The 72,089-nt window shown below is 37.4% G+C and overlaps 1 protein-coding gene across 1 annotated transcript; it reads right to left on the bottom strand.

Annotated features, from left to right (window-relative positions):
* Positions 1–15,938: 15,938 nt before the first annotated feature.
* On the bottom strand, positions 15,939–56,412 carry CAND1 (cullin associated and neddylation dissociated 1). Its single transcript, XM_082740966.1, has 15 exons — positions 55,573–56,412; positions 45,182–45,325; positions 36,577–36,731; positions 34,757–34,880; positions 32,900–33,156; positions 32,711–32,816; positions 31,209–31,354; positions 27,648–27,940; positions 26,073–26,214; positions 24,262–25,755; positions 23,034–23,129; positions 20,431–20,600; positions 20,186–20,350; positions 18,744–18,851; positions 15,939–17,971 (listed from the first exon to the last, which is right to left on the bottom strand). Exons 1-15 carry the CDS (start codon positions 55,638–55,640, stop codon positions 17,747–17,749), a joined length of 3,693 nt encoding a protein of 1,230 aa, XP_082597092.1. The 5' UTR covers positions 55,641–56,412; the 3' UTR covers positions 15,939–17,746.
* Between the last annotated feature and the right edge of the window lie 15,677 nt (positions 56,413–72,089).

The following is a 72,089-nucleotide window of genomic DNA, read 5'->3' on the forward strand; positions in this document are numbered from 1 at the left end:
GTGGTCAAAACCAAAAAGGGAAGAAAAGAACAATTGGCTTACAAATTACTTAAAAATGTTTTTAATCACTTTATTTAAACTAAAAATAAAAAACAAGTCACCCATTTGCCTGCCTACCTATGGCAAGCACCAAGGTGTTCCCTGTATCCATCTGCTTGCCTTTTTTTCTTTTTCTTTCTTTTTAGATTCCACCTGTAATAGAGATCTCACAGTATATGTCTTTGTCTGGCTTATTTCACTGAGCATGTTGCTCTTGAGAGTCATACATGGTGTTGCAAATAGCAAGATTTTATTTCTTTTTTAAGCTGAATAATATTTCAGAGAGTGTGTGTGTGTGTGTGTGTGTGTGTGTGTGTGTCTCATGATTTCTTTATCCATTTATCCTTCCATCCAACCTAGGTTACCCTATTTTGACTATTGTAAATAATGTTGCGGTGAACATGGGGTTCATATTCCCTTTTCTCTAGATAAATGCCCAGAAGTAAGAATTAATGGATCATAAGGGAGTTCTAGTTTTAATTCTTTTAGAGACTTCCAAACTGTTTTCTGTAGTGACTGTACCAATTTACATTCCCAGCAACAGTGCACAGAAGTTCCCTTTTCTCCACAGCCTCACTGACACTTGTTACTTCTAGTCTTTTAATAATAGTCATTCTAATGGGTATGAGGCTGTATCTTACTATGGTTTGATCTGCATTTCCCTGATGATGAAAGATGTAGAGTCTTTTCATGTACCTGTTGGCCATCTGTATGTCTTCTTTGGAAAATGTCTATTCAGAGGTTCTGCCCATTTTTAAACTGGATTATTTTTCTTTTCTATTGAGTTGTACAAGTTCTTTATATAATTTGCATACTAACCCCTTATCAGATACATGATTCAAAAATATTTTCTCATTCAGCAAATGGCCTTTACATTTGTTGATGCATTTCTTTGCTGTGCAAAAGTCTTTAATTTGATGTTGTCCCACTTTTGCTTATTTGCTTTTGTTGTCAGATTAAAAAAAAAATCACTGTCAAGATGATGTCAAGGAGCTTTCTGCCTGTTTCCTTCTAGAATGTTCTTTTTTAATTGGAGTATAGTTGACATATAATGTTGCTGGGGTTAATGTAGAACATGAACTCAGCATAATATCTGGCTTGCTAAAATGTAACACAGGGGCATTTGAGGGTAGGGAAGGTTTCCAAGAAGGGTGCAGGCCTTTGGAATGCTGCAGAGAGTTCCCCCAAAGCTTTCTTAGCCCAAACAGCCACCCTGTGATCTAAGCCATGTATGCATTGTCCCGTAGGCTATGTTCAGCAGAACTCTTAGAACACAGATTAGCATATCGTATCTTTCCTGTAAACAGATCCCCCCCCCCCAGTTCCCGTAAGACCCTGTGTCACACATCACATGCTAGAGAAACAGTGATAAGGATTTGTGATTATCCTGAAGGACCCATAAAAGCAGGAGCAAAGGAGAGCAAAATGGCTTTGTCTCTGAGCATTGACCCCCTTGCCTTCTCTCTTTACAGCAAAGTTTGGAGTAATCTTTCATCCATCCGTGCAGGGGTTGCTGGCCATTCCCAGCATTATGTTAGTTTCAGATGTACAGCATAGGAAGTCAACAAATACGCACATTATGAAATGTTCACCACAATTACCCAGTGTCATTGTACAAATTGATGTCAGTATTATTGGCTATATTCCCTGTGCTGTACTATTATTTATTTATTTTATAACTGGAAGTTTATCCTTCTTAATACCCTTTGCTTATTTTACCTGCGCCACCACACCCCTCTACTGTGAGAACCACCGTTTGCCCACTGTATTTATAAGTCTGGTTCTTCTGTGGTTCACTTGTTTGGTTTCTATTATTAAAGATTTAGTTGGGAGAGAGTGTGACCATGGGGGAGGGGCAGGGGAAGGGAGAGAATCTCAAGTAGACTCCCCACTGAACACAGAGCCAAATGCTTTGCTCCCATGGCCTTGTTCCCATGACCCCAATGGCGATCATGACCTAAGCCCAAATCGAGAGTCGGACACTCAATGGACTGAGGCACCCATGAGCCCCAGCTTTGCTTTTTAGATTCAAGATATAATTGAAATCATATGGCATTTGTCTTTGTCTGCCCAACTGATTTCACTTAGCCTAATACCCTCTAGGTTCATCCATGTTGTCCCAAATGACAAGATGTCATACTTTTTTGAGGCTGAGTAATAGCCCATTTTATGTATAATGTACATGCGCATACTGTCTCTTCTTTACCCATTCATCCCTTGATAGATACTTCAGCAGCTACTTCAGTGTCTTGACTGTTGTAAATAATCCTGCAGTAAACAGGAGCGCATGTCTTTTTGAAATAGTGTTGTAATTGTCTTCTGAAAATACCCAGAGGAGGAATTACTGGGTCCTATAGTATTTCTATTTTTTTATTTTTTGAGGCACCTCCATAGCATTTTTCATAGCGGTTACACCAGCTTGCATTCCCATCAACAGTCCATAAGGGTTCCTTTTTCTCCACATCCTTGCCAACTCTTATTTCTGGAGTTTCTTATATTAGCTATTCTGATTGGTGAGGCGATATCTCATTGTGGTTTTTTATTTAGATTTGCATTTCGCTGATGATCAGTGACCTAGAACATCTTTCATGTGTGTGTTGACCATGTGGGTGTCATCTTTGGAAAAATTTCTATTCCGGTCCTCTGCTCATTTTTGTTTTCAGTTGAACTATTGACTATGGTGTTTATTGTGGGTTTATATGGCCTTACAGGAAAAACATTGCACTTTGCACTTTTGAGTGTGATGTAATCACTGGCATTGCCGTGGGTGGCCTTTAGTACACTGAAATACATTCCCTCTCTGCCCAATTTGTTGAGAGATTTGGTTATAACCAGATGTAGAGGTTTGCTTTCAGATGTTTTTTCTGAATCTGTTGAAAGGAACATATGATTTTTGTGCTTTGTTTTATTAATGTGGTGTATCACATATGCTGATTTATGGATGTTCAACAGTCTCTGCATCACAGGAAGAAATCCCCATGGATCATGATGTACGACTATTGTAATGTACTGTTGAATTTGCTTTGCCAGTATTTTGTTGTTTTGTTTGTTACAGCGCTGTTTGCTGGGCATATTGGTCTCTATTTTTCTCTCTAGGGGGTGCCTTGGTTTTGCTACCAGGGTGATGCTAGCCTTATAAGTTTGAAAGTTTCCTCACCTCTTCTCTGGGGACAAGTGTGAGAAGTTGTTTTCTTTGAGCACTAAGAAGAACTGCCCAGTGAAGCCACCTGTCCTGGATTTTTGTTGGGAGGCTTCTGATTACTGAGTCAGGCTGGTACTGGTACTCTGTCTATTCTAATTTTCTATTTCTAGAGGATTTGGTCTTGGGAGATTATAGGTTTCCAGGAATTCATCCATTTCCATGGTGTCCCATGTTTTCTGAAAACAATTGGTTGTAGAAGTCTCTTATGATTCCTTGCATTTCTGTGGTATCAGTTGGAATGTCTCCCCTTTCATTTCTGATGTTATTCGAGGCCCCTCTTTTTTTTTCTTGGTAAGTCTAGCTAAAGGTTGTGTCGATTTTATTTCTGTTTTCAAAGAACCAGCTTTTAGTTTCATTGATCTTTCCTCCTGCCTTGTTAAGACTCCGTTGCCTTTATTTCCATGGGGTTCTTCATTATTTCCTCCTTTGCCTGACTTTGGGGTTCATTTTTGTACTTCTCTAATTCTTTGAGGTGTTGTAAACTTTGGGTGTTTGGGATCTTCCTGGTTTCTTGTGGTAGGCACATACTGCTCAGAACTTCCTTCCTAGAACTGCCTCATCAGTACCCATCAGTTTTAGTATGATGCCAGTCCATTCTCACTTATGTCAGGGTTTGTATTGTTTTGTTTAGTTTTCCTCTTGATTTCTTCCTTGACCCATTGGTTGCTCAGGAGCACACAGTTTAATCACTATGTAGTTGTGAATTTCTCAGTTTCCTTCTTGTACTTCATTTTGAATGTCCCGGGTCCGTGGTTGGGAAACATGCTTGACATGATTTCAGTTTTCTTAAGTGTAGTGAGGATTGTGGTGTGAGCCAACATAGGGTCTGTCCTGGAGGATATACATTGTGCTTATGAGCAAGTGTGTACTCTGCTGCTTTGGGATGAGGTGATCTACACATGTCCACGAAATCCATCTGGCCTATATGTCATTTAAGGCTGATGTGTTTCCCTATTGATTGTCTGATGAATGACCTATCTCTTGATGTAAGTGGGGTATTAGTGTCCCCTGCTGCTGTTCTGTCATTCTGTTTCAACCTTTTGCCCTTTAAATTTGGCTTAAGATATGTAAGATATTGGGTACACAAATGTTTACAAATATCATCATATCTTCTTGTGGGATTGACCCCTTATTATTATATAATGCACTTTGTTGTCTCTACTTAGAGCCTTCCCATTCAGATCTATTTTGTCTGATAGAAGTATATATCTTTCAGGTTTCTTTTGGTTTCCATTTGCATGGAATATATTTTTGCATCCATGCACATTCAGTCTGTGTCCTCAGATCTGATGTGAGTCTCTCTTGGGCCACAGACAAATGAGTCTGGTTTTGCCAACCATTCAGCCACTCTGTCTTTTCATTGGAGCATTTAGTCCATTCACATTTCAAGGAATTATCAAGAGGTATGTGTGTATTGCCATTTTGTGATTAACGATTTTCTGGCTGTTTTTGTAATACTGTTCTTTTTCTTCTGCCTTGCTCTGTTCCTTCGTGATCTAATGAATTTCTTTAGTGTTGTGCTGATACAATGAATCCTTAACACCAGTTTGAACTGTGTGGGTTTATTAATACTTGGATTTTTGTTTTTGGTAAATATGGTGCTCTGAGTGTATTTTCTCCTCCTGATGGTTTTTTTAAATTGAAGTACAATTAATGTACAGTGTTCTAGTAGTTGCAGATGTGCAATGTGATAATCAAAAAGTCCTACACATTTTGCTGTGCTCCTCAAGATAAGTGTACTCTTAATGCTTTTCATCTCTTTCACCCATTCGCTCTCCACCACCCTCTCCCCCTGCCATCTCCATCTGGCAACTATCAGTCCATTCTCTGTATTTAAGAATTTGTGTTTTGTGTATTTGTCTCTTTTTTCTTTGTATGTTCCCATTTTGTCTTAAATGCCACATTTGAATGAAATATGGTATTTGTCTTTCTCTGGCTGACTTATTTCCCTTAGCCTTATGCCCTCTAGGTCCATCCACATCATGCAGATGGCAAGATTTCATTCCTTTTTGTGGCTGCACACGATTCTATTGTCCGTAGATACCACATCTTCCCGATCCATTCATCTCTGATTGGATACTTGGGTTGCTGTCATATCTGGGCTATTGTAAATAATGCTGCAAGAAACATATAGGTGCATGTATCTCTTAGTTTTAGTATTTTCATCTCCTTTGGGTCAATACCTAGTAGTCGAATTATTGCAGCCTACAGTAATTCCACTTTTAAGTTTCTGAGAGACCTTCTGCGGTGCTCCACAATTGACATTGCCACCAACAGCACATGAAGGTTACATTTTCTCCACATCCTTGCCCAACACTCATTTCCTGTGCTTTTTAAGTTTAGCCATTCTGACAGGTGTGAAGTTGACATGTCGTGGGTTTAATTGGCAGCTTCCTGATGATTAGTGATGTTCAGCATCTTCATATGTCTGTTGGCGGTCTGTATGTTGTCTTTGGAAAAATGCCTATTCAGGTCCCCTGCCCATTTTTGTTTTCACTTAAGCTATTAGGGTGTTGGTGTTGAGTTGTATGCTTTTTTAAATCTATTTTGAATTTTAACCTCCCTGGCCTTCAGAATCAGCTGACAAATAGCATATTCTGGTCCTAGCCATAAAAACCAAGGCATCAGTTTTGTGCAAATCTTTCCCTCAGGATATACCGACTCTGTTGATAGTGGCAGAACTGGACCATGAAGATGACACCACCTAAGATAAAAAAGAAACTGGCTCTTACTAGTTCCTTTGTTTTTCCTAGAGTATCTCAACAGGTCTCTGCTCCTACCAGTTATGCTTTAAGATTAGCCAATGAATCTCTTTCACATAATTAATGTCTGGGGACCCTTCAAATGGCTGCTTTTGTGCTGAGCTTTAGGATGAGTAATTCATGTGTTAGCCTTTTAAAAGGCATTTCTATACTTTCTCCTTTGGATCTCATCAACATAATGTGCTGTTGGTTTTTAAAGCCCGATATTGGTGGGGGGTTGGTCATCCCGCATGTGCAGGTGATAAAAGTTTGGGTGTCTGATGTTGGGTACAAATTCTTCACTCCTCAAGGAGATGCTCCTTATTTATGCTTTCCCTCCTAATTGTGGGTTGTTGCACCAGGGTTGGGGGTTATGGTGAGACCACGTGTCAGCCTCTAACACCCACCTGGATGTGGTCCCTTCTCCTTGTTGGCCACCGTGAATGAGCTGCTCAGCTAGCCTTAAGGCCTTATTCAGAGCAAATTTTTTCATATGTAGGTGTAAATCTGATGTGTGTATGGGAGGAGGTAGGTGTAGGACCTTCCTTCATTGCCATCTTGAACCACCCCCTTCTCTCTCTTTTCTAAATAGCAGCATTCGTTACCTTTTTTTGCTTTGTTTCATTTTTCTTAAACCTCTAAAACAATGATATATTATAATGCTGATGGTCTAGTACCTTGCTCTAGATCACATGTTTCATCATTTAGGATACTATTTATTATCATTTCTGATAACTACCCATAGCGCAATAGTTTTATTATTTTAGTTTTCTAGTATCATAATTTATGCTTTAATAGTTTAAATATTGAATCATCCTAGAAATCTGAAAATCAGCTGTAAAATGTTCTCCTCAAAGTGCATCCCTCCCATCCCCTTGGGAAAAAGCTCAACTAGTTAGCAATGGGAGTAATATAAGGAAAATCTGTAAGTGGACTATTAAGCCTCTGTAAGCCATTCATTTATGAATAAATGTAATTTTCAAAATATATTTGAGTTCTAAATAGGTACTCTATGGTGTGGGTGGGCATGTATGTGTGTGTGTTAAACCTTCTTAACAATCTTTTGAGGCTGGTCTACACAATTCTATTTTACTGATGAAGAAACAGACCTAAGGACATTAATAATTTGGCCAAAGTGTCACAACTAAGTAGTGGTAGAATCTGTAAACTCGGGTTTACAGGCTGAGCTTTCAACAACTGTTACAATGTTTCTCTTTAATGCATTAGAAAAGAACAAGAGAGAACAGTAGCTGCAAGATGGCAGACAAATGTTACATACTATTTAATCAGTTTCAAAATTCTACTGAGATGACAGCAAACATTTGTAAAATATAAATATATAAAGTATTTATTTTATAGATTTTATATATTTATTTATATTTATAATTATATTAATATATAAGTATAATATATAAAATAAAAATATAAAATATAAAAGGAAATGTCCAAGTATTTCAGCAATTCTGGCAAATTTCTAGAAGACAATAAGCACAGGGCATCAGAATAAAAGAAGTCACAAACTAGACAAAACAGGAATCCTTTCAAGCCAGCCAACTCCAGAGAGGACTCTAGGCAGTGAGGCATTAAGTATAGAGTGGGCCTGGGATGCTGACAGTATTTGGTTTTACATAAGGTCCTATCTGCCAACAGTTGTTTCAGTCGGCTCTTCCCTTACCCTCCCCTATTCAGCAATCATAGGCACTGGCATGAAGAATAGCAATATTTTCAGTGTTAATAGGTGCTTTTTAAAGAAATTGGACATTATTACAGGTATAATAATGGGAAGGCTCTAAACATGGGAGCTGGCCCCTAGATTATGCCCTCTTTGTCACTTGGCAGTAAGGAAAACATCCTAGAGGCCTTGACTCAGCCTACAAGACAGCATCCAGTCATATAGAGGGAAGGAAAAAAGCAAGATATTCCAGTCAAAGGCGTATTTTAAACTTGAGCAAAGCTGTGAAGGTCAGGAACAAAGTGGTTGCTCAGGAAGTATTTCTTGCCAGAGATAAAGGTGAGCCCTAGGTGTGACAGATGCTAAAGCTAGAAGGTCAGATGTAGCCAGATCTGGAGATTGGACTTGCCCTGTAGGCAAAAAGGGACAACTGAAGGATGTACCCCAAGGTTGCAAAAATGGTCAAGACCATTCTTTCGGCAATTGGGTAGAAAAAGGGAGTTGGGACTGAAGGCTCTCTGGGTATCTTAATATAGCTGTTTCCAAAGTATGGCCTGGGAACTTATCAGAAATGCAAATTACTGGGCCCCATACCTACCTGCTGGACCTGAACCTCTGGAGGTAAGGCCCAACAATCTGTTTTAAGAAGCCCTCCAAGTGATTGTGATGCATCCTTATTTGAAACCACTCTTCTAAGGAACACCTCTTATCTCAAGACATTCCATCTTGTACATGAACCTTTTCTGCCCCACCCACGTAGAATGGATTGTATCCTCCCTTGTCATCTCCTCTGTCTCCTACGGCTATTTATACACAGAATTTTATGGTGCTTATGTCAGTTTCGCCATGGCAACCAGCACACCCTCTACCAGCTTCTGTCTCTCACCTGCCCTTGCAGTTCAGCAGGACCTAACAAAGCACTTCGTAACTTAGCTTGCTGAGTGAATGAACACAAAAATACTTATTAGGAGGCCTTTGCAGTAATCTGGTCAGTAGATAAGGAGGAACCGGAGTCTTGAGTCAGGAGCAGTTGGGATGAAACTGAGAAATATTTAGGAAATAAAATGGGCAGGATGCTAATAAGCGCTAACAATTATCTAGCACTTACTGGGTACCTAGCAGTTTTAAGGGCTTCACGAGTATTTCTAGTTAATCCTCACAATAATCCCATGAGGTAGCTACTATTTTTATCAATGAGGAAATTGAGGCTAAGTAATTTGCCTGAATCAAACTAATAATCAGCTGACATTCAAACCCAGGTGACATTTGGCAGCAGAATCCTCATTCTTTGCATTATTCTGCCTCCCGACTTGTGCTGAGATGTCTCAGTGGTTGGGTAGAGGAAGTGCCTTCAGCGAAGACATAAAGACAGGAAAAGCCAGGGGAAGAAGCTGAGTCCAGCTTTAGATATGTGGTGTCTGAGATGCCTTTACAAGGTGTCTAGCAATGACTTGATGTAACAGTCTGAAATATAGGATCATGGACTGGGCTAGGTATACAGATTTTTTTTTTTAAGATTTTATTTATTTGAGAGAGAGCACAAGTGGGGGAAGGGGCAGAGGGAGAAGGAGAACCAGACTCCCTGCTGAGCAGGGGGCTCAAATGGACACACTTGAGTCTGTGTGTGTCCCAGGACCCTGGAATCATGACCTGACCCGAAGGCAGACACTTAACCGAGCCACCATGGGGCCCCTAGGTGTGCAGATTCTAAAATCAACATGCAAACAATGAAGAATGGATGAGTTGACCTAGGACTTATTTATTGTAGGTATTCCTACTTTTTCAAAAGTTCATGTTACACAACTGTGCTTATCTGAAAGACCTACATTAGTACCTGTTCTCACTAACCAGAGAAACCCAAAGAGGACTTTTGCATTTGTGGAAAAGCGAGTAATAGCCTTCAGTGGTAGTTTCACAGGAGCAGTTCTAGGGCAGTGCACACTGTCACCAACTCCCTCCCCGGTACCCATGCTCGGCACCTCTGGTCAGGCTGCCATAGCTTTGACCCGTGTCCTTGGGTAACTGTGCTTTCTCTCCACTTATTTTTTGTAACTGTTAGCAAGATGTGTCCTAAGCTATTAGAAAAGCCTAAGAGGGGGCGCCTGGGTGGCTCAGTGGGTTAAAGCCTCTGTCTTCGGCTCAAGTCATGATCCCAGGGTCCTGGAATCGAGCCCTGCATCAGGCTTTCTGCTCCGTGGAGAGCCTGCTTCCTCCTCTCTCCCTCTCTGCCTACTTGTGATCTCTGTCAAATAAATGAATAAAATCTTTAAAAAAAAAAAAAAAAGCCTAAGAGTTTATTTTTGGGTCTCGGGACACTCACAAATGTTTCCGTACAAGTTCACAAGAGTTGTGTCTTCATTTTACCCCATCGACTTACAAAAGATTTCACAGGAAGCTTGCTTTCAGATAGAATGGGAAACCGGTCTACATGAGCCTGAGGACTGAAAGGGCAGGGGAACGGTTATTTGAGGAAACGGAGGATGCAGTGGCCTCACAGGTATAAGGAAATTCTAGGAGACCATAGAGTCCTAGAAGCCAAGGGAACAGGTAATCTTGTGAAGGAAGTGATGAACAGTATTAGCATCAATGAATTCAAGTAAGGAAAAGACTGAAGGCCATTTTGGCATCTTAGACGTCACTAAAGTTGGTTGTTGTGATGATCACCAACAGATGGAAGAAAGCCAGATTAGAATGTTAAGTGAAAAGAAGGCAAGAAATTGGGAAAGCAAACCACTGGCCTCTACAGTTACAGGACATCTTGTGGACAATGCAATAAAAACTTTTTAGATGAGACCTCAGTGTACATTGGAGTTGAGCAGATGGAACCACTGGAAGTGGCATGGAGAATAAAGGGAAGAAATGAGGAACCAATTTAACAAACCAAAACCTGGGAGAGGTTGGTCTTGAGCTACAGGGCAGCAACACAGAGTGAAGACAAGGATGGATATGAGTATTTTAGGTGGAGGGACGACCTTAATTTTACCGATAAAATGAGATTAATGGTAGTCCGCTGGGTATGGAGAAGAAAGCGAAGTGTAAAACTTAAAGGAAGATTTAGGGAATGGAAGAGTAAGCATCCTTAAATGCCTTAAGAGGACAAGTAATTTTATAAACCAGGTCAATGCTAGGTAGAAAACAGAAGGCTAGGACGGACTCAGAAAAAGTAGTGGAAAATCCCGACTGCAGGACTCCATGAAGTCAAAGATCAGTTTAGGGCCAGTGAGCACAGAATTTGAACAGGAAGTTGTAGTTAAGAGTAGGTTACCAGAGGTTAAGTTTGAGTAGCTCTGAATCCAATTATCTTAGCCGTAGCCATCAGAGTGGTTGGTTGAAATAAAGAAGTTGATAAAAGTAAGAATCATGGGGTTGGAATATGGAATAAAAGCATCTATGTACATATGTTAGAAGACACCAACATAGCTGCCACTTTTAGAGTAGTTGTCTGGAAAAATACACTTGAAATGGCAGAGGTGGGGATAGGCACTTGAGGTAGGTGATCTATTTCTCATTGGCCTGAGTGCCAGTGTTAGAAGTGGCCAACAAAATTTGTTATTCTGGAAAGGTTGAGGGTAGCTATGGATGATAAAGAGAGGAGTCAGTCACTGACACCAAGTGAAGGAAAAGCTTGAGAAAAACTTGGTGGCAGGGTGTTTGAAAACAACTTGTAATAGAGGTAGGAACATCTAATTTTGAGTTGTGGTGGACATGCAAAGTGACATACCTCCTCTACCTCCCTTGCCTCTTAAAAAAAAAAAGAAAATCAGAACTCAGCTGAGCTTACTGTTTTCACAAATGTCTTGTGAGTGTTCAGTCGTTATATATGGCCATGACTTCATATCCACCAAAATGTGATCAGAAGTGATGTCATTGTCAGGCACAGGCAATAGGAGGGAGAGATTCATTCACTTTCCCTCTGCCACAGCAAGGGACAGCATTCCAAGTGGTATCCTGGTCCTACTGGGTCCCATTGAGATGGGAAGCCAGCCCCCCATGCTACCCACAACAGACATGTATAATAATAAACAAGTTGTCGTAAAACCTCTATTTTGGAGAACGTTCATATTGCAGTATTAATTGTATATACTTCCAATACCCAGGAAATGGCTCTCCTGTCAGTTTTTATTTCAAACATCCTGACTTCTCTCCAAACTGTACTTCTTCAGCAAAACCTTCCCTCACTGCATTACTGTCCCAATTCATCAACAAATGTCTTACCTCCCATTTAATCCATTCTCTAAACCACAGCTAATTTTTCAAAAATACAAATCTGATTACATGACTTCCTAGCTTTTAAGTCTTTCTATGGATTTAATTTCAGGGATGCTGGCAAGCCAAACTGTTTACAAAGCCCCCTATCATCTACCTTCCCTTGCCTCACTCTATTGCAAACCACAGCCACTCAGTTCTAAATACACCATGACCCCGTGTCTCTATGCTTTCACCAGATCTGTTCCCACTGGGGTACACAGCTTCTTTGGCTTAGGTTTGTTCTGAACCCCAGACGAAGAACCTCTCTGATACAAATCGTACAGAATGTTCTGTTTTCCCTATTACAACACTATTTCATAGTAATTACGCAGTGTGTCTTCCCCAGTATCAAGCACATAGTAGTAAAGAGTAGGAGGTACCAAGTAGAAGGAGAGGAAAAGGTAATTAGCTCTGCCTTGGATTCATTTACAGAAATGGAAGCATGGGATTAGATCAATCTTGACTGCAGAACACGTGAGCAGGTACACAGATCGGCAGTGAGGCTTCTTATCTCACCAGCAGCATGTGGTCATCAGCTAAGACTTGACTACTTTAGAGGGTGATGGAGGCTGGAACTAATTTTGGAATCCTTTAAATGTAAATTTTAAGGGCTGAATGATTTTCAAGGTTATTCTGGACTTACACGGTGGGCCAATCAAGCTCATTAGTATTTCAATAACATCATGTAAAAGGAAAAGAAACCTTTTTTGGGTCTATGCCAGTTCTCCCAGTGGTACTGAGATGGTTAGGAAGCTTCACAGACTACTTGCTCCACTGTCTGCTTTTAAAGAAGAGGCAGTTTTGTGGTCATTCTTCTGTCACATGCCTACCATCATCAGTCTTTAAAATCCTATGTGTGGGTATCAAAATTCATACAGAAGCATTCTGTCTCCTTACATCAACTACTAGAAAAATAGCAAGAATCTGCTATAGTCAGCTTGAGTTTAAGAGGGGATTTCAAAATTCAAAAGACCCCTGTTTGGCAGGACTTCACATATTGTAACTAAACAGGAAACTACCTGTACTGGAAACAAGTCGTTAGTTCAATCAAGTAAATTAATAGACTACGTGCTTGAATAGAGTATGAACAATCTTGGAAATCTATGCATGAAGAACTCAGGGAAAATATACTAGTTGCACAAGGCTACTGTACCTAAACTTCATTTTACATAGTGCGTTGATCCCAAAGCACTCCCAACTGCTTCATACTCTCCTGTCCAGTAGCAGCCCCTTTATACTCCTGCCAAGTGTGCACCAAGTATTTGATAGCCAGAGAAAAACAGTGCCTCAAGGGATTTAAGACCATCCATTCCATCAGAGGTTATAGAGCAGAAACCTATTTCCACTAAATCATATACTTAATGATTAGGAAGAAAATAGGTTCATTAGAAGTAGTATTTAAGAAAATGGACACAAGAAGGTCTGAGGTTTTACGTGTACAGTTCTGTTGGTTATAGCTGTAATAAAGAAATCTCTGAAACAGTGGTTTTTAATTGGGGGCTATTTTGCATTAACTCCCTCCCCACCAATGTCCACTGTGGGGGACATTTTGACAGTATCTAGACAATTCTGGTTGTTAAAATACTACTGGTATCTAAGTGGGTAGAGATAAGGGAGTATCTTAACAATGCACAGGGCGGCCCTCCATGACACAGAATTATCTAGTCCAAAATATCAACTGTGCCAAGGGTAAGTAATCCTGATCTAAGAAGAACATGTATTTTTCCTCTGAAGTCTAAATTCCGGAGGAAAGCATGGGTTTTATATCTAGAATAAGGATCCAGGAGTTTTGTTTTTTTTCCCAGCCGTTTTAGGAAAGCCTTAGTTCATAGATCATAATGATTCCAAACAAAATACACATTTCCAAATCTTCTAAAAATATGACACTAGGAATATAGTAAGCTACTACCATCATATTAAGGTAGTTAAGGAAGCAGTGGGGTTTATACTAAAAGCGGAGTATCTGCAGAACAAGTAAAACAGCTATGAATAGGGTAAGTACAGAGTATGTAACAGAGTAATAGGGTTAATACAGGCTATTAAAAACGGGAGGTTATTATGGTACCATACATTACCCAGTTCTGGAGTACAGTTCTTTAGATTTATGTGTGTGGGGGAGAGAGAGAGCATTCTGGAATACAATCAATGTGCATCAACCATTAGTTACTGGTAATGGCTAAATATACACTCATTTTCCTAATCTGGAAAATTTTTAGTTCACAGAATGTAAGCTTTTCCTCCAAGGCCTAAGTAAAACAATCTGCCAAAATCACGACTGATAATCATTTAAGATCAGAATAAAAAGGTATGAAGAGGTCATGGTATTAAGACTCCCTCTACTAAAAATTTTATTCTGAAACCTGACACACACTGACATCACAGGATCTAACAAAGTAAAATTACCTGCAATATTCCCTCCAGTAGTTTTAATTGAAGTTGGCTTTTATGATGTCCAATGAAAAATCACAATTTGTAAGCGCACAAACACATTGCTGATAAATCTTGCTCTAACTTGCAGTAGGTATTAACGAAATCTTACTTTTCTAGTACTAAGCAGCAATTTCACTCTGTATCTCTTAAGAAAATGGCCTAATTTTTAAGCTTTTGGAAGCCTGCCACCAAATACTTCTGTGTTCCATTTTAACCAACCAAAGGTATCAAAGGAGTTTTGTATTTAACTGGAATAGTCAGTTAAAACCAGAATATCCTTTTTCCAAACAGTAGTATGAAGTGGTCTTGTACTATCCATTTTTCCCTTCTACAAAGGATTAAATACGATTTTAAAAAAGATAGGACTCTGGGGTCACAGTAATTTGAAAAGTAAGATTCAATTTAAGAAGCCAGAACCCAAAATTTGCAGAAAACTTTTGAGCTCCTTAATATCAAAACATTTACTAAGCATAATATATGCAGAGAATGGCAGTTAAAATTAATTTATAATTTTTGGTAAAATTTAATGTGGGCAGAAAATGTTACTTCAACTTTTTAATTGTGAAGTATTGCCATCTACTTTGTCATGTGGCTAAAGTTTACATGGCTCATTAACTGAATGTTTCAATGACCAGGGATTTTGAGTATTTATGAACTTCAATCATGCCTATGTATTTGCTGTCCAAGAGTGATCTATATATAAAGATACCAAAACATCCCTTAGAACTGGTTAAATTAGATATGCCCCTATTATTTACCATTTATCCAACAAAAGTGTTAGGAAAAAAACCTGATTTGGTTAATTATGGATTCATAAATTTTTTTGGTAAATATTCAAACATTTCATGAAATCATACTCCTCTTTTATTAAACATTCTAATTCCCAGTGGTTAGGAAGCTTCAGCCATCACTAATGTGAAGACCTGACCACCTTCTTAATAATTATCATTCACTGCTACTGATTTTATATGCAAATTTTTAGATTAGGCCTTGTCATACTAAATTTCCTTTCCACTTTAGTTTCATAAAATAACCTCAAAGTGCAACCCCCCATACTAACCTTAAAGCAAAAAAAAAAAAAAAAAAAAGTTCTGAATAGTTGATGTGTCCTCAAGAAAAATCAGCAAACAGCTTTTTTCTAGTAACCTGTAGCTCTCCTGAGAAACCTGCATATGGAAACCTAATCAGAAGGTCCTAATAATATGTGTATGACAGGTAATAGTGTGAGTGGCAGACTATGACCGGACTCCGTACCTTGCAACCTCCATTCTAGTATTAACATGACCACTACAAGTACAGTGGTAATCAGAAGGACTCAGCATTTAAAATGAGTTTTCTTAATTTTGTCAAATTCTAATTTTGTCAAATATATATATGTAAATATATACATCTCTCTTAAAAACCACTAAAACCGTATCTACTACTAGTATTAAAAGATACTTTCAGCTATGTTAGAAAAATTTGCCAACTTCCAAGACTTAAAAACCACACCATCTTGGAAGTTAAAAAAGAAAAAAAAAAAAAATCCAATACATGAAAAGTATCTGGATTTAACTTTAGACAATTAACTAAGACATTCACACAACATATGCATGTCAGTCTCCTATATGGTCCTAGAGCCTGCAGTATTGTAATTTATTGTGAAACCATGTAACCAAATACTTAAATATATCCACAACATCTATACCACGGTAATGCATAGTACATAATATACTGACATCTCAAAATAAATTTCTATTACAGTTTTATGCAAATTATGGTATAAGAGTATCACCTGCCACATTTTTGAAATGGCACCAACTTCATGTAACGTTCTATGTTAATGTACTAAAATCCTTACTGGTAATGATGTCTTATGCATTATCATCTGAACATTTGAAATCAAGCTGTTAATCTAATAACCACAGTATGTTATCAATTAAAATCACTGCATATTTGGATGTCAAAGCAGGAAGTTACACAGCAGGAAAGTATTTCTAATTCACAGTTTCAAAAATAAAGGGTGCAGTTTTCAAATATCTGATTGCTTAAATTGGTCATTTTAACAACTGCCTCCTTCAATACATGTAAACTATGTTTGCACAGCATTAGGAGATGTCTTTTATTTCAGAAATTAGTTCTTACTGTTACAGGAGCACCACAAATTTGAAGGAAGAGGCTACAGTGTGAAATGAGCTCACTGAAGGATATGTTAAATAAAATTTTAACTACAATATAAGGTACTGCAAAGCTTTGTTTCCCCCCAGCACAGACCCCTTAATCAGGAAAAGTAGTCAACACTTACCAAATACAATATGTAAATTAGCTCTACAAGAAGTGGGGGGGGGGGATCTAACTCAACTAAAAGAAAATACTCTATTAGCTAACAAACCTGTGATAGTCAGCTTCAGAATTTTCCTAAAAATAAAATTCAAAAGCATACACAGTATTTGTATCCTTTGATAAGGAATGCAGGGATCCAAAGGGAATGAAAGAAAACATCTGGTTTTAAAAATTTCTAAGTGGAAACACACACACACAAATGGGTAACTGAGAAAAACTGAGTACTTAAATATTCAAATTTTAAATGTGTAAGAAAATTTATAATAGAAAAAGTGGCAAATTGTTATTGTGACTTGATTTGCTGAAAACATCTGCAAATTCACACTGGCATTAAGAAAACCAAAGTTTCAAAAATTTACTCCCCTCTCTCTCTCTCTCTCCAGATATGTTTTCTGTGCAAAAATAAATATCTGAAAATTGCACTAATACAATAATACTTATTTTAACTTTTGATATTATGAATAATCTGCACATGCTGCTTTACAGACAATACATATTTGTAAACTTGTTCATGCAAAATTAGTGTGCGCAACAGGGATATCATTAATCCCCATACTTAAAAAATGATAAACCTTATTTTCTTTTTTAAACTGCCAAACCCTTTGAAATGTAACAAATCTTACACAGATATTCTTGTCTGCCAGCTAAAAATCAATTTATGTTGCCGAAACAAAAAATTATACAAGAAAAACATGGTTTTCATCTTGTAGAATTTTTGATTTTTAAAAGAAAATTTATAAAAGAAAGAAATTCATGGTCACAAAATTTTAACATTTTAATCCTAAACATTACAGGGCAAATAGATACTGGACCCTATCTCCATAAATCCTAACTTTTAGTTTCCATTTTTTAAATGTTGCCCTAACCACTAAGACATTAGTGGTTTTACAACCTCTGGAGATTGTGGAAATACATGTCTCTGAAAGAAATGCTACAAAAACAACAATGGAAGAGAGCCAAACTGTCTCCATGAAGAAAAAAAAAAAATGGAACATTTTGAAGCCTTAAATACTTCTTTCCATGTCTTATGATTAACCTGTCAATTCAGTGCATCATATGGTCAATATAATGGTCCCCATGTTGAACAAACATCTAACTAGTGTCCATTGATTCCAAGTTAGTAGATGATGAATCTTTTTGGATACTTTCAAAGATGGCCGCCAGCTCAGGGTTAGAACTGATCTGTGACTGGAATTCACTCATCAGTGGACTCTTCTCTGCTTCTGGAATGGTTAGCAGTGCCGCTACTGCTCTCATGGCAGATCGCTTTAGTTCATCTTGCTTTTCAAACTCCTGCTTTACTGAGTTTGCCTTCACCTGTAATATTGAGTAAATTTATACTGTGTGTTATAAAGACAACTCTTGAACAAAATTTAAGCATGTAGAATTTCTGGTAAATAAAGCAAAACCATTGTTTTATAGGTCCAAAAGGTACATTCTTCTACTCTAAACACAGTTATTTTTTTAAACGTTTTAGCAGTAGCTGTTCTTCCTTTGAGGGAACATTTTATACCAAGCCCCTTAAAAAACAAAATCCAGAGCCATCAGGTTGAAACAAAGAGTGGGACACAGAGCCTTACCTGCTTATCAAGTCCTACTCTGGAGAAGAAAACTTCTCTGGCTACCCTGTTTATTCATTATTCTTCATCATGTATTGACCAATCTTGTGTTTTAATATATATAATTATTTTTGTATGAAAAGTCCTGTTTTACCTTCTGAATCTAAAAATCCTGATTTTCATTTTCAAGGTCCACTTTAAATGTCATCATTCTCATAGGAAGCTTTCTATGACTCCCACCTCTACCCACCTCCACCAGAATTCACGATTTCCTCTTTCATGGTCCTATCACTCTTTATCCTGTATCAGTATTCCAACATATGTATCATACTGTTATAACATTACATAAAAGCTTTTAGAAACAGCATTTAACAGTGCTAAGTTTTCTCAAACATCCAATAGGTTAACTTTTAAAACCAACTGCTACATAGGGGGTTAGCATGGTTAAATTTGGAAAACTAGAGTACAGAATCAACTAGGAATTTTGAATATGCCCAGTCTGGCCGCAGGCGATGTCGATCAATGATTACCTTAGTTGTGCATGTGGCACGTAATGGCTCAACAAGTCGGTCCAACCTCTGCAGTACTGCACTTGGACAAAGAGTGGAGAGTCTCACCAACATTAAAAATGTTAGCATCTATTAGAAATTAAAACAAAAAGTTTAGACTTTGCACTGTTTTCTAAAGATAATATTCCAAACTCTGACAAAGTTTTTAAGAGGAATGACTAAAGTTTCAAATCTTATCTGAGGAATATTAGTTAAAAGCATTAGCCAGATCTAACCTATAATGTGGTCCTAGAGTACAGAACTAACAGTGGTTCTCAGGTTTGGCTGCACATCAGCACTGCAGAGCTTCAGAAATATGCCCAAGTCCTCAGTCCCTTTCCCAGAGATTTTTACCTGTCAGGATACGGCCATTTCTACATTATTTTTTAAGAAGCTCGTGTATACCAGAATGGAAAATCATTGAACAAGAAAATAACTGAATTAGGAGAAAAGCTTCAAAGTAAGTTTCTCGTGTCTTAGCAGATATCAAAAAAGACTGGTTATTCAGTCAATCCAGTAACCCATAGTCTTTTTTTCTCTTTAGACTATAAACTGTAGAATGAAACAGGAGGATTCTATTACTTCTTTTGGAGATTTGTTCATTGAATTCTTAGAGGATCAGATTATGCACATATGGAAACACAGCAGTTGGGATTCTGGCAGTATGCTATTACTGTTCAGCTGCCCCTTTTGCCCTGCTTGACTAAAGGAAGGCCCCAAAGAGCAGAACAAACACAATGCACTTATTTTTAAAATCACCCTTTTATAGTTCATATTTAAAACCAACATGAATAAAACAGTTATGAGCAAAGTTTATACTCTAAACCTAAGAAGCAGTGATTTCTCTCTAGTTGCTTCTACAGATTGCTTTCTGTATATGCAAACAGTCCTTCTGTGTTATCTTTTAAAAAAACTCTTGATACTAAACCAACAGTATCATATTGGAAAATGAAAATCCTTCATTACAGTAAATAAAATGGTTCATGTAGAACAGTGCTAAGAACAGTCTGAAGAATTAGCTAAGACCATGATGGAAGACTACTATCCAATATTAAGACAGGACAAAAACATCACACATTATACTCTAAAGAGCAAAACTTGTCTGGACTCTTGAGTAAGGGAAAGCTTTAGAAACTATGCACTAAAGCAAGCTGGCACAGAGTATTTCTTAGGCTTGACCTGCTCCTCCAATGAGGTTTCTGGATTTTTCCTGTATGGCAACTGGTATTACATTGCATCACTATTACGTTTGCATATTATAGTTTACAACAAACTTACTAAGTTCATGACAAGCAAACCGATTTTTTTTTAAATAAACAAGTAAATTACAAGGGTGAAAGTCATACAGCCTTCTTCTCCACTACAGAAAGTCACTATAGAAGTCTTCTTCTAAAACAATCTATAAATAGCCACAAACATCTTACCTTAATATCATAATGGTCCTTCAAACCATCTTCAACATGATTTAGAAATTCAAAGATATCTAGTCTATCAAGACAACTGTCTAAAAGTGTGTACATACACTCAAAAGCTGCCTTTCTAATATCCAGTCCATCATCAACTGTATGCTTAAATGGACCCATTTCTACCTGTTGAAACAAAAAAGAATGTGTGGGTATACTTAAAAGTAAAAGACAAGCTTAGATAAACAGTAATGTAACTAGCTTACCTCTCTTATAAGCTCCTTTCTAACTTTTGTTTCATTATAAAGATGTGGCAGAACAGTATCTAGAAGATCCCTTATTAATGATGGTTTATTATGTGCTGCTGAATTGAATGTGACCAAGGCTACTCTTCTTACATTCAAATCTGGGTCTTCCAACGTTTTTAGGAAATCACCTGAAAATCGTTAAGAAGCAATATACAGTCATTGTAGCCTTAAAACAAAATAGGTATGTTTTTTCTAAACGGATAAATTTATTGTTTATATTATTGTCATTTCTTCAATGCAGGTCACAGAAGAACGTGATGACAGAATAAGAACATGAAGATAGATTAGATTAAGTGAACCACAGAGCTGCCTTTGGCAACAGGTAAGCTACCAATTAAACACAATTACATTCAGACATGATAATCGACTCACAGCAGCATTCTATATTGCAGAGGATATGGCATGAGAGAGCCCCAAAAGTTCCCTAATTATTTCTATAGATATATGAAAAAAGATAGGCGACATAGAGAAGTGGTGGAGCCAGCAGCTATAAAAATAACATAAATGATTCTACTCAGAGTTCAAAATTAGTATTTTCACTGAAAGCAACAAAAACTGAATTAAAAACATTGAGTTCAAAAGAAGATAAACAGGATTAGGACTAGATTCATTGCTTGATAAACTGAATACAATTAACAAGTTTATAATTTATCAGATGATAAAGAGAAATGTGCCTTCAAAATTTATTTCTATCATTAATGAAGAATATATGAATTTGTAAGAGGGTTAAAAATACAAAAGGAGAAAACTGAAACCTAACACAGGACCAAAAAAAGCAGAAATAAGTCTGGTTTATCTTGCAAATGGGAACAAATTATAGTGCACAGATGTTTGGAGTCACACAGATGGTGATCCAAACTGCTTCACTCACCAACTATATGACTTTTGGCAAGTTATTTTAGGCAAGAGCCTCAGTTTCTCAGTTTACAAAATGAGAATTGTAAACCTGCTAGGCTACACGAATAGACTAAATTGCATGTATACTACCAAATAGTATTTGGGACATCCCTAATATTCACATGGAGTTACTGTTCATCATTATAGAATCTCAACCCTACAGTCAGCAGTCCTTTGGAATACACAGGAAGAAAAGAGGTGCCAAGACTTGAATATATCACAACAGCAATTTGAATGAATGGGAAGGAAATAATACTTTAGACACATATACTGGTAAATTCAAGGCTGACCACCCAAGAAACTTCTGATTACAAGAAGTGTTCAGGAGATACCTTGTAATCAAAAAAATTTAAATATACCAGACTAAACCTTCTTACCCCTCTGTTTGCTTACAATTACTAAGACATAAATTAGAATAAAGTATTTGTTTTCAGAAAGCATCTATAATATTGCTACTATTATGGACAAATGGTGATATGCACTAGGATTACCTATCCCCAACTCTTTGGTTTAGTTATTACAATGTTTAAAAAGCCTCCTAGGTGATTCTGATGTTACTGTAGTCACAAATAATACAAAACAAGATCAAAATTCAATGAGAATGACCATCATTTGATCAAATAACTAAATCAATGACTCACAAAGGTTGACCTGTCAACCTGGATCTGTCTCTGGAGATGTGGCACAGGACTCTTCACCTTTGTCCTATCTTGTACAACACAAAAAATGTCAAATACATCAAAGTGGGGCACCTGGGTGGCAGAGTTGGTTGAGAAGCTGATGCTTAGTTTTGGCTTGGGTTGTGATCTCAGGGTTGTGGGGTCAAGCCCTCTGTTGGGCTATACACTCAGGGAAGAGTCTGCTTGGGATTCATTCTCCGTCTGCCCCTCCTACTCATGATGCCTTATTCTCAAAATAAAGAAGTCAAACCAAAAACAGGTGAGGAGAATAGACGGCAAAAATCTTCCAATTCAGACCTTCTTTATTTCCAGGCCCCAACAATAGCATCCATTTATCCCTATGTGCCTCTTATTCTGAACTAATAACCCATTTCTGTAATTCTTTACAATTTTTTTTTCCCCTTTCTGGCCTACTGCAGAATGGCCCAAAACTACAAAGCCTCTTTGCCATATCCGTCTATCCACTTTGCTGGTATCTCTGTTGCTCTGTCTTTAGGAATACACCAAGGTTTTTAGTATTACCCACTCTAGGAAAACTGATTATGAAAACAACACAGTGAAGTATAAAATCATTAAAAATAACCCTAAAAGCTAATTCTTGTCTTTGTAGATACAGAGACAGGTCTAGTCTCTTCTGGCTCTCTCTTAATTCTACTGTTTTTTATTCTTACATTGTCTCCACAGATCTCCTTGGGAGCTGGAGGGCTTATAGGTAAGAACAGAAAATTGGGGCTCTAACAGATCAAATCAAGATTGATTCATATCTGGCCAGACAGACCAAAAATGTAATTCACTCTGAAGACATCCCAGTATATTTATTTGCAAAATTATCTGATAACTTCAAACTAAAGGTTGATAGAATTTAAGTATGTAAGATCAAACATTATCAATTATCGGGCCTTTACACACATTTTATTTTAGTTCCCTGGTAATATTTAGTTACTGAAATTATTACTCAGTATGTTTAACTTTGTTTCCACTTACCTATGCAGTTCTTTAACAGGGGGTCAATAGGTTGTGGATGATCAGAAATAGTAAACTTCACAGCTGTAACCACTGAGCTTCGGGCATATGATGAACCTAATTAAAAAGAAATTTTAAGTCTACTGGTATGTAAATTCACTAAAATCCATAGACAGCTTCAGCATTTTCAAACCACTTCAACTGACATCAGTGTCCTCAATTTCTTAAAATTCTCTCTGGTCGGGTCATGATCTCAGGGTCCTGGGATTGGGGCCGCATCGGGCTCTCTGCTCAGCGGGGAGCCTGCTTCCCTCTCTCTCTGCCTGCCTCTCTACTTGTGATCTCGCTCTCTGTCAAATAAATAAATAAATAAATAAATAAATGAATGAATGAATGAATTTTGAAAATCTTAAAAAAAAAAAATTCTCTCTGGTCAAGAGGGGAGGTACTGGGGCACCTGGGTGGCTCAGTCGGTTAGGCCTCTGCAGCTCAGGTCATGATCTCGGAGTCCTGGGATCCAGCCCGCATAGGGCTCTCTGCTCAGCAGGGAGCCTGCCTCCCCCTCCCCCTGCCTCTCCACTTATGATCCTTCCATCAAATAAATAAGTAAAACCTTTAAAAAAAAAAAGGGGGGGGGGAGGTACTCACTGCTCTCAGGGGAGGTAAAATTTACCCATAAAATATAATCCCATTAGATTTCAAAAGAAATAATGTCTCCTAGGAAGGAAAAGACCTAGAAGAGCAATAGTGGAGATTCTAGCCCTCACAAAAGGGAAGTGTTTAAACCCATAAATAGCTTATAAGATCTTCAAATGTTTTCTTAAAAAGCAGTTTCTAAAGAAAGCACTCGCTTTTCTTACCCACTACTTGGTCTAAAGGAATTGACACTAGTAAATCCAAAGTCTTCTAGGATCCTTCATTTGAACTATGTTCACTAATTTTAGTATTAAAATTAGTACTACCAAGGCTCCTTGGTAGTATTAATTCAAGAGACATCTGTCTTTTCCACATTTCAAGATAAGAGTAACATTAAAATATAATGAACAAAAGGAACTACAACAGATTTAACCATGATCCTATTACTCTATCCTTTTTAAACAACAAAATGTCATTTGAATATGGCTCCACACTGCAACATAAGGCAAAAGGTTCTACATGTAACACAATACAAAAAGGGTTTACTTCTGCATTAGGCATCTTTCAAGGTTACCAACTGCCAATAAAATTTTAAGAAAATCTAGGTACCCACCTGATATCAAATACCCCTTAAGCCGTGGAAGGAGAGTTTCTGGATCAATTAGAGTGAGTTTCCCTAGACATTCAGCAACAACATTTCTGGTTCCTTCTTCTGCACACTCACAGTGCTTTAGCAGTAAGGCCCAGATGCTTTCAACATATGGTTTAAGGCCCACTACTGACGCAGAGCTAATAATTTCCTTCAAGGAATGAAGCAGAAGATACTGCCTTTTGGGCTGACTGGTTATTTCTTGTAAGACAAACGGTAAATACTCAGGAAGGTTGCCCACACTAATGCTGCCTAAAGCATAGGAGGCGGCTGATTTAACTTCTTCGCTAGGAGATGAGAAGGCTTCTAATATTACAGATTTTAGTTCCAGCTGCCCACTTAAGTCAATATGATGCCCAACTTCTCCGAGAGAAAGCAGAGCTAAGAGACGAATGGAATCTGTAGACCTTGAGTTTTTGACATCTTGAATAAATTGACCTACTACAGCTGGTCCTTCTTTAGGGCATGCTCGAGTAAGGGCAGCTACACATTTGGCAATAGAATAGTAAGACTGCTTGTGAGTAAGAGCGGTGCTCTGTGAATAAACTGGACCAGTTAGCATGCGCAACAAATCCATGTATCCTAGATTATTTGTTCCAGTGACAACCAGAGCTTGGAAAAAGTCTAGCATGGCGCTAAGAGCTCCCCCCTGTAACAAAGGTGATCTCACAAGTCCAATAAGTTCATTGAGAATGGATCCACTTATCTTTGAAAGGGAGGAGGGATACACTTTTGCCAGTGTGGTAAGGAAACTGATAGCCATCTGTGAAACATGCATATCACTTTCACTGATAAGAGGTGGGAGCTCATCTAGAACTGCATCAATCATGGCAGCTGTCAAGCTGTCACTGTAGTTTTTAATTAGAATATCTAGGGCAGAAAGGGTACCCAGTTTCAAAGCTCTCTGGTTTTTCCTGAGAAACGATGCAAGGATAGGAACCCCTTCTCCCAGGACAGGCCTCAAATCTATCTTCAAAGGTGACCCAGCAATCAGTGTCAACGCCTTCACTGTAGTTAACCGGGTAATTTCATTCTTTAGTCTCTCCAAGAATATCTGAAGTGTATTAGGTAAATCAGAACCCAAATTGTCTCCAAGATTGCAAATAATTTGTCCCATACAGGAAATAGCCCTTTCTTTGACCTCCTGATCAATGTCAGCTGCTTTTAACCTCTTAATAGTACAGGTAAATAGATCTTTGATATAAGGAGTTGCATCAAACGAGGAATGCTGATCTAAAGGACGAATTACTTTCACAAGTTGTTGGGTAACAAGAAGTGCTTCAGATGTAATCTTGTAAAATGGGTCTCCGACACAAGCCACGACTGGAGGGACCAAAGCCTGAACATGAGGATGGAAGACTTGAGGCGAGTGGTTACAGAGGATTACATAGAGACACGACAAAGCATCAATCTTCAAATTTGATGAGCTTGATTTATCATTCAGTGAGAAAATGATTCCTAAAAAGCCAACAAAAAAATAATTTTTATGTAGTCTTAAGAAAAATTAAAAACTAATCCCTAAAATATTAGTAAAGTTTCTACTTCATCATACTGTATCTCTAAAGTAGTAGAAATTCCACAATCTACAATAAACATTACAGGTAAGATTTTTAACTTGAAAATTTCTAACTTTATGCATTTGAAATGGGTCTATGTGCAAATTAAGTTGTCACAAATTACCTTTTGAAGGAAACAACGTTTAAACTTATTGAAGACTTAAGAAAATCTCTAATTAGTCCCCAAAGTGATTTGTTATTCTTTTATTCTTTTCATACCTGGTACAAGTACAGGAATGTGCTGTGTTAGGGCCCCAGGTAATACATTTACCAGTTCAGTTAACATGTTAAAACAACACTGTCGGGTCTTCACACTTTTTTCTTTCATCTGTTTGTGCAGAGCTTTAACAATGTTGGGAACCTGTAATTATTACACACTCATTAGCTGGTTTCAGCTAGTGGTATTTCCTCAGTACACTTAACACAAATTATCAGAGTTGGGGAGAGAGGGAAGAATTTAACAAGACTGTTTCATACAAATTTTGTTGTACCTATTACATATGGTCTCTTGGAACTATTTGTTTTATACTCGTAATAGAGAAAAGCTATCATTAGCTTTCTACAGAGCAAGAAAAAAATCTTCCTTGATTATGAAATGCACAAAACTAGAAATCAAACCAAGTAATAAATTTTCAACCAAACTTTAAGGAATAAATTATAAATGGCTTTTGAACAAAAACAACACAGTTATCTGCATTAAAAGAAAAAAGACAAATCATGGAAAAGAAACCATTAAATGGGTCTTTGTCTTTGCTCTGACAATGAAACAGACCTCACTTCAAAATGTAGCTCCAAGCAGCAAGGTTATGATTCAAAAACATCTGCTTCTAAACTTTGTAATGTTTTCTTAGTTGGTAAAACCTAAAAAGATTATTTACTAATCCTACAGGTAAGAGGATATATATAGACACATGCCAAATCGAACAGTGATCTGAGAGCTAGAGATAAAAGAAAACCACCTAATTCATTACATCATCAGAATTTCCCACATTTTCATCTGCCTTCTATACACTTTCTCTCATTTCCTTCTGCAATTAACCTTCAGTGTTCACTTTTAGGTTCACCATGATTTTTTTGTTAATTTATACTCAGTCTCACAACTGTTTTTGTATGTTATAAAAATGAACAAATATGTATGCCATGGGGCTGCTGTAGGGATTAGATATAAGATAGGAAAATGCCTAGCATGCATTAAATACTCAGTAAGTAGAATACAGCTCTAATCTTTAGAATCTTAGAGAAGAGGTCCTGAAGTAAAAAATATCTATACCAGTTGTTATTAGTAAATTAAGTCCTTACAATGTATTAGGCACTACACCATTTACATAGGCCACGTCATTTCTCACTACCGTGGATAGTGCATTCTAAGTAAATAAACTTATTACAAATGAGAAAAATGAGGTTTAATAAACTGGACTAACTTGTCCAGGATCACACAGCTGAATCAGGAGCAAAGTGAGGTACGAACACAAGTAGTGTGACTCCATAACTCTAAGATTTCTCTGTTACAAGTACTTCTCAGTCACAAGTAGTGTGACTCCATAACTCTAATATCATCAAAGATAATATTAAAATAATTTTAAGATTCAGTAAAATTATCTAGTAAAATCAAGACCACCTCAAATCAGAATAAACTATAAGTACCATAATATTAATGTATATAAACTACTACATAAACATATCCCAGAAGTCTGCTCACTCTTCTGAAGATGTTCTAGGACTCAGATTTCCGTATATTAAAAAAAATTTAATTTTGTATTTACAAGGACGATTTTCAACCATACTTAAACTGACCTGACTCTGAAGCATTGTTAAAGGTGTTTCTCCCTGCTCCATTGCATCAGGGTCACAGAGCCAACTCTGAACAGGACGAGTTTGCTTTAAAAGAGAAAGGTATGCATGGAAAACATCTGCCTTTACATTCTCTTCACGCTCCTTAAATCTGGATATCAGTGCAGGAGAGACAGTCTTGTAGAATTCTGGAAGCATTTCATGCCTTGTGCTAACTACAGCATCCAAGCACTTGGCAGCTGCACGTCTCACTTTCCAACTCATGTCGTCGTCATCACTATATTCATCATCGCTCCCTAAAAGAAGTTTTAATGTTAACAGGCTATTAATTATAAGAAAAGTTTATCATTTAATACAGAAAGTAAGCTGTTACTAAGTTTTATAACTTTTCACTGACATACAGCAACAGAGAAGTTTTATTTTTATTTATTTTTTTTTTAAATAGAGAAGCTTTAAAAGAACAAGTACTTAACAAGATTACACAAATTTACAAATAAATCAACCTTAAAGAATCCTGTTTTAAACTTGTTAATCATCTTCTTATTTATTGTGCGTAATGAGCAGCTTATCAATCTTTATGGTGATTCTAACATGTGAAACTTCTTTACAACATAAGTATTTGTAAAATCAGCCTTTAAAACAGTATGAAAAGAAGCTCAAAGGATTCACCTGACACTATAGGAAAATCAAACAATCAAAGAATTAATAAATAAACCAGGATATAAGATTGATGACTGTAGATGAGGTGTTAAAAAAAAAAAAAAAAAAAAGCATGGTTACCAATCCCAGGACATGCTGGGGAGAAAAGGAATCTTGACATCGCTTTCTTTGTAGCTCTAAGGCTTTTCACTAAATTTGATGATGGGCTATTAGGAAAAAATATGTGTATTTCCAACGTTTCAACATATTCTTTTAAGGTAGTTTAAAGAAACTATACTTCTGCAACAAGAAAATTCTGCTAAGAACAAAGCACCATGTAAAAACTGAACACCATCTTCTCCAAATTCCTGTTAAACCTTAAAACAATGTTTCAATGCTATCAACTCCATTTCACTTATGTATACTTCATTAACTTTCATGTTGTGTGAAATCTCTGAAAATTATTTCCTTCTAACACTCTAAGGCTGAATCAATTGGGTAACAAAGTCAGAAGGATGGTAAAAACACCAGCTGTTCTCAGGACAGTCTAAAATTAATCAAACAATAGCCCTGAAATGCTGATTCCTCACTGGGGGAAAAAGATGTTGCCTTTGCATTGGCTTATATTCCAATGAGCTTAGTGAGAGTTAAATGTAGCCAGCTATGCCTTAGAAAACCCTAGGATTACATAACAAAATACTAACTAAACCCAAGGCATTTGACTTATTCACCAATACATATGTGAATAACAATTAGAAGGTACTGTATCAAAATGGACTATTTAAAAGCAAATTAATAAATGAAGTTTTTCCCACAGCAACCCAACTATGGGAATTATTTTGCAGAAATATACTTTGTAGAAAAAAGGGTTATTAAAACATTAAATACCCAATTACTGAAATTATGTTGCTTTTATGTTACAATAACAATATGGCAGAAAGGTAGTTATTAGGTATAATCCATGCAAACAGATAAAACAGATGAAGGACTTGGTTATTCAACAAAAGTACTTGGCACACGAAAAACCAACAATCAAAAACAGGAAACCTATACTGCCTAATGGTGTTTCAAAGGATACTCTCTATTACAATCCCTTCAGTAATACAGCACATTTACTGAGTGTCTTCTGTGTGTCAATCACTATCCTAAGCACTGGAATTAAGTAGTCAATAAAGGGGCTGAAAGTCTCTGACTTCAAGAAATTTACATCCGGGACGCCTGGGTGGCTCAGTTGGTTAAGCAGCTGCCTTCGGCTCAGGTCATGATCCCAGCGTCCTGGGATCGAGTCCCACGTCGGGCTCCTTGCTTGGCAGGGAGCCTGCTTCTCCCTCTGCCTGCTATTCTGTCCGCCTGTGCTCTCTCTCCACCCTCCCCCCCTGATAAATAAATAAAATCTTAAAAAAAAAAGAAAAAAAGAAAAGAAATTTACATGCTAGTGGGTAGAAAATAATTACAATATGTCAAAAGCAATTAGTTGTAAGAAAGAAAATAAAAATGTTGAGAAGGAAGAAAATAAGTAAGGGGAAAGCCCTGAGATGGGAGACTGAATGAAGAGGGTGTGAAAGTAATCACGTGTAACCCCAAAGCTTTTGGCATGAGAAACTAAAACAAGGGTACCATTCTGAGATAGAAAAGGCTAAATAAACAGGTTAGGCAGATTGGGGGGAGGAGGGGGATGTGGAGAGATTATTTTAGACACCTAACCAGTAAATCAATTAAGCAGATGTATATACAAACTTGAAATTCACAGGAAAGATCTAGAATAAAGAAAAATTTCAGTTTTCAGTATACTGATATTAAACGCAGGACACTAGTTGAGATTAACAAGAATATTAGAGTATCACAGAGAAGTCTAAGCCCTGGAACACTCCAAAGTTTGGTGATCAGGGTTATGAAGAGCAACCAGCACAGGGACTGAGAAAGAGTAATCACAAAAACAGGACTAACATCATTACAAAAATAGGACTAGTATCAGGAGAGTGTGGTATCCTGGAAATTAAATGAAATGCTGCTGGTATGAGAAATAGGCAAACATCTAAGGTCACTGGTGATCCTGTCCATCACTTAAAGACTGGATTCATGAGAGAAGGACAAAAAGGAACTGAAGAGCATTCTTTTGAGTCCTGTTTTAAGAGAAACTGGGCAGTAGCCACCAGAGTGTAATACCAGGTTAGGAGGGATTTTTTTATAGCTGTTTCTGTTTTCTTTTTAAAAGATAAATTATTGACTTTAGAGGAATATAAATTTATTCAAAGAATCAAATTTAAAAATATGAAAAATTATCAGGAAATCCACCAACTCACATACCTCATCACTTACCCATTTAATCATCTCCACTATGATTCTTTTAATCCTAGTAGAAACAACTAAACATGAGCAACCCGTATGTCCTTGAAAGTGCTATTCCTTTCCAGAGTAAATACTACAAATCATAGCACAATGACATCAATCTCCGGAGCCTCAGAAATGTTTAGATGATTCATGAAAGTTAAATGGAGCCTCAAATAACATTTAGGAGTTTTCAAGAAAGTAACATAAAACCAACCAACTGCTGAATATGTGTATCTACAATACAGTTTTAAAATAACATTCATTTTCCTCCTCACAAATACCCCTTGTAGAAAATATGAATAAAGAACAAAATTCTCTTGGCTAGCAATTATAAATGTACTAGTAAGGTTTTTTTCTGTGTATTTAAAAAAATAAAACTGGAACATAACTTCCATTACCCACCTTTTCACTCAACTGATTCTGAAAATACTGCACAGCAGTTAAGTACATGGATGCCCCATAATTTATTTAATCATTCTGCTCTTGTTGAATACTGAGGTCATTTTCCCTTTCACTAAGTAAGGATCATCTCCATCTATAACACTGGGTCTTAAATGAAAATTTAACAAATTCCTTCTATTTAATTTGAACTACCTTGGTCGTCATCGTCACCACCATCTGCATCCATGGCATTTTCATCTTCATCTTCATCATCATAATTATAATTTGGATCATAGGTAAGATATTTAAGACAAATATTTATAATGGTAGAAACATGAGGATATACTTCCTTAGGACATCTGAAGAAAAAAATAAAAGCTGCCTTGAATAACTGTACTCTTCTCCTTGATTCACTATCTGACACCTTCTATTACCAGATTTTTTTCTTCCTTACAACACAGCATAGGAAAGTGGTTCCCAGTCTTTCAATACCAATGACTTTGCGTATTTTAAAATATTTACTTTTCAAATTACACTTAATTTTAGGATGAACTTTTCCCATTCTAATATCTCTGAAATCAGGATGATTCTTACAAGTAACTGATATATATAATGGTTAATGTTAATGTGGTGAGTATAGAGAAAAATCTGTATATGCTCTATTTTCTCAACATAAGACTAGAAGACTAAGCCCAAGTGAATATGCTCTTCAGCAACTAGGACTGTTTGTGAAAATGCCAGTGCATATACTTCTAGGCTTGGTCTCCCAGCTATATGCTGAGAGACAGAATATAGACATGCCCCACAATAAAGGAATAATTTATGTTTCTCAATTAAAACAACAGAAACAAATCCCACAATTTCTGACTTTAAAAATTTGGTATAACCATAAGCTACTTTTTTTTTTTTTTAAAGATTTTATTTACTTGACACAGAGAGAGAGAGATCACAAGTAGGCGGAGAGGCTGGCAGAGATGGGGGGAGAAGCAGGCTCCCTGCTCAGCAGAGAGCCCAATGCGGGGCTTGATCTCAGGACCCTGAGATCATGACCTGAGCTGAAGGCAAAGGCTTAACCCACTGAGCCACCCAGGCGCCCCCATAAGCTACTTCTTAAAAAACCATGAGTGGGCAAGGGATTACTGCAGATAACAACCAGTGAAGTCTCAAGACACTATGCTATATCCCAAACTGTCAATTCTAGCCAAAGGCAAAAAAATCTGCTCCTCAGCGAGTATGGTTTTCTAGCACATAACTGAAGATTTTAGTATTAGAACCAAGGTTTCCAAATGAAGACTCACTACCCTAGCAAAATGGATGTGACAAACTTCAAAAAATGTTGGAAAGATAAAAAATTCACTACGCATTTTTGGACCGGTAATTTTTACCCTGCTGCTCTTTAAGACTACATTATTAAATTAAACCAAAAGACAACCATAAATACTTTTCCAAATTCTTTCAAGTACTAACAATAAAAAGGAAACATATCAAATATAAGGACCATATTTTGAAATATAAGATCACATCTACTTCAAATACTGCACTGGTTATCAGTTACTGTTTAATAAGAATTTATTCTAATCAAACATCTGAAACCAAAACTCATCCTGGCTATCAGTAAAATAACCCATTTCTCCTCACCCACCTACTCTAGATCTTAATTACTCTATTCTCAATGGAAAATTTTACTTGAATATAGAGAGATCCTAAAAACTTACCTTCTCACAAATGACTCAAAGGCTTGAATGCAGTACTCTCTTAATTCATCATCATCTACATTACAAAATTTTACCACCAAAGGAATTATCTTCTCAAGGTATTCACCTAAGAAAAGCATATTCATTCTTAAAAACATTCTTTTTTTTTTTAAATTGAAGAAAATTTTGAAGTATTTAAATATTTCTTACCTATTCTATGACCAGCTTGTCTACTAATTGCAGCAATACATTGTATATAGGTTCTCGTTGTTGACATTGAATCATTTTTGGACAATTCTGACAACAGATGTTCAATAAGATCTACAAAAACTATATTTCCACAGCTCATAACCAGATGGCCAAGAGCAATAATGGTTCTTTTCCTCACTGCAAGTCTAGGGCTGGTCAGCTGGGGGAGCAGACAGGTCAGAATTGAAGGATGGAAATTAACAAGAAGTCCTCCTTGCCTTAAAATAAAATAAAAAAGAAAGAAAACCATAAATAAATTCAAGAGGTCTGAGCACTACTGAAATGTCCGGCCTCTGACCTCAATGTATTCAAAGAGTAAAAACTTAGATGACGCTAATCCAAATTCAGAATTAGATTAAAACAATACTTTCTCTACCAACCCCACTGGGAAGATGAGTTAATAAGTAAATGCAGTTTTGAAATCTGTATCCCAAAATTCACTTCCAGAATCCAGAACCATACCCCCTTCTATAAGATATCCAACCAACAAGCTTAAGAATTCACAAAAAAATCAACAATCTTGGCACTTTTCCAAGATCTGTAAAGTGTTTTCCCTATTAATAGCTTTTTCTCTAAAGCTATTCTGGGGGTTTATAATCAACATCTCAAATCTCAGAACCTCTTAACTACCCCCTCTTCCTATGGTCTTTCCTCAACGTATCTATGTACTAAGTTGCATTGATCCTACTGGTCCAACCCTCTTCCAAATCATTTCACATGTGCAGTTTAGGCAGTCAATAGTAGTTAAACACCTGTGTGCCAGGACCCTGCAACTGATCCAGTAACACACAAAACAAAAAGTCTAAGTATTTACTACCTACTACCTACAAAATTAAGTATAAATTCCTCAACTTCTTCAACATGACCACAACCTATGAAAATGATTTCCTACTACTTTTTTATTCATTCTATGTATTCTGGAAAACGAGAATACAATGTTTCCCAACTCCAAAATGACTTATGCTGATATATTCTAAACCTGAGCATGTATACACCTGTGCCCTACCCATTCTTCAAAACTAAATTCAAATGTCATTCTTGCCATAACAAACTTCTCATATTTTAAATCCTGAAACATGCCAAGAGTCTCAGTATTTAGTTCCACTTTTGTTCTTCTCTCCTATAGCAAAATATAGTTCTTATGTGTACCAGGATGATAGCGCTCACCTTCTACTGTAAATATGTACCATAGAAAGGCACTTAACTATTTCCAAGCTGCAGTGACTCGGGCACAAGTGAAGGCACAACAATGAAGACGTAATGATTTTGAGAATTAGGGATACACTATAACTGATAGGTCTTTTAAGGTATTTTCCCCCTTGGAATTGATTATATCTTCCTATCTTTCAGAGAGAAAGGAAAAGCAAACAGAGGACTTCCAGAAGAAAGCAAACAAGAAACAAATTATAAAGCCAAGCTCCATTCTCCCCAAACATACAATATCATGGTTGCTGAAATTTATGCCATTATTTTAACTGGAAAATTTGCTACTCCTAGCAGCACATCTCTTATTTAACAGAGAAATCCCTGTTATCAAGATCTAAAACATTAAATGTTTTATGTTTTATGTAAAACATAAAAACTATGCTGACATATTCAAATCACAAATTTTATTACTTTTCAAAACTACAAAAAATGCCTGCTATGCAATATGATGTGGTAAATATAATTAGCTTATTTCTCCCCTCCCACATATTTATGAACCACCACAATTTAAACATGGACAATTTCAGACCAAATTATATTTATCAAGAGGTGTTTTTAATAAATGCACATAGTTTTTGTATTACAAATAATACAAATAATAGGCATGTTTACCTGCTCAACATATCAGCCATAATATCCAAGGCTTCTAGCTGAACAGAAACATCTTCCTGCTTTGCTATTGCACTGGTAAGACGTCCAGTAATCTTTTTACATACATTAGCAGCTAATGCAGAGCCTGCATGAATAATAAACCAAGAATAATTTCAAGGCAAGTATAATGACTCTACCTTATATTCATGGTGCTTACTAGATAATCAACAACTTTAAATGATTATAATTGAGACGGACTTAAGAGATCCATGTCAGAAAAGTAAGTATTTCAAAACGGGTTGTTTTTAGCCAAGTAATTTATTAGATATAAGCAGAAATAAGAGATAATAACTGCAGAAGGAGTATATGACACAGGCAAAACAGCAACAATTCAACAGACTCTACTGGACAAGTATTCTATATACTGACATGACTGCCGACGATGGAGCCAATAGGAGCTGTAGTGTTTGCACCTCTAGACTGGAGAACAGAAATGAATTTTCTTCTATTTGAATACTCTTTACTAGCAACCTAGACTTTTTAAAATTTCAGTAAATTAAAAACCAAATATATTCTGAGCTCTAACAACATGATCTCTTAAAAAAGAGAGAGAGCTGTAAACCTGTAAGATCCTTCCTATTCCAATCCAAAGACTCCAAAACTTCATTATGATGAACTAGAAATGCTGTTCCAGAGAACTCATAAATCAAGGTTATTCTATTTTGAAGCAGATTTGTCTTATTACTGGCAGGTGGGAGAAAAAAAGAACAAGAAATTAATCTAAACGGTTAACAGAATTCGTTAGAAACAGAAATCAGCTAAAAACAAACATGTTTCAATGAAAAGAAATGAGGAAAACATCAATATAACTAATATAAGAAATATTTTACAGAAATAAGAGTAAAGTCACACTGATAAGAAACAGCTGAAAAAGCATCATCTTTCAATTAAAAGATAATGGAGGATTTGAATCTTCACCCAAATAGGTAATCACAACTTTGGGTGCATTAACCTCATCTCTCTGTGTTTCAGTTCCCTCGTCAATAAACTAGGAATATTATGACCCATATGGCTGATGTTTAGACTTACTGAAATAATACAAACCAATCTAGCATGATGGCTAGCACAGCAAAAGATTAAATATTTGTTAAGTAAATGAGTAAAAACTACATACTTAGACTACACTATTACCAGTCTACATCTCTCCATGAAGTAGATAATAATTTTACTTAACCTGTAGATAAGACCATCAACAACTTCAGCCTGCTGATTTTAGCCAACAGCTTGGTAGTCAAGATCAATTCTAAAATTTGCATTACCTAAATATTTGTGTCAGAGGCCAAAGTCTAATTAATTAACAAATTCATTAATTGTCATTTTAAATTTTTTAAATTACCAAAGTAGCTACAGAGTCAGCCTTAATAAAGATACTAGTAAACTGTACTATTTCACAACTGTCTTAAAACAGTATTATGTTTCACACATCACAAATTCTGATGCAAAGCAATATTAATATTGAAAATAGATAGCTAACCTTTTCCCTTAATGCACAGGTTAGCATTGACTCTGTTCTGTAGTCATGGTAAATACAACAATAAAAAATCTTGCTATTCCTACAAAATACTTAAATTCAGTCAAAATATTATTCATTTAAAAGTGAAAATTGATTTTATGCAAAAATAAGACTCTGGACATTTTTCCTCTTACTTGTTCAAAGAGATCCTTACAAAAATCCTCTGATAGACATTACTCCCCTTCCCTGGCCAGGAGGAAAAAACAAATGAAAGGAAGAACAGCTCCAGGTAAAAAGGAACTAGGAAGAAAAAAGTGCTCTTGCTTACCACTGGAAGCTGGAGGAAGTTCTCCAATTACTGTTTTAAGGCCAATACTTGAAATATCTCGAAGTTGTTCCTTATCAGAAAGCATGTTAGTGCAGAGGGTATCTACAATTGTCTCTACTTGGTATTCTTTCACTTTACTCACTAAGGGACCAAGACTGTAATATAAAATAGAAAAAAAATTAATTTACATTAAATACAAAAACAAAAATAGACAAAAGCATTAATTTTTTCTGCCTAGCAACTATCAACACAAAGTAAAGACACTATGCCTGTATCATCCCATTGTATATGAATAAGGGTGTAAAACAAATTTGGACTGATAAGTTCCTTGCAGTTGGTTTCCAGTTTTCCCACTGATATCCACCATGGTTTCATGAAACTTAAGATGCTTTTACCTCTCCCAATCCTTCATATATACAAAACATTTTTTACCACTAAAAAAGCTAATTAGGAGTCTGCTCCTAACAAAGATCCTATGGTTTACCTGAAACAGCAATTTCATCCAATACATCACTTTGCCAACTCTGATCCTGCCTTCCTCCTATCATCTATCACCAACTCCACCTTGTGAACCAAAAGAATTCACATTCCTTCTATTTTCCTGTTTAAATTTTAAAAAGCATCAAACCACTGGTTACAAAAAGCGAACAAGTTAGTACTACTCTGTGTTCCCAAAGAACCTTGGATATTCTGTTCATATTAGTGTTTTATATTATTATTATTGTAGGTTTGCGTGAAGGTCCACTGATTGTCGACGGAGAAAAGTTCTTCCTTAGTGCCCTTCCCAAAGAATTTAGCACACAGATGCTTGGTACATCAATTTTCATTGAAGAGCCCTTATATTTAAGACTATACTGAATAAGAAAAGTAATGTCCCTATCTCCAAATATTTACCACTGGTTGATAAGGTTAAGAAATTCACAAAGCTATTTTAGAAATGAAATGAAGACAGGCACCACTCTGCACAATTTCTTTTTAAAAACTCTTAAATTCTATATTAGTATTTACAGGAAGAAGACTGCACTTAAGGACATATTTTTAGGTACTTTGTTTATAGGATATTGTTAGAAAAGAGCATTTTAAATGGAAAGATCAGAGACCAGAATGAATGGAATCCATATTAAAAAAATGAGGAGTGGGAAGCAACAGCAAAAATGAATTACTGGGTCTTTATGAAGATAAAAAGGTTTTGCACAACAAAGGAAGCAGTCGACAAAACCAAAAGACAACTCAAGGAATGGGAGAAGGTAAAAGAACTTAACATACTCAACACCCCAAAAGCCAAATAATCCTGTCAAGAACTGGGCAGAAGACATGAACAGACATTTCTGCAAAGAAGACCTACAAATGCCCAACAGACACATGAAAAAATGCTCAACATCACTTGACATCAGGGAAATACAAATCAAAACCACAATCAGATGCCATATCATACCAGTCAGAATGGCTAAAATTAACAAGTCAGGAAACAACAGATGTTGGCAAGGATGTGGAGAAAGGGGAAACCTCCTACACTGTTGGTGGGAATGCAAGCTGGTACAGCCACTATGGAAAACAGTATGGAGGTTCAAGAAGTTAAAAATAGAGCTACACTACAATCCCACAATTGAACTACTAGGTATTTACCCAAAGGATACAAACATTGTGATCCAAAGGGACACCTGCACCCCAATATTTATAGCAGCAATGTCCACAACAGCCAACTATATAAAGAGCCCAAATGTCCACCAACAGATGACTGGATAAAGATGTGTGTGTGTGTGTGTGTGTGTACGCACACACACACGAATATTACTCAGCCATCAAAAAGCATGAAATGGCACCATTTACACTAATGTGAATGGAAACAGAGGGTATCATGGTAAGTGAAATAAGTCAATCAGAAACATGGTTTTACTCATATGTGGAACTTAAGAAACAAAACAGAGGATCATAGGGGAAGGGAAGCAAAAATTAATTAAGACAAAATCAGAGAGGGAGACAAACCATAAGAGACTCTTAACTATAAGAAACAAACAGGGTTGCTAGAGGGGAAAAAAAACCAGCACAAAGATAGGAAGAAAGTAAATGGGAAAATGCTGCAAGGTTTATATAACTTGTATCAAGTGGTACAGTATTAGCCTTCAGTAATTTTAAGATGCAATTTATAATCCCGCCTAGAATGACAATTCAAAAAAGACTAGGAGATAGTAGCTAAAAAGTCAACAGAGGATATCAAAATTAAATATAAAACAGATGCACAAGCTTTTGGTTTCAGGAACCCTTTTAACACTTTAAAAATCAATGAAGACCCCAAAAACTTTTCTTTGTGAGTTCTGTCACTACTTACCATATTAAAAATTAAAAGTGACAAAAATAAACCTATCACATGTTAACATAAACATTTTTTAAAAAATTAACCTTGTGAGAAAATTAAAAAATTTTTTAAAAATTAACCTAGGTGAGAAAAATAGCACCAATATCTATATGTTTGCACTTCAAAAAAAAAAAAACTAGATTCTCATATTTGACTTTGTATTCGATCTGTTGTGATGATCACATCATGCGGCTTCTGGAAAATTTCACTGTGCACTTAGAAGAAAATGAGAGTCAAAGGGAAAATAATTATTCACATGATAAAACTTTGACACTTTCAGGGTCACATGATGTTCCAGGGTCCCCCGAATCAAACTTTGAGAACTGTTGCTACAAGAGTTGATTAACCCAAAAGAAGGCAGGTGGGGGTGGGGAACACATCAAGAGCAACAAAAGCAAAATGAAAATAAGAAGAATGACACACCTAAATCCAACCGTGCCAAATATTTGTAATAAATGCCAATGAACTATATAAGCACTCTTATTAAAGGGCAAAAATTATGAGACTGAATCAAAGCAAGAATTAACTATTCACTGTCTCTAAGAAACATCATTTAAAAATAAACACACAGACTAAACTGAAAAATAAAAAAAGGTACACTATGCGAACACTAATCTTAAAAAAGTTGGGGTGACTTTTCCATATTAACAAAGAAGAAAATACATTTGAAGATAAGGTATATTTAAAGAGAAACATTTTATACTCCTAAAAAGGTCAAACATCAGGAAGACATAAATGTGTATGCATTTAGTCATTAGGTTTTAAAATACATGGAACAAAATCTGACATCATCAAAGAGAAAAACAGATAATTTGACAATCATAGTTGCAAAACTTAAACACTCCACTCTTCTGGGTATTTAATGCCAAAAACAAAAAAATCATGAAGAATATAAAATCTAAACTTTATCAACTACCTTGACTTGACATTTCTAAAATATTACGCCCCTCTACCACAGAATATACTTTCTTCCAAGTATACATGGGGCATTCATCCACCAAGATGTATCACAATGCTAAACCATAAAAAAAATCCAAGTAGACAAAACAAACCAAAACAAACATCCTGAAATTTTAAAGAATATGGTTCTCTGAACAAAATGGAATTAGATTAGACAGCAATAAAAATAAACATCTAGATAACTTCCAAATATTTGAAAATTACTTCTAAATAACCCAAGGATCAAAGGAAAATCACAACAGAATTAGAACTATTTCAATCCAGGGGCACCTGGCTGGCTCGCCCAGTGAGTGGAGCATACAAATCCTGATATTGGGGTTCTAAATTCAAGCCCACACTGGGTGTAGAGATTACCTGAATGATACCAGCAGAATTTGTAGAATGTAGCTCAAGAAGCAGTTAGAAAAAAATACATACTTTTAATTGTTTAAGAATTAGAAAGGAAGAAAGTGAGCATTACAATAAAAGAGAAATCAATGAAATAAGGCAACAAACAACAGAGAAAAAACAGTTCTTTGATAAACTGGTAAATCCCTAATTAGATGACTTGAGGGGAAAAGGAGAGAAAACAGAAATTACCAAAATCAGGACTGAAAGAGGGGGATATTCACTGATGACCCCTATTTAGGTAGAAAATCCCAAGGAATCTACAAAAACTACTGTGACTAAGAAGTAAGTATGAGATACTACGGTTCACTGTTAAAAGACAATATTGTTAAGATGTTCTCTTCAAAAATCTCTATAGCTTCAACACAATCCCAATCAAAATTTGAGCAAGATTTAAAAAAAAAAATGAAATTGACAAACCGATTCTGAAATTTACAGTGAAAATTAAAAAAACAAAAAACCCTAAAAAAACAAAATTCTCTTGGGAAAGGAAGAAGGAAGCTAGAGAACTTACAACACCTTACAACAGACTTGTATACATCTATACCAGGGGTTTTCAACAAAGGGCAATTATTAACCTCCAGTAGATAGCTGGCAATGTCTGGAAACATTCTGGGTTGACACTCCCAGGGAAAGAAGGAATGCTTCTAGCAAATAGTAGCTAAAGGCAAGATCCTACTAAATATCCTACAATACACAAAATACACAGGCAAGCTCCTCACAAGGAATTATCACCCCAAAAAGTCAACAGTGGCAAGGTTGTCTAATACACTACACTAATATAACAGTTTTGTACTGGTATAATAATACACAAAAACACCAATGAAACACAAGAGAGTGAAGAAATAAATCCACACTTTCAGTCTACTGATCTCTGGTATCAGTGCAATTCAATGGGAAAAGCAGTGCTTCAACAATGAGATGTCCCCATGAAAAAACTGAACTCAATTCCTATTTCACAAAAATTAATTCAAGACAGATCACAAGACTAAAAGTAAAAGCTGAAACTGTACGGCTTTTAGAAAAAAAAAAAGGGAGGAAATTGTTCCAATGTAAGATAAACAAAGGCTTCTTAGGACATGAAAGCAATTACCATAAAAGAAAAGCTGAAATTAATTTATAAGATAATCAAATGAAACTAAATTTAAAACTAAATTTAAAAACTTAAGCTCATCAAATTGGGAGAAAATATTTATAAAATGTATGTATCAAAGAGCCTATCTGGACTGTATGAAGAAATCCTACAATTTGATAATAAGAAAACCACCTCTGGGGCGCCTGGTGGCTCAATGGGTTAAAGTCTCTGCCTTCAACTTGGGTCATGATCCCGGGGTCCAACTTTCTATCACATACTTTCTATTTTACTCCACTTGTCCATTAATGCCTCACTACTGCACTGCTTTGATTAGAGAAACATAATAGCCTATTTTTCATACCTAGTAGGGCTAAGCAACAACTCCTACTTCCGCAACTGTTACACTTCTTCAGTTTTCTTGACTATCTTGAGCAAACAAACACCTGCCCTTCTCCCTCCCACCAAAATGTACCTTAAAATCAACTTGTCTAGCTTGTGAAATAATTTTTTACAATTAAAAACTTTACAATTAAGTTAGCATTGAATTTGCTTGAAGAGAATCAATAACTTTGTTGATTTATCCAATCCAAGGACATGGAATGTCTTTCCATTTGTTCCAAGTACATTTTTTTTAGGGGTCAAGAATATTTTAAAGTTCTCCTTAAGTTTTGAAAAAGATAAAATTGTAACCTTACCTACACTATTCAATACCCTCACTCAAGGTCACCATTGTAACATTTCTTGTTACATTTAATTCCTAGGCATTGCTGTAACAGATGGACACTTGATTCCATGAGATCTTCCAATTGGTTATTGTTTATATGAAAACTACACATTTTTCTTCCTTACCTTCCCTGACTTCCCATTACTTCACTGACTTCTTACTGTCCACATGAAACTTTTTTCTTGACTGACTTACTTTCATGTACCTTTTCCAATTCTTATGCATATCATTTTATTCTCCCTTGTCCTATAATGGCTAAGACCTTCAAAAAGAATGTAGTGGAGGGGCGCCTGGGTGGTTCCGTCTTTAAGCATCTGCCTTCAGCTCAGGCCATGGTCCCAAGGTCCTGGGATCGAGCCCAGCATTGTTCTCCCCTGCTCGGCAGGAACCCTGCTTCTCCCTCTCCCATTCCCCCTGCTTGTGTTCCCCCTCTCGCTGTCTCAGTCTCTCTCTCTAATAAAAAAAAATAAAATCTTAAAAAAAAAAAAATAAAGAATGTAGTGGAGACAGAAAACCAACTTTGATTTGTTCCTGACATTAGTGTAAAGGTATCTGGTAATTAGTGTAAAGGTATCTGGCTTTTGGGTTAAGGTATGTGTATGTATGTGTGCGCCTGATGTTAAAAAAAATCTTTTCAACTCCGTTATTAAATGTTTCCCTAGAAACAGGTAGTGAATTCTCCCAAGTGAGATAAAGCATTCCGTTCCTGATAAAGTATTCCCTGATCTGTTCTTCACTCCAGTGACATACTGAATATGATGATGGTCTTCGGAAGGTGTTTCACTCCTAATTACACTAAGTAGCCTAAGTAAGTGCTGTGTTTTGGTGTCTTTGATAAAGTATTCCCTGATCTGTTCTTCACTCCAGTGGCATACTGAATATGATGATGGTCTTCGGAAGGTGTTTCACTCCTAATTACACTAAGTAGCCTAAGTAAGTGCTGTGTTTTGGTGTCTTTGTTTTAATCAAGCATCAATGTTGAATCTTAACAGTGCCTGGACAACTGTTTTTTCTTCCTCTTATCTACTAACATATTGAAATATATTAACAAAGCACATAATACTGAACCGCCCTCATTCCTGGAATTAATCTCACTTGGTCATGGTGTATCACACTTTCTGTATTGCTGGATTATATCTGAACATTTAAACGGTCTGTAGTTTCCTTTTTCAGTGTTATCCTCAGTCAGAATATGTTATCAGTTTAAATAAAAGTTTGGGAAGTTTTATGTACTGGAATAGTACTAGAACTCTCTGTACTGGAACTATCTGTTCTTTGAGGTTTCAAAGACGTGTGTTAAAGACTTCTGGGCCTGAGTTTCTTTTGGGTGATGAGTTCTTTGACAATTTTCCCTATTTCCTGATAAGGCTAGTTAGTAATTTTATCTATTGTGATTTTCCCTCCTCTAAAAATCAGTTCTTGGGTTATCTCCTCCTATATTACTTTTGTTTTTTACCTTCATTCTTTTTTTTTCTTGAATATATGCCATTTCTTCCCCCCAATCTGTTACGTTTTAAGAATAAAAGGTCTTCGAAAGACCCAAAAGCTCAGGTTCCTAATGAGAAGATTCCTACGTAAGTGAGTTAAGAGCTATGTATCTCTCAACTCTCAATTTCGGACAAAGACTACCTTATATCAACCACTTTTAAAAGCTGGTATATGTTCATCATATATTTTGAACAATATTTTATTTTATTAAGCACAGGCAACAAAATTTAAAGATGAAAAATAACTAAAGTAAAATTATATTCACTGCATTATTCTCCAACTTACCTTTTTAAGACTTATTTTAAACTTGCAAATGTCCCAAGTTAAAGAAAATTGTACTGCATGTCTAGAAACTCTATGCTGATCAATGATTTCTCACATTTTTATAGCAGGTATGTAAAACCTAAGCCTAAAACAAACTTAAAACCTTTGTAATAAAATGCAATGTTGGGTATCTGGGTGGCTCAGTCAGTTGAGTATCTGCCTTCTGCTCAGGTCAGGATCCTGGAAAACTCTCTGCTCAGTGGGGAATCTGATTCTCCCTCTCCCTCCACCCTTCCCCACTCCTCCTGGTATGTGTGTGTGCGTGCACATGCGTGCTCGCTCTCTCTCTCATAAATAAAATCTTTAAAAAAAAATTTTTTTGTAAGTGCAATAAAGGAGTCATAATGAGGCAATGTTTTACTTAAATTGTTGCCTAATTTTACAGGACATACAAAATGATATAAAATTCCAGTGTTTGTTATATGAAACTAAAGGCTATACTTTCTAATAACTTACTATGTAAATTGTTAAGGTTTTCTAGTATTTGATACATATAAATGAAATAATCCATTAACATAATTTATTGAGAGCTCAAATTCTGTACCCTATTACTAAAAATAGTCTGTCAATACCATGTCTAATAATATGCTCCTACTGCACTGTACACAAAGACAACTGAATTCCCACCATTTTTAGGAAAAATTCTTTGTAACTGCTGTATCATCAGTCTGAATTTGTGCTAACTATGATCTTAAATGCTGCTGTTCTTTATAAATTCTTATTATTTCTTACTTCCCTTGATCACTGGTTCTTAAATTCTCATACAGAAATGGACAGAGGCAGGCAGGCCTTCTAAACTGGGCTAAAAAAAAACCAGGTCAAACAAGTGAGATAATCACTCTGTCTGCAATTTTCATTATGTATTTCGTATGAATCAAAACACCATAAAAGACTTGAAGAAATGTATGGGACATCTGGGTGGCTCAGATGGTTAAAGCATCTGCCTTTGGCTTAGGTCATGATCCCAGCATCCTGGGAAGTCTTGCATCAGGCTCCTTCCTCAGTGGGGAGCCTGCTTCTCCCTCTCCCTCTACTGTTCCCTTTCTCCCTCTACTATTTCACCTGCTGTGCTCTCTCGCTCCATCAGATAAATAAATAAAATCTTTAAAGAAAAAAAAAGAAACTTTAAGAAGTGCATCATATGTACCATATACAAACATTAAACATTCACCACTCATCCATAAATTGTAAAGAAAATTCCGGAAAGACATAGTACAAGACTAAAATAATTTAGCAACTATTACATTGAGTCTTTTATGGTAGGGGTAGGAAGCAAGTAAAAAACACTTACCATTTGACAGCTAAATTCTGTACCTCTCCATTTTTATCTTCCAGTAACTTCAAAATCATTTTCACTACTTTCCTTTCACTGTCATCATCCAACTTGATGGAATCTTTCTGCAGTTCTGTCATCAAATCATTTGTAGCCATAAACCTATCAAAAAATTAAATTTGTTGATAATTTAAATTTTTTAAGCACAAAGATCATCTCTTTCAAATCTAATGCTATCATCCTTACCTAACTATCTTAAGTCCTAACAAACTCTTTTAAATAAGGTACCATCACTTTAAATTATCTTCCCCAGTTCAGTTCTATTTTAAGTTACTGATAGGACCTACCATGAGTGCTCTTTCATTTTCATAATTTTCATTTTTATAATTAATTGTATCACTGCTTTTAAGAGGAGAAAAACTCCTCTTTACCTTTTCCTTTGCATGTGATTTGAATTTTATCTAGGAAGTCTTTAACTACAAACATAATACCTTCCTATGTAATATTCTCTATTGGATTGAAGGGCGGGGATCACATATTAAAAAATTACTGGGAAATTTCTAAAATACAAATTCTCACTTCCACTCCAATTCCCATCACAAGGTTTATCAGGTCTATTTTCAAAATGGTGAGGAGGCAATTCTAGAATGTTGTTCCATCTGACATCCAGCCCCCTCCCCTTAAGAACTACTGCCAAAGACAAGTTTCATACTGAATAAATAGCCTAACAAAAAACCCCAGAGTGAACAACTGTCTAATCTCAGCTTTAAATTAAAGGGTTGAATAGGAAACAAAAATAAAGTAAGTAGACTCTCATTTTTTTCTCATAAACCTCACTAGCCGATTCATTGTTTTAAAAGTAATTTCTCAAGAGTAACAGATAATCACACTGAAATAACCCCCCCCCCCCAATCTGTCTGAAGGCTGACTGAATTTTTCCCCTAATTCTGGCTCTTCTCTACCTATTGAAATAACCTAACTGCAGTAACAAATACTTAAATGCCTTTTTCATGTAACTGAACCAGATCAAGTTTGAGTAAAAGTATACTATTTATAATGTCAAAATCCGTGTCTTCAATTAAATCAATCAATTAAAAATCACTATTGGAACTGAAATGATAAACAGCTATGCAGATAGTCTGGCAATACAGGCAATAAACTATGTGGTAAGGATTGGCAAAACAATTTATTAACTTAGCAATTCACTATTTGTTATTTAAAGAGTTAGTATGTTCATTTAAGGTTAATTTAAAGAAGTTTTAAACTACAATGCAGGCACAATTCCTACCAAGTTTTGTGAAACAGCTTTAAAAGTCTGTGTTCAAATTGGGATTATACAAGGTAAAGTAAGCATGAACACAGTTGTAATTGATAGCCCCTCCCCATTTTGTATGACAAATGAAATTAAAACCACACAATATTCTAGAAAAAACACAAAAAACTGAGTAATAGCATACTAATGCAGGAATTCTACATACAAAGCATTAAAAATAGCCATTTTACTTCCATAAAATCATGAAATAAAACTAGAGTAGTTAGGACCTCTAAACACCCCTGAAATGCTCATCATCTGGTTGAAGAGAACATGGCCATTAATTTAGGTAAAAAGGCAAAGAATCCCAATGCAAAAAGTTGTTTTAAGGTTCTGAAGGGAGTCTACTGGTAAACAGATTCTTTCCTTTATTTGCCACTTATTCATTGCCTATTATGCTACAAAGGCTGGACTATGAGTGAGCAAAGGATAGATAAAAAGTAAATAAACCGTGGCTGCTGACCTCAGAGAAGTCTACTGATTTTCAAAAATCTAGGATTAATACAAAACCACAGGATATCACCTCACACCAGTCAGATTGGCTAGTATCAAAAATACAAGAAATAACAAAGCACTGGCAAGGATGCGGACAAAGGGGAAACCCTGTTCTCTGTGGGTAGGATGCAAAATGGTGCAGCCACTGTGGAAAATGGCATGGATGTTCCTCAAAAAATTAAAAATAGGAATACCATACGATGTAGTAATTCCACTGCTAGGTATCTACCAAAACCAAAACACTAATTTAAAAAGATACATGCACCCCTATGTTTACAACAGCCAACATATGGAAGCAACCCAAGTGTCCTCTAACAGATAAATGGATTAAAGAACAATGGAATATTTTATGAAATAGCCACAAATAAAGGATGAAATATTGCCACTCTCAATAACATGCATGTATGGGCCTAGAGGGTATTAAAGGGGATTAAGAGGCACAAACTTGCAGCTATAAAATAAATGGCAGGGATGAAAGTAAAGCACAGGAATATAGCCACTAATACTGTAATAATTTGTATGGGGACTATACTTAGCTTGGTGAGGACTGTGTAATGTAGAGAATTAGAACTGTCAAATTACTTTGTGGTACACCTGAAACTAATAGAACATTATATATCAACTATACTTCCATGTTTTTAATTTAACAAATCAGATGACTAACAGTTAAACATTTTTGACAGTTGAAATGAATCCCAGTAATGTCAGCAATAGGAAGTTATACTGAGTTAATTTTTAACGGTGACCCCCAACCAGAAAGTTCTAAGAATTTCTTCCTTCTTTAATTTGATATAAAAATTTGCATTATAAATCATCCTGTTAAGAAGTTGTTTAACCAGATAAAAAGCTGTTCATGGCAGATTCAAAAGCCAATTTGTAAAATGTCTCTTAAGCACGTAATAATGCTCTAGGCATGGTGTAAGACCTAAGATGTAAGGCAGACCCAGCCCCTTCCTCCTCATCTTTTCCCTTACTGTGGCAGACAGGCAGGTACATGGACAAATCTCAACCTTACAGATTTTTAAAAATACTCAAGGACATTTGACACTGATCACACCAAAGAACTGACAGTTAGTTTGGATTTCAAAAGATTAACAGGGATGTGCCTGGTGAAAGCTGGTTTGGAATTTTAAATTTTTATTTTTGTCTGTGTTGGGGTTGGGGTGGTGGCAGCAGCAACAGTACTGAGGGACTAACACTTTCAAGTGAAAGGCTAAGAAGCAGTTAAGTGTGGCTGCGACAGAGGCAGGTACAAAGAAATCTAACAAGAAGATGGAAATGGAGGCTGACGTCAAGATAAGAAAGATCTGATATACTCACTGACTATATAATGAGAACCTATTATCTATGTATCAGGTACTATGCTCAACCCTGTATGAACAAGAGATGGCAAAAGCAAACAGTTCCTATTGTCTTGGAGCTTACAATACAATCACAGAGACATACTGGTTTTAAAAACTACATATATGGGTTAATGATATATGTAATTATGAACAGAGACAAATGCTAGGAAGGGAAGGAAAGGAATAGGGCACAAAGAATACTCAAAGGTTTAATAAAGTAACCTGATGTAGGTTGCACTAAGTGTCGTGCATCAGGAAAGACTAAACTCTGAAGCATAGGCAGGAATTTGCAGGAAGGGGGGGGGGGACGACAGACATGTAAGCAGGGGCCAAGAGACTGAAGAGAGCTGGGCGTCTTATTAGGATTTGTTTTATTCTAAGAGCTATGGGAGGCTACTGAAAGGCATCTAGGTCAGAGATGGGCAGGATACTGAAATGATCAAATGTGTATTTCAGAAACATTACTCCAGCTACACTATCATCAGAGTGTAGAGGGAACCAATCCTCATTTACCCAAAATGAATGGAGAAAGTTAAGAGAATTACTGTAGCAGTCTAAGTGAGAAATGATGGCAGCTACAATTAGGATTATGACAATCTATGGAGGGAGAAATATGGACATACAATCAATTCTTACATTACTAGCAGAGTAAATGCCTTCTTGTTTCAGCTCATATACCATAAAAAGTATCCTCTACCTAGTGCCACATCTTTCGCCTTTGTGCTTTTTGTTGCTGGTTAATTTTGCTGTTTAAAATGAGCCCCAAGCATAGTGTAGTGCTGTCTGGTATTCCTAGGTACAAGAAAGCTGTGTCTTTCAGAAAAAAAAATACATGTATTAGATAAGCTTTTCTCAGGCATGAAGTGACAGCACTACTGGCTGTGAGCACAATGTGAATGAATCAACAACATATATTAAATAAGGTTGTCTTTAAACAGAAATAAACATAAAACAATGTTATGAACTGATCAACTGTGACTAGAGGCTCACAAGAACCTACCACTATATTTCCCCTAGAAGTAATGGCTCAGTATCACTAATTCAATGTTCATGGTAACTTGATAGTACTATCTACAGACAATAATAAGAACCAACTATTTGAGTTTTAAAAAGTTAAAATAAGTCTTTGAAATGGATTAGATATGGGGATGGAATGGGATGAGCTAGAAAATGGACAAATAAGTAGGAGGAAAACCACGGGACTTGGGTGTTGTTATAGTCAGGTATGTATATATCCCTTCCAGAGTCTTACTGTTACCGAGCTGCCATTGTCATATCAGATGGTTCAACCACTCACAAGAAGAGAAAGGATTAATAAAGCTGGCTCAACTACAGACTACACGGAATGGCCATTCCTCTGATCCTATTCAACAAAGTCTCAGCAACAGTGAAGATGCAGACATCATAAATCAATCATGACCTGCAGCCTAACTCCATCGGCTGCTGGTCAAAAGGGAGGACTAAGAAAAGGGAAAAAACAAAAACAAAAACAAAAGAAAGTAGCCCTACAGTCCAGGAACTGATATGAGGCTCATACCTATATCTGAATGTTATTCCAAACAGATCTGATGCTTACAAAGAAAGTGTATTGTTTTCCTAGACATCAACAACTTCACAGAACAGCCATTTCAGACAAGTTCACTTAACACAAAATACCAAACACATCTTCCTCTCTAACTCATTAAGTGACTGCTACTTCACCAATTACAGCTTCTCCTCTGCTTTAGTCTTGCCCTCCTCATATTAAGATATCAAACGATGGAATTGTCCCAACATTCCAACAATCCAGTTTAGAACTCCACTTCCTTAGAACCTTCCCAAAATTACCCAAATGAATGGGGCCTTACACTCTTTAACTGAAACTGCCCATAGTGTGTGTTCTCTCTCCCTCTATGGTAATAAACCCGATCTGTGACAAGGATGCCTATTTTAGAGAATTTCAAGAAGGAAAGAGTGATAAACAATGCTTGTATATCAAATAGGTACGCAAAGAAAATATCTATTAAATTATTTACACAGAGCTTGTTAGAAACTTGGGGAAGAGTAATTTCAATGATCTTAGTGGGCAACAGCTAAGAAGTTTAGAGTTTATCTCGTAGTCAATGGGAATTAGTGAAGAGGGCAATCATCAGCTGAGGTATTTAGAAAGAAAATTCTAACGGAAGAGTTACCAAAAGACTGGATTAGAAAGAAGCCTGAGACAGGAAGACTCATTTTGAGAAATACTCATCAGGAAATTAAATGAGAGAGAAAAAGGTAGAAAGGTGACATCGAGATTTTTCCAACTGGGACATCTGGTACATGGTAATACAATGGGACAAAATAGGGGGGCAAAAAAAAAAAAGGCTTAAGGTGGGAGAGCGGAAAGTTAAAATGCTAACTTTCAAGCTTCTAAGGCAGGCCCAGGTGGGCATAACCTATAGACAATGCCATCTCACGTATTCAATAAATAGTCCAGGAGTACCATCATGAGGAACTATGCTAGGCTCTGCACACACAGTTATGAACAAGATAGTCACAGGATAGAATCTATACACCTGGCTTATTCCACTGGACTGAAAGTTCCTTGAGAGGAGAACTTATTAATCTTTAGTAAATCCAATGCAGAGATGTGCAGAAACAATGGCAGAAATAGATACCTTGTATTGCACAATGAGCAGTCTCACAACCCTTCCCCTCATACATATACAAGAACAATTTCACCCGTTACTAACAGAAATCTATGTGATTAAGAGCCAACTGCACCATCCAGTGAGTTCATGATCTTTCAAGGAACTCATACACACACCACTACTATCTCATTTTTTCTAATTTATTCCCTTGGAGTATTAATTTAGGAGGGTCTTAATATTGTTCATGTAAGTAAAATTTTTAGTCCTCTTCTTTCCAGTTTCCTCAATGAAGTCTATTTTTCAGTGGTGAGCTTTCATCATTGCTGATAATCCGTGTTAGCAGTACAGCTTTATCAAGAAAAATCACGTAAGTGAAATCCAGTAACTTACCGCCATCAACCTGCAAAGTACCTAAAGGGTGCCCAGAAATCACCTTCTTAAAAACTCTACAAATCGATTTCCTCTGATTAAAACTTACTTTTCTTCAAGCACAGGTAGTACAGAGAACTTCGCTAGTATTTATTGTTACATTATTATAAATACCCATACATTATTTTCAGCTATGTTATAGGATCCTGAAGTCCCTTCCAGCTCTGAAAGTGAGGTCCATATGAGGCCTGAGTTTTTTTTTTATTAGCATTTACAGTTTCCAAGAAGAAAATACCTGCTAATATCCAAAAGACATACATACATAAATTTGGTAACATAAACCATTATCAAGCTAGGAAATTCTGCAATGTAGTAATTATTTTAAGATTGTATCAAATGATATTTTAAAAAATTGACTGACAGATTTTTACAATGGTTTCTGGAAGAAATTTCTCAAAATTGTTACATGTTTTTCTCTTTAACTCTGTACTTAAAATCCAACTAAAACTATCACCTGAGAACCCACAAGTCCAAAACAGTGGAGGACTCAGTTTGGTAAAACAAGTTCCCTACCCTTACAACCAGCTCCAGTCAAGATTATCTACTTGTATAGTGACCTTTCACACTTCACACTTGTGCTCATTTTCTCTACCTACAATTTCAAGACCTAACTCACATGATTCCACCAACAGGAATCTCCTTGCTATTATCTTCTCTACCACTTAAGGCTGAGAACTACATATTGCTCTGGGTTATCTTTTTGTAAAAGTGTCTTAAGCCATTCAACAAGTATGTAAATATTACTGAGGGCAAGCACTAGATCTTAAAACATTTTGCAGTCCCTCTCAGGGAATTACTTAAAATGTCTTCTAGCACAAAATACTCCATAAGCCTGAGAGGGAAATGAAATTTAAGTTTAGTCTTAATGTCCCCTAGTCAAAACCCTGGAGAAGTAGCTAAGAGTTCAAGCTCTGGGGGCACCTAGGTGGCTCAGTGGGTTAAGCCTTTGCCTTTGGCTCAGGTCATGATCTCAGGGCCCTGGGATCCAGCCCCACATATGGCTCCCTGATCAGTGGGGAGCCTGCTTCCCCCTTTTTCTCTCTGCCTGCCTCTGCCTACGATCTCTGTCAAATAAATAAATAAAATCTTAAAAAAAAAAAAAAAGGAGTTCATGCTCTGGGGGTTGGGGTTGGAGTTGGGGGTGGTCTGGAAACCCCAGATCTAATGTCTAACTCACCCTGGACAAGTATTTAATGAACACCATCACACCTGAGTTTCCTGGACTGGAATAGAGATTGTTAGTATCCACTTTACTAGAGTTATAAGGATAAACAGGATCCAGTATATAAAGCTGACAGTAAGCATTAATGTTAACTACTATGTAGATAAAGATAGAACAGTGATAAATTTTCTTCAGCTCCTTAGTCCTTGGAATACTTAAATTCAATTGGTGGTGAAACATATGAGTAAAACTTAAGTTATCGCAACCCAATTTTCAATATTAATATTCATAAACAGAGCATTCACATGGTTTATGCACATTTAAGTTTTCATTCTGGTATCTACAGAATGACCTACCTACTAGTAGTAAACCTTAAAATACTGCCTTCAAAGAGTACAGAATACTAAAACATGAAAGAAAAAGGACATAAGATGTCCCTCACCAATAAATTGAACCCATGATTTAAATCCTACAAAATGATTCTTTTAAAAATGCTAACATCTGAAAAATTTTTAGCCTGTACCCATTTCTTTACTTTCTTCATATGAATGGACTATTTAGTTATTCAGACACCTAAAATTTCAGGTTTATAAGGGACCTTTTGTAATCACCCAAGAACAAGTTTCTCAAAGTAAAAATTTAGTCCCAGATTAAGTAGTCTCCCCAAGATCTCATAGACAGTTCCCAAGAAAAAATCCTACTAGACTAGAACATATGACTAGAGCCCATATTTTGTGACCGGTAGGTCATAGTCTCTGGAGTCTAGCATGAGTGGAGTAATTTTTTTTTCCTTTTAGATATATTACTGTTTTTGTCTCCCCTTAGCATAAGTAGAGTGGTTTGCACTAGATATCCTATAATATTAACTCTGTCCTCAAGATCTTTGTTACTAGCTATTTTAAAACACATAGCAACTAACTGATATTTACACCAAAATAAACAAATTCCAAATGAGAAAGTAGAAGGGATAATTTTAAAATAGAACACATATATACAAATAAATGCCTATACTAAAATTATACAGAAAAATATTCAAAATACTTGATTTTAAATGCTCACTATTTTAGTTACTCTCTATCTGTAACTTAATATTCAGAGTACTTTAGTTTGAAAGACTTGTCTGTAACTGGATGGCTTCAGGATATTTTACAAGTCTTTAAAACACAGTTAATAAACATACCTTAAAAATGCCAAATAGTTGGAAGTCACAGTTCATACAATTAACTTCTTTATCAACTATTAGAAATATATCAATATTACACTTTTATAACAACCTTCCCAGCAATGTTTTGATTTACTCTAGCTGAATCTGGTAGATAATTCTTATCAAGTTCAACACTGACTACAGCTTAACATAAAAGCATTATTTCTTTCATATAATTTATTTAAAAAAGAAAACAAAATCATATATAGATCATCTTTACAAGAAATTAAGTAGCTTGAGTCAAAAATCACATATGCAGTATAAACAGGGCTTAATTTGTTTATTCTAAGCATATTACCCATACACAAGTCTACCCAGTTGAACAAAGTCATGCTATTACAGTATTACAGCAAAGTGGTATCTTTAGTATGAAATTGAATACAATCAGAACGATATTTAGTACTTTTACAGAATGAGCCAAATTGACAGAAATGGTGGGGGTGGGGGAGACGGGGAATCACACCACACATTCTACATAGCTGAAAGTTCATATATATGTGTATATATATGAACCATGTGAATACACTGACACATCAATTTAGTTGGGAATATGATCATTACAGTTTTCACGCTTCTCCTTTCACAAATAGAAAATCCCTTCCTGGCAGATGTGGTCTGGGCATTTTCAGGTATTGATATTAAAGGGTACTGTGCATATATACACAAATAAAACAAAATAGGCTTCAGCTTCAATTTTAATTGAAGACATCTGTTCTTTCCTTTAAAATGCTCACAAAATACAACCACCAAGCCTTAGAGAACAAAACGAATATCAAAGAAATAAAAAAGCTTTTTTAGACTGGGAGCTTATTTATTTTGTGATGGGACAGGAGGTGGGAAAGAAATGTAACCACCACTGTAGCACCAAAAAAAAAAAAAAAAAGAGAGGGGGGGGGCGGGGAGAGGCCAAGATAATCCGTAAAAATATAACAATTGTTCAGTATACATATTACCAAGGTTTGGAACAGTCAGTACTCGTCTCCTAGAACAGAACTGCCATAATAAAGCCTCATATTCACACACACACACACACACACACACACACACACAAACTTCCATCAGGAAGACCCATTTGCTTGCTTTACGTTTAAGGTCCAGGAATTCACCTTTCTGGCCGTAGTTTTGGATATAAGGAAATGAGAATGAAACCCCGAATTTCTGCTTAGTTTTCACCTGACAAGGAAAAATGACAAGAGATGCTGGCGGGAAAACCCTGCGAGTCAAGTTCCCTCGTCCTGGCTCCCTCCCCACCCCACCCCCTTCTTCCCACCTTCACGAAAGGAATCGTCCAAAGAAAAAGTTTAGAACACAATCCGTGGACAGCTCAAATAAAGCAGATCATTCAAGCTGAAGGCACCTAGGCCCACTCCCTCTGCGGGAAAAGAGGCGGCCGCTGGGGCCCGGAGAGGGCAGCCAGCCTCAGCCCTAGCCAGGAGGGCGGCCTAGCGCTCAAGGCGGGCTGGCCGGTAGGCCCGGGCCTCCCGGTCTCCGAGCCCAGAGCAACTCCCTTCCCCACAAGGGTGGGGGATTCTGCCCCTTCACACACCTGGGACGCGAAACCCACGTCTCGGGACTGGGGGTGGGGAGCAGGGAATGCAGTGGAGGCGTCTGGGGACGCAGAAGGCGCCTCGGACCCGCAGCGGGCAACGGCCTAGAGGAACGAATGGGGGGGAGGGGGTTGGAAGGTGGGAGAAAAAGGAACCTGCGGGATCAGGGAACGGGGGGTGGGCCGGAGAGCTCGGGAAGGCGCACAAACCGGCCAAGGCCAAAGGGGTGGGGCAAGGCCCGTGTGAGGGCCAGGGCCGCGGAGAGGGGACCCCAAGGTGGGTTTACGGTCGGATTTCGGCCTCACCTGAAGTCCTTGTCGCTGGATGTCATTTTTTCCAGCAAATTGGAAATGTGGTACGAGGCGCTCGCCATGTTGACGGCCTCGATCCCGCCCGCTGGCGTTGCTGGTGCTGCTGCCCGCTGCCGCCGCCGCCGCCGCTGTTGCTGGCGCTCCTCCTCTCGCTCGCGGCGGCTCCCGCTTCCAGGGTCGCAGCGCGACGCCGACGCTGACTAGGGAGGCGCCTGGACGGGCCGCCCCCTCCTCGGAGAGGCGTGGGCCTGTCCTGGAGGAAGCAGAGGCTACGGGGTCGGCCTAACGACGGCGCCGCTCGCCGGGAACCGAGCTCATGGGCAGCGAGGAGTACAGCAGGGCCTCTCCGGGGAGCCAGACACCTCCACTCGGGTCGGTCTCGCTGCCACTCTCACCGCACTCGCTCCCTCGGGCAAGAGGCCAAAACCCGCCTCCTTCGCTCCGGGGGCGGGGGCGACAAACGCGGGACGCCACGGAGAGCCGAGGTCAGGGTTCATGGAGGTCTCCCCACGCACGCGATTGAGACGCTAGTTAAAAGGTAATGCTGTTGGCTGAGGCCTCCGTCAGTCTTCGCGCGAACCGCCTTTCAGGAGGCATGACAACGACCAAAAGGATTTGTTCTCGCGAGACTTGAAAGCGACGGTTAAAGGACGGGGGGTGGGGGAAACAAGCGTGCTGTAATCTGAGAATAACTTGCTTTTTTTCCCGTATGACAGTCAAGGAAAGGTTTACGATTTTTAAGGGGTAGAGCGCCAGGAGTAATGCTCGTTAAGGGGTAGCGTGGGGACCAACATAAGAATTATCAAAAAGAGCTTTCATTCGAATCGGACGCGTGGCCTACTTTGCCTTCACCACGGTGAAATAATGTTGCCACGTGAAAACCACAAATCCCAGAATTCAGTCGGGGCATGTCCCTGGGTCAGGATGTGATTGGCCGAAGGAACTTGGAGCTTCTTCATTGGCTCCGCGCGAGGACTGAGTGCTGGGATTTGTAGTCTAGACCGTGAGTTGTGGTGGATAAAATCTTTGGCTCCCCACGCAATTGGTTTGGCCGCGTATTCGGATTTCCTCTTAGAACCCCTTTTGCAGCTGTGGGATGTCTGCAGAGCTAGGCTGCTGCGGGTTGGGCAAGCGCAATGCGGATCAGTTAGTGTTCTTGGCAGAGATATAGTAGAGACTTCTAGCGCCAATCCTGGAGAATGATGGTAGCTTCATCCTCAAGGAAGAAGAGTCTCTGCTAGGGACAGTCCCTCTTTGCATTTAAGAGCTCCCTAAAGCAAGAAAGGCCACGACTGTTGATGGTATTCAGACCTTTTCGTTTTATTCAGAGTAGCTAAAGGACTACCCTCTGTAGTTAGCTCCTGTGGATCTTTTAATCCTGCACCTGTGTTTGTTCCCAGAGACATACACACAGCGGTGGGAAATCAGATACCACATCATTTGTTTCAGTGCCCACGTTTTCTGTGTTTAATTGGAATTGGAGCTAGCTCAAAAGCCTTTCTAAAAGAAAGAGAAAGCCCAGTCAAGAGTCAAGGAAAATTGTGTCTCAATCTGTTACTGCTCCTTTAAACAAAACACCTAAATAGCTACTTTCTTCCAGTTATTAAATCTGACGTTTCTCCACTGTTCTTTCCCATAGTTCGCAAATGTTATTGTGTGTCTTCTAAAAGCCAGAAACTGTTATAATCAATAAGAGTTCAAACGGATAAAATGTGATCTGACCTCATGATTCATACCTGAATTTCCCCCCTCATTACCCTTACCCCAATGTATCCTTTTACTTAATGCTATTTCTCCCCAGTACTACCATACTTCTTTACTCATTTTACCCAAATCAGCCATTGTTAGGTTCCCAGCACACTTCATCCACAATTAACTCCCTTCTGCTCAGAACAACCTTTCCTCATATTTAATAAGAACTATGCACATATATGTCATACACAAGCTGATCATTTATCTTGTGTGGACCGTAAGGCTTAAAGACTCAGTCATCTGGTGATAACTTTTTTTTTTTTTTTTTTTAGCCTGAATCCAGTCAGACACCCAAGTCATGTTTTTTCCATTTGTGTGTAAATCCTTCCATTTATCAGTTTTCAGCTGAACTAGAATATTTGTAGTCAGACAGCTTAATATAAATCCTATTTACTGCCACTTATTAGCTGTCTTAGGCAATTCACTTCAAGGTCTCTGCGCTTCGGTTTCTTTATGGATAACACTATGATCATCAGAGTACAGTATTACCCCATCTGGCTGTTTTAAGAGTCAAATGAGCTATTGCCTGAGTCTGCCAGTAGTGCTATAACTAAACTCCTTTGATTGGGTGGCTGAAACAACAAGAATTTGATTTCTCATAGTTTTGGAGGCTGAAAATCCAAAATCAATGTAATAGCAAGGCTGATTTATCCTAAGACCTTAGCTTACAGATGGTGGCCTTCTCATTATGTCTTTGTGTAGTCTTTCCTGTGTGCATACACACTAGTATTTCTTATTCTTCTAAGGATACCAGTCCGATTGGATTAGGACCCCCTTCTCTTAACTTCATTCGACCTTAATTGTGTCCTCATTTCACCTCATATATCTTTTTAAAGGACCTCTCTTCAAGTATTGTCATATTGGAGGTTATGTCTTCAACATGTGAATTTGGGGGGAGATACAGTTCATTCTATAACAACATCCCATATGAAGTGTTCAGCATATTACCTGGAATGTAATAATCTTTATAAATAACCATATTTCTGGTAGTTACAGAGGTCATGGGAAACATCTAACAAAAGTCAGCTATTGGTGGTAGTATATTCCCTCAGTCTTTCCCTTGTCCCTATCCCAGACTTTTCTGTTTAGAGTTTTTTAAAACATTGTTTTTATAGTGCTCCTCAGCAATTTAAAAAGTTCAGTGGCTCTCTACTACTCAATGAAGTAGTCCTCCCTTTTGGCAATCAGTGTGCACCTTCATCTGTCCCTAGCCCTTTTTTTCTGACCTTTCTCCCACTATTCTAATATAGAAATTGCTCCCATCAATTTTTTTGAGTCTCTCAAAGACCCCAACTCCAAATTTTTGTGTATTCACTATTATAATAATAAGCCCTTACTTCTAGGTCAGGTGCTACGCTGATTCATTTAATCCACATTTTAAGTATGAGAGGCACAGAAGACCTAAGTAACTTGCTAAAGGGGCAGTCAGGATGAAAACCCAGGCAATGTGGTTTCAGAGCCTATGCTCCAAATCTCTGTACTAAAGTGCTTGTGCCCACCTGCGGTGCTGGTCACGGTCCCCTATCTCTTTCTAGGATCTTGAACCAACAATAGTATTTATATTCTAGCTTCCAATTAGACTGTAAATTCCTTAAGAGCATAAACCAACTTTAAACCACTTCTGCTTCTTTCAAGTACTTAGCCCATGCCAAATTCGTAATAGGCACTCAAAAGTACTTAATTTTATTCTGTATTCTTGACCTCTTAGACATTTGATCTATGTATCACTGAATATAGCTGGTTACTAAACAGTGCGGAAATGCTTTCCTTTAAGGATCTGTAAATGCTAAATTAATTTTAAGTGCAAAAGAAAATAAGCCTACATAAGGCCGCCCTCCCAATAGTTTTCTTTAGTCAATGGTCATAATGGAAAACTGAGACAAGAAAAGAAGAAAAATGGAGTCCTTCAGCTCTTGGAAGTTTCTTCAGATATCAACCAGTAACTTAGCTGAAGTCACCAACATTGATTGAGTGATTGCACTGTTCCAGGCAGTGTACTAGTTACTGGGGAGGCAAAGATGGGCAAGACATTGTCCTTAATTTGGGGGGACATTCATATTAACCAAATCTTAAATTTCATATAATTTTTTTGTATGTTTTTGCCTAATGGAACAGATCCTGAAATTGTCTTTAATATGTTAATATGGTAAGACTGAGGTGAATTGCTTGTTGCTTTTCCCTCCTCCACTCCCCCACGTGTGTTCCCTCTCTTCTTGTGTCTCTTTCTGTCAAATAAATAAAATCTTTTTAAAATTTTAAAAAATAAAATAAATAAAAATAGGGTATTTTATGCCTAATGTTTTCAACTCGAGGGCTTCTGAGACAATAGAAACGTCTCATTTTATACATGTGTGGAGGGAATGTGTGGAAGGGGACCTCGAAGAATGTGGAACGGCAACAAAGACAAGTTTAAAATGACAATGACTCTTGTATAGAGAAGTGAAAGGTCTGGAGGGATATAACAAAAAATGAAGTTATCTTTGTATCTTTTATAGCTATTGAAACCTAAATAAGAAACGTGCAATTTCCCAGTGATTTGAGAGGAATGCTATTCAGTTCAGATTATTTTCCTAAAAGATGCTTGAGGGCTTGATCTCAGTTTCACCCTTCGCCCCATTATTACAAGAAGGCTTTTACCATAGCATTTCCCAAACTGCATACTGGTCCCAAACACTAACAAACACTTTCCATAAGATATCAATAGAAGCAGATACTATTGGGGTTTATGTGATGGAGAGTAGAGTTTTAGTTTAAAAAACATTTAGAAAACAGTTTTTCTTAAACTCCAGAAAAATCTCAGAACATTTCACATGCTGATGTGCTGTGAATACCCAAGAGGAATTTTTAGAAGCCCTCTGGACTGACCCTGTGTGTTTCATTCCCTCTCCTCCTTTACAAAGATAGATTCATATGTTGAAAAGCCAAATTCCAATGGTATGTATTCGGAGATAGGGCCTTTGGGAAGTATTTTGGTTTAGACAAAGGTCATAAGGATGGGGCCTTCTGATGGAATTAGTGCCCTTATGAAAAGAAACACCAAAGAGTTCTTTCTCTCTTTATTTCTGGGCCATGTGAGGACATGGAAAGAATGCAGCCATCTGCAAGCCAAGAAGAGCGCTCTCACCAGCACCCAATCATGCTGGCTCCCTAATCTGGGACTTCCAGCCTCCCAAATTGGGGAAATAACTTTCTGTTGTTTTAAGCCACCCCAGTCCATGGCATTTTGTTATGGTAACCTGAGCTAACTAATACAAGTGTGTAGGTACCTGACACATTCAAGTGTACAGGTTTTTAAAGTCCTACCCATTACCCTCTCAAAGAATGAGAGTACGATGAAACATTGGAAATCATTGTTCCATGGGGGACTTTTTCTTCTGCGTTGAATACTGAATGGGTGACAGGGAGGAAGAGAGTCTTGGCAGAAAATAAGTTCATTCAACATTCATTTTAAAACAACCTTCTGCCAAGTAAATGTGGATCGTGCTTAAGTCATAGATTTGCCATGAACTGAGTTAAAGGACATAAAGAAAATAGAGCTGCACTTATTCAACCAGTTACTAATTTCTGAAATAGAATTCTCTGTCGAATGTCCAAGCTGCTATGTTAATAGTGGAGGAAAAGGGCAGCTGTGATTCGTGTTTCAGCAGAGACAGCTTTGCACACAAATAAAATGTGCCTGTTAGAGAACATTCGTTAATAATGAATTCATCGTAGATGCAAAAGGAAGTAAATGCTGTATAAGATTGATCTTAAAAAGATTTATTTCTGATTGTTCAGAAACGATTCAACAGCTAGAGTTTTTCCAATGATCTACTCTCTTCTAAACAACTGCTGGAAGCTCTTGGTTAATTTTTAGTGGCACTCTAAATCAAACCTAATTGTTATTCCATGAAGGGATTATTCTTTAAGAGTTAGAAATACATTTGCAGCATATTAGAGAAAATTACAAAGATTATTTATATCACAAAGGTGCTTCTTTTGGAACATCTACCATTGCATTCATACTTTTGACTTTTATAATAATATTAACCATTGTATGTCATTTTAATATCATAACACCTTCTGATATATATTTTTAAGAGGACTAGCCAGGATTTTCAGAAAACTGAAAATATAACTTTATAAATATAAAACTGGTTATCCGTTTTTACAGAAGAAAATTCTAGCATTAAGCAAATGCTACTTTTTGCTTTAAATATAGATGCTCTGCCAATGGGGTCTTATCCCATTGCTTAAAAAAATGTATTCTGCTCACTACCAGGTACAAGTTTTGACTTTTGAGAAATGGTGTGAAAGGGTAATTAAAGGGAAATCATGAGCCAACAACTTCAGAGATTAAAAAAGAAAGTACAGTAAAATGAAGCTGGAAAAATAATTTTAATGAAAATAAACTGAATGAAATAGTCCTGGGATTCTTTCAGCCGTGGATATTTATGCAATGAAATCAGTCCATTATTATTTATATTAATAGGTGAAGTGGTAGAATTATTGCATTCTAGAAAAAGCAACTGCTGGTTTTATAAAATACCTGCTTTTTATTAGGGTCCAAGTAAGGAAACTCAAACTCTTTGCATTTCATGGAAACCTCCATAAAAAATTTGCATAATTTCCTAACAAGTGTGAGAGTTTTGTTATAATAGATGTAGTTGTTAACACTTAAAATGTGCCACAATCTAGAATTGGTTTAAAGGAAAATGTTTATTGATTGGGGCTAACTCTTGCTTTTAACAGTACGATAAAGGGTTAAAAACGGGAGAAACAGGAGAAAATACTCGCAGAAGATATATATACAAAGGACTTGTATTCTGAACTCATACAGCTCAAGAAGAAAACAGAAATTCCCATTTTAAAATGGACAAAGATTTGACCATCACAAAAGAAGCTACAGGATGACAAACACATGAGTTTGTGCTCAATATCATTAGCATCAAAGGACAAATTAAAGCGACAAAAAGACACCGCTACAGAGTTTTTAGAATATTAAAATCAAAGAGGTTGATCATACTAAGTATTGGTAAGGATATGGCACACTCATATACTGCTGCTGGAAATCAATTTGGCAGTTTCTCAAAGTCTAAGCCTACATCTTCCATACATCCCAGCCACTCCACTCCTAGTTTCTACACAAAAGACAAATGATGTTAGTGTTCTCACCAGATCAATTCCTAGTAGAGCCAAACTGGAAACGACCCAAATGTCTGCCAACAGGTCAACAGATACACACTTTGTAACATATGTACATAATGAGATACTTCTTAGCAAAAGTGGGATGAGCTATTGATAAGCACACCAGCATGGATGAATTTCAAAAGCATCATCATGAGTGAAAGAAGTCAGAGGAAAAAAGAGTACAGATTCTGAGTCTAATTGCAAACTAATCTGTAAAGACACAAAGCAGATCAGTGGTTGCCAAGGGATGAGGGTGGAGGACAGATCGAGGCTCCAAGATAGGTTTGGAATTGATGGAAATGTTTGTTATTTTCATTGTGTAATGACTTCAGGAGTGTATACATATGTCAACATTCATTAACCTGTACTCTTTAAATGCATGCTGTTTATTGGATGTCAATTATACCTCAATAAAGATGCCAAAATGATGATAAAAATAGAAGCCAAGTTACCTAAAAATAGACCACTTTTTAGAAATATAGTCAGAATAAAGTTAGTTTCTTTCATGGATTTTCCCCCAAAGAGAGCATTTGCTCTAAGGTAAAAGAATCAGGATGCCTGTGTGGCTCAGTCAGTTAAGTGTTTGCCGTTGGTTCAGGTCATGATCCCAGAGCCCTGCATCAGGCTCCCTGCTGAGCCCAGGCTTCTCCCTCTGCCTGCTGGTCCACCTACTTGTGCTCAAAAATTCTCTCTGTCTCTGACAAATAAAATCTTTAAAGAAAGAAAGAACGAACGAACAAACTCAGTCACCACTGGAGAGCAAGAGATATTTACTACAAAGGATTTGTATAAAAAAGAGTATGTAATGACCATATACATGTTTACAGACTTGATAAGAATTTTTAGGAAGTAGTGATACTATGTTTATGACACTTAAAAATGTTGATGTGCTAATGCCTCATTTGAAATAACTTAGCATATATATTTATAAACTGTTAATGACAAACATAAATCCAATCATTTTGCCTGTGCTCTAGTCCTATATGTCCAACTGTTCTGGTACATTTCTGCTGAGATACTGCACAGCCACCTTAAACCCAATTTGCCATATCATATAGTGGGGTGATTCAGAATACAGGCTCTAACTCAGAGACCTGGGTTCAAACTTTGGCTATAACCCCTTATTCTGTGATCTTGGGCAACTTATCTAAAATGAGAATAGTACTAATAGTATCCAGGGTCATACAAAGCTTAAACAAGATGAATATAAAATGCCTGTTACAGGGTACCTGGGTGGTTAAGCAACTGCCTTTGGCTCAGGTCATGATCTTGAAGTCCCAGGATTGAGTCCCATATTGGGTTCCCTGCTCAGCAGGGAGTCTTCTTCTCCCGCTGATCTTCCTCCTTTGCATGCTCTCTCTCTCTCAAATAAATTAATTTAAAAAAATTAAAAACAAATAAGATGCCAACTATAGCTACTTTATAAATATTAACTATTATTATTTAAAAACAAAATTTATTTTCTCCAAAAATTTAACCCTCTTCCCTATCACCATTTTTTAATTAATTTGAGAGAGAGAGAGAGCATGAGTGGGAAGGGTAGAGTGAGGGAGAAAGAATCTCAAGCAGACTCTGCACCAAGCACAGAGCCTAACATGGGGCTCAATCCTATGACCCTGAGACTGGGATGTGAGCTGAAACCAAGAGTTGGATGCTTAACCGACTATACCCAGGTGCCCCACCATATTTCTTTTCTTTCTTTTTTTTTTTTCTTATGTTATGTTAGTTACCATACCGTACATTGTTAGTGTTTGATGTAGTGTTCCATAATTCATTGTTTGCATATAATAAGCAGTGCTCCATGCAAACTGCCCTCCTTAATGCCCATCACTGGGATCCCTCCCTCCCATCCCCTCCCCTCTAAAACCCTCAATTTGCTTCCCATAGTCTATAGTCTCTCATGGTTTTTCTCCCTCTCTGACTCCCCCCCACCCTTCATTTTTCCCTTCCTTCTCCTAATGTCCTCCATACCATTCCTTATGTTCCACATATCTTCCTGGCTTATTTCACTTAGCATAATCCCCTCCAGTTCCATCCGTGTCAATGCAAATGGTTAGTATTCATTCTTTATGATGGCTGAGTAATAGTCCATTGCATATATATGGATCACATCTTCTTTATCCATTCATCTGTTCAAGGGCATCTCAGCTCCTTCCACAGTTTGGCTGTTGTGGACATTACTGTGATGAACATTGGGGTGCATGTGCCCCTTCTTTTCACTACATTTGTATCTTTGGGGTAAATACCCAGTAGTGTAGTTGCTGGGTCCTAGGGTAGCTCCATTTTTAACTTTTTGAGGAAACTCCATACTGTTTTCCAAAGTGGCTGTACCAACTTGTATTCCCATCAATAGTGTAAGATGGTTCCCCTTTCTCCACATCCTCTCCAACACTTTTTGTTTCCTGCCTTGTCAATTTTGGCCATTCTAACTGGTTTAAGGTGGTATCTCAATGTCATTTTGATTTAAATTTCCCTGATGCTAATAATGTTGACCGTTTTTCATATGTCTGTTAGCCACTTGTAAGTCTTCTTTGGAGAAGTGTCTGTTCATATCTTCTGCCCATTTTTTGACTTATTATTTGTTTTTTAGGTGTTGAGTTTGAGAGGTTGTTTATAGATCTTGGATACTAGCCCTTTATCTCTGGTGACATTCACAAATATCTTCTCCCATTCCGAGAGTTGCCTATTCGTTTTGTTGACTGTTTCCTTTGCTGTGCAGAAGATTTTTACCTTGAAGAAGTCCTAAAATTTCATTTTCACTATTGTTTCCCTTGACTTTGGAGACGTGTCTTGAAAGAAGTTGCCATGGCTGATGTCAAAGAGGTTACTGCCTATGTTCTCCTCTAGGATTCTGATGGATTCCTGCCTCAGGCTGAGGTCTTTCATCCACTTAGAGTTTATTTTTGTGTATGGTGTAAGAGAATGGTGAGGTTTCATTCTTCTCTCTGTGTGTGTGTGTGTGTGTGTGTATACACATACAGCTTTTCATAGCTCCCACAAATATCCATTAGCCTGAAAATCTTGGGAAAATATTTGAATTTTTTATTTCCTTCATTATCTATATCCACTTTAACACCAACTCTTCAAGAAAATATCACTTAGGTCTTTCCTTTCTAATAAGCTCTCAGTACATTTGGTCTCTCCAGGAATTCTTCAGCTCATTACTGTCTCATCTTTCAGTAAACCCTGGCCACACTAGATATTAGCTGGGTGATTTAGGCAAGTTGCTTAGCTTCAGTAAGCTTCAGTGTTCTCCACCGCACACTGGGGGTGGTAATATCAACCTCATAGAGTTAATGTGAGGATTAAACTATATAATGCACTAAAAATCCTTTTTACTGTGCCTGATGTAAGAGTAAATAGTAAATGCCTGCCAAAGGGGGTTACTTTTACCATTTCCTAGTTCTTTGATATTTATAACTTAAGAGCATTTTAGCTTTTTAAACTGTCACATCTCACTGTTCACTGTTCGCTGATCTTGCATCCACAAAGCCTCCAAACCCTTCCACACGTGTGCTGGGCTCTGGTTATTCCACATACCTCCCTCCTCTACTGCCTAGAACCACTATTCTCAGCTGACTCAACTTAGAATCAACCGAAATGCCCCTTAAAAAAATACCAATGCGCAGGCCACTCTAAGACCCGTTAAATCAAACTCTCCCCAGGTAATTCTAACCTGCAACTGCTGTTGAGGAGCACAACTTTGTTTTTCTGGTTTAGGTTTGGTTTTGTTGTTCACATTTTGCTTTGTTTTGTTTGGGATCTATACAATTTTGCTCCTGTTTCTGAAGATGTTTTTGGGTCTTGATTTTACCTCTCGTTGCTCCTGAGTTTCTGCAAATTTAGGCATCGTGTCAGCCAGATCCTTAACCAAATCACTTGTAAAAATTAGAGAATAAGACAGTAACATTTTCCTGGAGAATTCACCATAACATGGCATCAATTCATTAGTCAGCACTTTGGGGAATATCATCAATCGAGTACCCCAGTTATGAACTTGCATAACTTCACTGATAATATTTCTTGATCTGCAAACATCACTCCTTCCAAATGTTTTACTTCTAAGGATACTATAAGAGAGCCTGTCAAAGGACTCTCTAAAATACAGATGTGTATTATGATCCTATCTAAAAATGATATGCGGTTTTTATCAGGCCTGGTTTTTCTAGTAAACCTGCTCTCTTCCTGATCACAAGTCCTTTCTCAGTTCTTTTTTTTTTTTTTTTTAAGATTTTATTTATTGATTTGACAGAGATCACAAGTAGGCAGAGAGGCAGGAGGAAGCAGGCTGCCCACAGGGCAGAGAGCCCAATGTGGGGCTTGATCTGAGGACCCCAGGATCATGACTTGATCCAAAGGCAGAGGCTTTAACCCACTGAGCCACCCAGGTGCCCTTCCTTTCTCGGTTCTTAAAGATTCAATAATTCATCCTAGAGTCTCATTGGAAGTCCTAGCAAGTTCTCAGTCTGATAGTTGGCAGCATCTTTTTTTTTTTCTTTTTAATCTGAGGCTTTATTTTTCTAACTCTATAGTTTAAGGCCCTTTCAGTTCTCTCCAACCTGAAGATTATCAATAGCCACTTAGTAGTCATCTACAGCTTTTTGATAGATTGAGATGATGGTATCATTTTTCTTTTTTTTTTTTTTTTTGGTTTTTAAAAAAAATTTAATAAACATATAATGTATTATTAGCCCCAGGGGTACAGGTCTGTGAATCGCCAGGTTTACACACTTCACAGCACTCACCATATCACATACCCTCCCCAAGGTCCATAACCCCACCACCCCCTCCCTACCCCCACCCAGTCACCCTCAATTTGTTTTGTGACAGTAAGAGTCTCTTATGGTTTGTCTCCCTTCCGAACCATCTTGTTTTATTTATTCTTTTCCTACCCCCCAAGCCCCCCACGTTGCATCTCCACTTCCTCATATCAGGGGGATATGATAGTTGTCTTTCTCTGATTGAATTACTTCGCTAAGAATAATACCCTCTGGTTCCATCCACGCCGTCGCAAATGGCAAGATTTCATTTCTTTGGATGGATGCAATACACACACACACACACACACACACACCCCACATCTTCTTTGTCCTTTCATCTGTTGATGGACATCTAGGTTCTTTCCATAGTTTGGCTATTGTGGCTATGCTGTTTTCCAGAGTGGTTGCATGATGGTATCTTTTTAATATATTGAGCTATTGTTCACCCAGCACTGGGGATGAACTAGACCCCATGGGTATTTCTTTGCTATTTGACTCTCTTGATCTCCCTTTCTTCTTATTACTACTTAATTTGTTCTTTCCACATGATGATAAAGTTTCACAGGAAAAAAAAAAAACAACACAGAAATATGCTTAAGGAGTTAATAAAGACAGTTAACTCAATTTAATTGTTTCTATTCAGTAGCATTATGTCATTCACCCCAAGGGGTGGCCTTGTTCCCCATTCTTGTTTCCCTAACTCAAAAACAAGTCTTTTTTTTTTTTTTCTATTAGTAATTTTCGCAAGCCTCAGCATCTTGTGAACTTTTAGCCTCACTGACATCATTCCCATATATTCCCTCCTACTTCTCCGAACTATTTCTCCTCCCTCCTCCTCAGTGAATTCCCCTTTCTCCCTCTTCCCCGGCCACCTCCACTCTCCCTCTTGCTGCTTCTCCTCTCATTTCCGTTGTTATTTTCGCTCTTCTTCTTCTTGCCTTTCCATCATATTTCCTTTTCATTTTTTTTCAAGCGTCCTTTAAATATGAACTTGCTGGAGAATTCTTCATGGATTCACATCCATCGCTTTATATTTCTCCCCTTCCCTCCATCAATGTAGATCAGAGGCAGAAAACTTTTTCTGTAAAGAAGCACAGAGTGAATATTTTAGGCTTTGTTTGCCTACAATCCGCATTGTATCTGCTCAACTCTGTCATGGTAGCACAGTAACAAGTGTGACAGAGATAAAACTCTGTTTATGGACATCTACTTATGAATTCTACATATATTTCACATGTTATAAAATATTCTTCTTTTGATTTATTTAAAACCACTTAAAAATGTAAAATCTATATTTTTAGCCACTGAGCCTTATAACAGGTAATTTTACAGAATTCTCATGTAGGCTGGAGTGTGCCAGTTCCAGCCAGAGAGGGTCAAAATGTACCATATACCTTACATCAACAAGGAAAACGTGATAATAGAACTAATCGCATAAATAAACTCAACTAGCTCTTAAATCCACATTTCCATTGGGAGCTGCTACGGGTTGAGTTGTGTCCCCTCAGAAGGCTCATTCAAATATGCATCTTCGGTATTAATAATATATGATGACTAGATTGGGCAGGCATGGTCCTGTAGCATACAGCACAATGCCTTGTACAAAATGGGGAATCACAAATGTTTGGTAATTAGAATTAATAAATGCAAAACAGCCACTTAGAGTATATGCATTCAAAGCATCAGTATTCATGGGGCACCTGGGTGGCTCAGACAGTTGAGCCTCTGACTCTTCATCTTAGCTCGGGTCTTAATCTCAGGTCATGGGTTTGTACCCTGTGTTAGGTTCTGTGCTGGGCATGGAGTCCACTTTTTAAAATTTATATATATTCATATAATTTAATAAGTCCTTTCATTGGCATTTAAAATTCAGATTGTTCTTTTATATGTGTGTGTTATCTTTTGAAGGAAAAGAATATGGGAAAAATATAGGAAAAAATATCAAAGGACTAAAATAATGTACTATTCTAAAGAAAAGTACTGGAAAACAAGAGAATACAATTTAAGTGGAAAAATACTTGAAAGAAAATAAATTCATTGCTTGAGGGAAGCATGGTGGCTCAGTCAGGTTAAGTGGGAGACTCTTGAGTTCAGTTCAGATCATGATCTCATGGGTCGTGTGGTAGAACCCTGAATCAGGCTCCATGCTCCACAGGGAGTTGGCTTGAAATTCTCTCCCTCTGCCCATCCCCTCATTTAAATAAATAAATAAACAAATCTTTTAAAAAAAGAGAAAAGAAATTCATTACTTGAGAGAAAAATGGGCTCATTCTGTGATGTATACTAAAAACTTCTGTTCGTTGACTTTTTCCAATTCACAGTAGACAGTTAATGATGTATATTAAAAATAGAGAAGAATTCTGCAGAGGAAATTCACTGCCAAATAGTAGCATTTGTATACCCTTCTCAAGAAACACCAAGGATTACTGGCAGCACTAGAAGCTAAGGGAATGGCATAGAACAGATCCTTCCCCAGAGCCTTCAGAGAACATGGTACTACTGACAGGTTGATTTTTTTTTTTTAAGATTTTATTTATTTATTTGACAGAGAGAGATCACAAGTAGGCAGAGAGGCAGGCAGAGAGAGAGGAGGAAGCAGGCACCCTGCTGAGCAGAGAGCCCGATGTGGGACTCGATCCCAGGACCCTGAGATCATGACCCGACACTATCCCCTTGTAGGCTCAGGACCTCTCAGTTACTTTCTCTGTACTAAGCGGGACTGTGCTAGACTTTGGGAGGCTGCCTTTAGGTCCACCAAGCTAGGCCCCTTTCTCAGCCTTTCACCTGACATCTAGCCTGATGTGTGTGGTGTTACATTAACCATGGTTTTCCCCGAGAGGCATTAGAAGTATATTCAGCCTGCATCTGAGGAAGTCGGTTATAGACTTCAGACCTGGAATTCTCCTAAACATATCTGGGTATGTCTGCTGATGTGTTTTCCTCTGAAATTCACCTCTAGGCTGGGGATGAAGAAAGCCACCCCTCTCCTGGTCCCACCCCTCAGTAGCAGGCAGACCATTTCCTTCCCAGGGTGGCAGGAACTTTTCCACATTACATTCTCATTGTTTCTTCTGTATATTCTGTATATTCAACTTACAGTCAATCCTTTAAGCTTTGATTCTGGAATAAAATCTAAGCTTTGACAATGGTGAGAAAATCCTTTTTTCTCTCTTGAAAGCCATATTTCAAGACTATAAATTTTTTAAAAGTCAGATTTGGAACTCATGGCTAATCAATGACTTCTTTTTTTGAAACTCTACTTTCTCCTTTTCCCAGAGACAATGTGCCCATGGGCAGGCCAACTCTACCTGGCAGAAGGACTATGGAAGGTAAAGCTAAATTGTTGAAAAAGGAAAATATCCCAGGTGATATTTTAAAACAGTTCTACACGAGAGTCACTCATGACTTTATTGTCAAAATTGTATTTTTTTGAGAGCTTCCCTAACTTGTTGAGCTTTGTCTCTTTTAAAGTGCAAGAATTGTTTTGTTTTGGTTTTGCTTCTTTGCTTCTCTTAGACGACCTTGAATTGACTTTACCTGATGAATACAGCTATTTGGGCTCCTCCTATGAGTTAGCCTTACTCTTTCAGTTTTAGAAGCTTCTCTCTAAGCCTTTTAGAACAAGTTCTCAAGAGCTACCCTGGGCGCATTGAGAAACTCTTCAGAGGCATTCTCAAAAAAGCCCTTTTCTATCTAAGCTGAAATCCCAAGGCCACACTCATCTTCCATGACATACTTTCTCCTGTCTCTGGAGGGAATCTCTGTCTTCCTGGGCATCCACTGGTATCCTGCAATCACCTCCACTGGTATTCCCAAGGGTCGCAACAAAGGAATCTCCATTGTTTCTCCTGGGAAGCCTCAGTCAAAGAGAATTTCTGATGGCCTATTCTGACCCCCCAGAATTCTTGAGAAGGGTATGCAAATACTACTACATGGTGGTGAATTTCCTCGGTAGAATTCTTCCATATTTTTTATGTGCATCATTAACCATCTACTGTGAATTGGGAAAAGTCAAAGATGAACAAAAATTTTCAATGTACATCACAAAATGAGCCCGTTCGCTCAAGCAATGAGTTTAAGTATTTTCCCACTTAAATTGTAATCACTTGTTTTCTAGTATTTTTCATTAGCATAGGACATTATGGTAGTCCAGTGATTTTCTTTCATTATTCCTTTCCATATTCTTTTCCTTCAGAAGATAAAAATATACTTAAAGAACAATATGAATTTTAAGTGCCAGTGAAAGGACTTGTTAAATTATATGTGTATGATTTGAATGCATATATTCAGGGTAGCTGTTTTGCATTTATTGATTCAAATTACCAAACATTCATGATTCCCCATTTTGCATAAGGTGCTGTGTTACATCTGCAAGACCATACCAGCCCTTTAAGAATCCCAATCTGGTTATTATAATTCATAAGGTATGGTATGACAGAGGAGCATGGACTTGGAAGTCAGATGCATTTGAACTCTTCCTAGATCTGCTGTTCACAAACTGTGATCTTGGACAAAATAGCTGTTATTATTATTCAATCAGAGGATGAAAAGTCCCACAATGTTCAATGTGTGAACTGAAGGGAAGTGACAAGTTCTGACTATAGTAAGGAGGGATTTAAAATACTTGGCAAAGATGGGGCGCCTGGGTGGTTCAGTGGGTTAAAGCCTCTGCCTTCGGCTCTGGTCATGATCCCAGGGTCCTGAGATCGAGCCCTGTATCGGGCTCTCTGCTCAGGGAGCCTGCTTCCTCCTCTCTCTCTGCCTGCCCCTCAGCCTGCTTGTGATCTCTGTCTGTCAAGTAGATAAATAAAATCTTTTAAAAAATAATAA

This window comes from Mustela nivalis (assembly GCF_964662115.1).
Source record: "Mustela nivalis genome assembly, chromosome: 7".
Lineage (NCBI taxonomy): Eukaryota > Metazoa > Chordata > Mammalia > Carnivora > Mustelidae > Mustela > Mustela nivalis.

Excerpts from the sequence above, each read along its gene's own strand:
- CAND1 (XM_082740966.1), bottom strand. The coding sequence starts at position 55,640 with ATGGCGAGCGCCTCGTACCACATTTCCAATTTGCTGGAAAAAATGACA. Across the intron at positions 45,326-55,572 it reads TCCAGCGACAAGGACTTCAG|GTTTATGGCTACAAATGATT; the intron begins GTGAGGCCGAAA and ends ATTTTTTGATAG. Across the intron at positions 20,601-23,033 it reads CCTGTTAAAGAACTGCATAG|GTGATTTCCTAAAAACGTTG; the intron begins GTAAGTGGAAAC and ends AACGATTTTCAG.